The sequence below is a fragment of the Scomber japonicus genome, chromosome 14 (genome assembly GCF_027409825.1).
Source record: "Scomber japonicus isolate fScoJap1 chromosome 14, fScoJap1.pri, whole genome shotgun sequence".
Classification (NCBI taxonomy): domain Eukaryota; kingdom Metazoa; phylum Chordata; class Actinopteri; order Scombriformes; family Scombridae; genus Scomber; species Scomber japonicus.
Window position 1 is genome coordinate 14871001 of NC_070591.1, and position 72089 is coordinate 14943089.

Consider the following 72089-nt stretch of genomic DNA (forward strand, 5'->3'; position numbering starts at 1 on the left):
CTCAAGAGTGTTCGCAATACCACAAATAAAGCACTGATCTCAGAAAGTGTCAAGAGAAACTGAAATATAATTTCTAACATACTTTATAATATACACAATATCCTTATTACATATTTATGAGAGGCTCACACAAAAAAACATTTACAAGTAGCAGCACTATTATGCTAATCAAAAAAATGTATTTGTCATGATTACAATTAAAGTATTAGTAAATTAACTGTCAGCTGTGTACCTTCTTAGTGTATGTTAAATCTTTATGGTGCTCCTTAAAGAAATCCAATATTGACGAGTTACTTAACACCAGCTGATAATCTGTTGTGTCTGTAATTGTTTCTGTTCACTTCCAGTCATTTAACTTCTCATTTTGCTGCAGTAATGTAGAAATGTACCCCAGGGTGTGTCAGTGCTCTGTGATGTCACTGTCGTTTGAGGTCAAAGGTAGGGTGATAAAACACAATTTTTTTGGTTAATATTTTTACATGATAAGTCAACTACTGCTAAACTTTAAAATACTTTTTACAGTATAATCATGTGATTGTAAAAACTTGTAAAGACCATGCTGCATGGAGGGATTATGCTTAGTGTTGCATTTTGTATATTGAAGGGGTACTGCATACCTAAAAGTGTATTTTTAACTGTAAACTGAATTTGATGACTAGTAGAATGTTAATGCTCCCCTTGAATGTGAGTCTGTGAAATGGCCTGTGCTCATTTTCAGATGTGTGTTGTTCGAGACAGCTTCAGGAGGTAACAGCAGCATTGACCTGCTGGAGGTAATCTCTCCATCTGTGACTGTCTGCAAGAGAAAACTCTGCTGGCAGCCACAAAAACTACAGAAATCCTACTCGCATTATGTCTTGTAGCTCTTTTTAAAATATTAAATTGCAATGTAACCAGAGCTCCACTGTGACTGAAGTGGTCTGCTGCTGCTCAGTCACAGACAGAGGGATTTCCTCCAGCAGGTCAGTGCTGCTGTTAGACCCTGAAACTGAAACTGTCTACATGTGGAAATGAACCAAGTTAAACAAAGATGGGTTTATTTGGAAATGAATTCTGGCTCATTTAAATACTGTTAGACTGTCTTCCTCTTTTTATTGTTTTATCATTATTATTATTAGTATTATTCTCTGGCTAAGGGATGTCACTGAGCAACTCCTGCCCTTCTGCCTCACAACATCCACGCCCCACCCCACCCCCACACCTCTCGGCCACCTTTTAGCATTTTTCCACATTATGCAGTGGGTGGAGTTTCATTTTTCTTTGTATTCATTTTGTTAGGTATAATTTGCAAGCCCCAAATGTATTAAGACCCTGAAGATTAATTTGATTACATTTTAGAAATATTTGAATGAAACATGTATTTTTTTCTTTTTTGCCTTCGGTTTTTAAACTGTACAAACTTTAAAATATACAATAATGAAAATTATGCTATGGAAGAAAAGCTTTTTTTCCCCCAAACTGCAGATGATCAACATATTAATTTGGTATTTTTAAACAGAAACTGAAAATGGGAATTTCCATGTGCTTGTGAGGAAGTAGCTGATAGCAGAGGAAAGAGGTAAAAGTAGCTAACTGTGAAATAAATAGGAGAACAATGCCTTAGGAATCAAACAACACAGAACAGTGCTAAGGTAAGAGTGAAAGAGAAGGCATCAACTAAGGAAAAAAAAGAAAAGAGAGACACAGTTGGGGGTGATGAGAGAGTGGGATAGATGTGGGGACCAGGTCACTCAGTTTGATGGACTGGAACCAACACCTCCCTTGTCTTGACTGAAAGGTGGCCTCTTTCCTTGACATTGCTGACTAATCACACTAAAATAGAGAAGACGGGGCTCAACTGCACTGCTGCCTGCTGAGCCCTGGTCATGATCAAACTCTCCTTCACTAAGGCACAAAAGACTATGGACTGTTTGACACTGGGCAGAAACAACTGTGTATGTGCAGGTCTCACTTTTAGCATTCAGTAGACATACAGTAGGAGCACAATCACCTTCAGTTGAAAATGTTTTAATTGTGATGTATAAACAGTAGAAAAATGCACAATATTGCACATAATCACTAAATTGCACTTCCTCAATGTACAGATCTTTGCATGGAAATTGGTGACCTGAATAATGTAATCTAATGATGATAGGCCAGCATGTATCTTCCTGACATTTCTTTGACATTTAACAGTAATCTACACAATATCTGCTGATATAAAATTACTTAAGAATTCAGTGTATACCTGCTTTGTAACAGCGTGCAAACTCATCATTGCTACATGATCAGCATTTTTTTTTCTAACCAAAACTGGTGGCTACAAGTCTTCTCTGCTGTAAGATTGCTACCATTATTCTCTTAGCACTGTATAGCCCTTCTACTCTTGCAAGTTCAGTGCAGTTGTTTGTGTGGGTTGGTAGACAGGTGTTTGGTGTTTTGTAATTGATTGCTGTAAAAAAAAGTTTTATAAGGTGGGTTCTGCAGTTGAATGGTAACACAAATCAATATTATAAAAACAACAACGCAAGTGAGCACTTTAGTTAACTGGGCATGAAACAAATTACTGCAAAATAGATTAGGTTCAAGATTTCGCAGTGGAGCTTTGCCGTGACGCAGTGTGTGTGACTGAGAGGCAAGGCAAACTCTTAAATGGACTCGAAGAGAAATGTCAAAATAGCCTTTACTTTTCACTGGAAATTCAGGACAAAAAATGAAAACACTGTCATCATAAAAATACTATACCTTAAATGTAGTGAAAACATTGTATTTGTTTCTTAAAAATCTGACCTTACCCAGAAGACTTTCAAGAATTGTACAGTACCTGCTTCAAGAGAGGGGACCCAAACATATATATTTCTTCTTCTTTTTTTCATTTTTTTTTTTTACATTTCATCATCTTACAGTACTTTGCTAGAAAGAAATGCAGATATTTTAAAATATAGATTCTGAACATTGTCAGTGTAGCCAAAAGAAAAGAACAGGATGACTGAGGCAAAGTTGGTTTGCTTGTTGATATAGAAGAAAAGACAGAGAGAGCTAAAGGGGCAGAGTTACAGAGTGAGCAAAGAGACAGGGGGTTATTAATGCAGGCAGACAGACGTTCAGTCAGACAGACAGACAGACTGAACAGGATGTTAACAGAAAGAGAAAGAGGACAGAATAGACAGGGTTATGAGGACAGTGCTGACATACTGTCATGTACTGTACTGTGTTTCAGTCTTTTACGCATGTTGCTCTCAATAGTCAAATGTTTGTGCTTTGCCGGAGGTGGGGCTGATGTCCATTCAGAGATTATAGCTTCACTCATAAAAGGCCCTCCACATGGTGCCTCCTCTTGTTGCCAAGCAATATGCTCTAAGGGGAAAAAAGACTAAAAGTGCGTTGCATTGGAGAAATGCATAAAAAAGTGGACTATAAAGTGAGAGGTGCATTTACCCAGTGTATAAATAACACAGCTTAAAAAATACATGTGCAAAAATGTATCCCAAAGCTCACCTAGGTTCACAGATATAAGTTGATCCTCTCCAGCAAACATGCCAGAAAAAGGTTTGGCAGAATTATAAATGTTTTTTGTCTTTGCTGTCCCCCAACTGATATTCAGTCTCAACTCAGAGCCCCACATGAATTGGTTTTCTGAGGCTATCCATTCCCATGGGTTGATTACTCCCTCTGAATATTCCTCCATCCATTTTTAGAATAGCAGGGGTATTAATGTGCCCAATAAAAGGCCATTTCCAAAGCCTTCATGTTTTATTCAAAGGAACCAGAGTTTCCAACGAGCATGCTTTTTGGACTCTGTCTTGGACTTGCGCTTCGGTGTGGATGTGAACACTTCATTGGAGTAAGGCAGAGCGGGGCATTGCTGGCTGTCCAGGGGGCAAAGTCTCGTCATCAGGGGCTGTAGCTTGTCCTCCTGCAGCTTGAAGTCCAGCTCCACACTGCAAGATAAGAAGATGTAGAATTTTAGATTATTCATTTCAGAGCATGATACTTACAGGACTTGTAATATTTATAAGATTTGATAGTAGATGGCAATTTTCTTGCTGGTGAAATGAGAGGTATTAATCTAAAGGTTGTTAAAGTTTGTGATTGGTCTTTTTTGTGGCTGTAACAGTTATGACTCAGTTTTTGACTTATTTTCTGTGTTACTAATCCAATGATGTCCAGATGGAGGCTGGGAGGGAGGCAAGCAGTTCAACTGCACTGGCAGACACCCTGGCAGCACATATCTCTTGCGGCACATATCCATATTTCAGACACTCCTCTGAGTAATAAAGTTTCCTTGCATCATCTCTGTATTTTGTATGAATGCAGTCAAAGGGCTTTTCCTGCATAGATTATATTTGTATTAAAAAAAGGGCAAGAATGTGGGTTGCTCCTGACATCAGACTTCCACATCCATCAGTGTAATCCCAGGCTGGTCATCGTCTGATTTTGTTCTGCCACCGGAGTTGAACTCTCTCTCCGATTAAATCTCCCAAGCCTGGGAGAGATGTAGGGCTTAATCCCATCCAAATGAAACCATTGAGAGGCCAAGCAGACCTTGATTAACTGCCTGTATTCAAGCGTAGGATAAATGCACTATTATACACCATCTCCTTTCACTTTATTGCTATTGATTTGCAGGCTCTGTTAATGTATTTATTCCTGGGGTATGCAATAAATTTTGAAAGCATCATAGTGAAAATAAAAGAGAATGAATCATCTGCTATGTGCCTGCCGAAGTGACACCCCCCAGCAAACTTCACCTGATAATGAAATGTTCTGTTGCATTTGGTTTGAGGCATTTTGATTCAACGCCCCCACCCCCCTTTTTTATCGCCAACAGTACTAAACACACCGCAGTGAATACTTCTACTTATACAGCTCGTTCCTGACATTCTAGAGGATTAAAGTTAAAGGGAGAACTGATGCTGCCAGAAGAGATGACATCTGACATGTCAAGGTCAAACATGTAGTGCTCTACTTGTCTGCAGGCAGACAAACAGACATTAAAGTACAAAGCTTGGCCCGATGGAGTAACTGCTTTGATGGGCAGTGTAATTAGTTCGCTAAAGGATATGCTATACTCAAAGTGACATAATGAATCCTGGAGCTGTCCTCAGCCTTAAGATAAGTGTCAGCTAAGAGCAGAGCTCTATTAAAACCTCTATGGAGAGCTGGATAGTACTTTGGCAGGCTGGGGCTACCAACAAATCAATATTTTATATTAAATGAAAAGCAACTCAAAAATGTATTAGGAACCAAAGCACCTTATTATTGTCATTTATATTGAGAAAAAAAGGTTTTTAAGCACTTTTTTGTTGTGAAGTCTCTTATTGCACATCTCCATCATTTGTGCATTTCCACCTCAAATAGCAGCAATATTCTCAGTTTTTACAACAGAAACATTCATCCTGATGTCTCTTCATGTTCTACATCACTTGTTCATGCCATCTTTAGTTTAATTTCTGCTTCTTTTTTATCTCTATTTGTATATTTAGTTTTGTGTTAAAAAAACCCAATCTTTTACTATTACATAAATAATGGTTACTTGACAGAAAGCATAGTAAAATCACAGCAGTGCACAGCACTACAGAATAGCCTCAGAAATTATTAAGCAATTAATCACTTGGCAGACCACTGCAATTACTGTATGCTGTGGAAAAATGCCTCAGTGGGAAGCCAGAGGCAGCACTGTACAACACGGGTGGCTCTGGGGAGCAGGTGCTTCAGCAAACAAAAGCACTATATCTAAGATCATCTCTGTACACAAAAGAGATTGAAGCAGCTGGAGACGGAGGCTTTTCTAGGGCATTCAGCAAAGCAGATTAATCATCTCTTTAGCTATGCAGTGTGAGTAGCTGGTGCTGTGATCACTAGCGAGCCGTTTGTTTGTCTGCGGTCGTGGTGAGCTGAGCACCATTCAATGATTGTTGCTCCTGGGAGGGTCTCTGCTGCTGTGAGATGTCTTTTTAGCTCCTCATACTCTATTCATTCAATAGTTTGTACCTGCTCTCTATTCTCTGTTCTTTCTGCTACTGGCACCTTTCAGCGTTAAATAATTTCTCCTCCGTTGATTTCCCCTTTGGCTATTCATAGTTTTCAAACTCTCCACTTGATAAGATGAGTAGCTAAGGTGCAGCATCTTCAGAGCTGCATGACAGGGTATAGTAGATTAAATCACCAGAGAGTGACAGTTATTTCCTCCACTGACAGGTAACAGATGAAGCAGAAACTTCCCACAGGTTATGTAAATCAGGTGCAAAAATTCTTCCTCTGTCATTTACTGCATATCAGATAAAAAAAGCCACCAGCGTTTCTCTATTACATGACTTTCCGCTTCACAAATGCAAAGATAAACTCAATCTCATTAATGAGGACAAAACGGAATAGGCAATTGTGACAATCGTTCACCAAAACAACCACAGCTCCTCCATCTCAGCATGGGACACAAGTGCTAATGAGCTCCTTTGCGTCTCATCATACTGCAATGCCTTTCAGTGAACTTAACAGTTTTTCAAAGTCATTGTTAGTTTCAAATTGCAAACACTACATTGTACACTTTGATTCAAATTCTGGTTCTTATTCAACACAGCATGATAGGGAACAAAAAAGCCTTTAATGCTTTGACCTGAGCTTGTTTTTTCTTTAAATGGGCTTAGACTGACCCAGTGGTTGGCCACACTTGAATTGCAGCTGAAACTATTGTTTGAATTACATGTGTGTAGTGAGAAATTGTTAAGAGCAAAGGGTAGATACACCATGTACTCCCCTTTGTGCTCTTATTGTGATCGGATCTCAGCAGGTGTGGAGTGCAATCTGCTCTCACACCTAACCCAAAGAATATCCCAGTAAGTTGAAAAATCACCCAATACAATGGAAGTGAGAGGAATATTGTTTGTGGTGTTCGGAGCATTACAAACAGTTGAACAGTTGAAAAATTAAACAGCAACCTGTTTTCATAGGACTCTAGATAATCCACAGCACACAATGTCCCTGATTATCCAGAATCAGTTGTATTTGCTGTGAGCACTGCACAAAAATTCAAATGATTTCCATTGTACTGTGATGGAAGCAGAAATAGTTCTCTAAAGTCTGTACAAAAAACAGAACTATCTGCATGTCTATATATCACTTAAGGAAGGTGAAACGTTTGGGTGAGACAATTGAACTACAGTGTTATTCTCCTGATTCATCTTCAATATGTTCAGTTGCTCTCTCTGTCTCTTTATTCCCTATTTGTTGCAGAGACTCTGCAGTATACAAAAAGGATTGGTGGAGACTGTCAGGGAAGAACTGAATTCTAGATAAAACCTACTAGGTCAGATTTAGTACCTGAGCTCAGCAGCTGCTTGAATCTTGACATACTTGAGGTGCTGAAGTGCTCTAAAATTAAGGGATACATCTCAGGGGCTGCTACTCTGTAATGGTCGCAACATGTAGTTGCTAACTTTGAGCAATGGTTGATTTTATGGTTCCACCTTTCTGTTTTTGGCTCATTTTAATTTACCTCAGGCCTGTTCAGCAACGTGTCAGACAGTGTTGGTCCACCAATGTGATTACTGCTGCCTCATCAGCAATTTAACTCACTGGATTAATGGACTATTAGAATAACAGCAGTTTTAGTAATGAAGTATGTGACAGTTAAATTACACCTGAGTTAAGGAGCAGTGATAAACACCAAAATAAATGCTGTTATATTTTCTCCAAAAACATCATTCAGTCTCAAAGGTTCGTGCTGAACAGCAGTATTTGCCGAATTTTAGATATTTATGACAATCTCTTTGGCAGAGATAGATAGGAACAGGATAGATTGCTCTGTTTGCCAACTACAGCTCTGCTCTGTTCAGTGACTGTTAAAAACCAGGTGGATGAGCTGAAATAAACAACTATTTAATGATACAGAACACAGATGAAATAATAATCAGCCACTTTATTAGCACTCTGCAGAGTGTATCACCATTGTGATTTGATTACCATTATGCATGCTGTGGTTTAGTTACAATAGATTCAAGGCGCTTTTTCCATCAGATATTGTTCAGTTTGTTAGTTAAAGGTATACTTTGCACAGTTCTCCTTGAAAAACAAGGTATAGACTTATACAAAAGTACTAGCTTTCAATCATCACTTATGACCCACTACAACTGTGTGTCGGTGTATTTATTTGCAGATGCCCTGGCCCCTGCAAATTACCAACCTGGAACCAAGGAGGAGTGAAGCTAGACAGTGCTAATCCAATATGAATCTGAAGATTCTGTCCCCCCTCCCTCATGGAAGTCTGTTAGATTGGAGGCAATGTCAAACTGCAGATGGAAACAGAGTCTAACAATGTGACAATTCTGTCTGATATCAGGCAACTTTAGATAGTAACTGCAACAAAAAAATCGGAAAATAACTTTTTATTTATCTGATTCAGGCTTTCTTCTTGCAAGCGCAGGCCGCTCCCTTCATTTACTCTCTAGCTTGCTTGACCACCACTGCTCTCTCTCTCTCTCTCTCTCTCTCTCTCTCTCTCTCCCTCTCCATCTCTCTCTCTCCCTCTCTCTCTCTTTCTCTGCTCTCGGCTTGCTCTGGTCAAGCCAGGGAGAATGGGCCAACTTTGAACACCAACTGACAAATCCGGCCTATGTTCCAGCAAAATTCCTTCAATGACATACAGAGTTGGCATGCTTTGTCTTATAACGGCAAGATCAAGAAATCATTATCATCTAGACAAGATCAGGGACCTTAAATACTTGTATAAAACTTCATGGCCATAGCTAGTGAGATATTTTTACTGGATACTTGAAAACTGCATTTTCATTTGATTCTTTTTTGACCAGGTGATGAATTTATGATGATATTAAATATTGCAAGAAAGATATGGGTGCATGCTCCAAATTTAAATCACTATCAAAGATATCCCTGATTGTTAACCAGAGATGTGATTTTAAGAGAACATGCAATCAGTTGTGAAATTAGTTGCGAAATCAGTTGCGAAATCAGTCAGTTTAATTTGGCCTCTTCCCTATAAACAAAGTTTCTGTTTAGTCTGTATTTAAAATGCTGAACTATCTAACACTAGATAATCACTAACTTCTGAAATGCAGTTTCAAAGGTGAAAAATACCATATTTGTGGATGATCAGGGGACAGAATAGAGCCTGGGACATACATTTACCATAATAAATATTAACTCTCTAACAGAACTTCCCAAGGGAAGACCTAAACCAGTCAAGAACTGTGCCAGAGAGCCAAAACGACATTTCTAGCTCCTCAGCAGATGTACTCTAAATAAGCTCTTATGTTCAAACATATACTGGAATATTTTTCAACATCCATTATTATCAAGGTTTTGTATTTAAATCCAACTTTTCAACACTCCGGTGTTTATTATGGATTACTTTTAATCCCTTGAGATATTTTCAACAGTTTTATGTGGGCTCACTATGGATTCAAACCAGCTGACCTTTTGACTTTTGATTAGACATGTTCACTGAGAAAAACAGGACAAATATCCTGTCCTGGACCTCCATCCATCCATCCATTAGCTGTACCCTTAACAGGTCACCAGTCTTTCTCAGGATAATGACACTGTCCTGTTCTGGCCCATGTACCTGTGGACATTTGATGAGAAAATGACATCTCAACTGACCCTAACGTGCAGTTTCTCTGCAAGACCAAAGACTATCTCATGATCTACTCCTGGTGCAGCAAACCTGGAGCTCTTGATTGATGAGGTCTGTTGTAGAAATAAAAATAAAGAACAAGGACGAAAGGCTTTCTCCCTGCCATGTTTCTCTAAAAATAGAGCTGGGAAACAGACATATTGCACTGGAGGACATCTGTTAGCATCAGCTCCTTGCTGCTGCTGTTGATATCCCAGATTCTAATGTATTGGTGACACCCACAATCCCAATGATAGCATCTCGGCAGCACACATAAATGCAAGGCATAAGCTTTATACTGAAACTGCCAGTATGAGGCTTGTGTCTAGCAATGCCATCACTTATGCCTCCTCAGAAATAAGTTTGTCTAGGCATAACATGCATGTACTGAAACCAGAAATAGGTCTACTCAAGTCCAACGGGCTCAGAAGCCAAAAACACTTTTTGTGGGAGATGCAGTAATTAAGGATGTGAAAAGCAAACTGATGAAGTGTGTTACCTGCCAGGCGTAACTGACATGGCCCAGAAAATACCTGAAATTACACTGAACCACACAGACAACAACAGGATTATCATACATGTTGGAGCTAATGAATTTTCCTAATAGAAGGCTCAGAGCTCCTATAAAGAGACTACACATACCTGCTGGAAATTCTTGATGAACTCTCAACCCAGGTTTTTATATCAAGCCAAAATCCTGTCATACAAAAGTGTATAGAACATTTGGCTGCTGGTGCTCAATACTGCCAAGATTTGACATGTTCTTCTCATAATAGGAACTACATTGATCATTTTGATTGGTTTTGGAAGCATAGAGACTGCTATAGAATGGACAGTTTTCATTTGAACAGAAAAGGCTGTGTCGAAAAAAAAAACCCTCCAACATCCCTCTTCCGACATACAAAAGAAAATCAGAGATGAAAGAAACTGGCGAAAAAAGATCAGTCTCTCCCCTGTAGGCGGACAAGATCAACAAGGACACAAAGGATGCCAGGCGTGTGTCGCCGCATAATCATCACCAGTCTTCTCTCTGTCTCTCTGTCTTACTAGGGACTCTGTCAAGGCCCAATACCCCTTCACAGGAAGACAAGGGAGAAACACACATAAAAGTGACAACAAAATGAGAAAACAACACTCTTAACAGGGGGAGGTGGGGCTGATAAAGTCAGCAAGATCAACAAAAGTTTGCTCACCCAAAACTCCACTCCATTGTCCCACCTAGGGAAACCTAGAGGTTTTACACAGGACTGGAGCCATTAACATGGACCTAGTCATAAACCACAAACCATAATAAGAAATTATTTTTTACAACTGATATTGTTGTTACTGATCAATGTTGTATTTATTTTACTGTTAGAGAATGCACTGACATTTTAAACACTTTTGCAATTAATGTCGGGGCGGCTGTTGCTCAGGAGGTCATCCACTAATCAGAAGATGGGTGGTTTGATTCCCAGCTCCTCCAGTTCGCATGTCAATGTGTCCTTGGGCAAGATACATAAGATCAAATCACTCACAATGGTTTTGCCAACAGTCTATGAAAATGTGAATGTTAATCTCCCTCTGATGAGCAGGTTGACACTGCGTGGCACCCCCTGCCATCAGTGTATGAATTTGAGTGTAAAAAGTCCTTTGAGAGGTTGTAAGATGAGAAATGCGCTATATAAGTACAGTCCATTTATCATTAACCATGTTTCATCATTACAGCTTCTTAATCAATTGCACTAAGGTAGTGGGTAAAATTTATTTGGTAACTCCTAAAGTCAAGGTAATTAAAAACAAACTAATTACTCCTTCTAAAATGATGAGGTAGTAGTATTGAAGAAAAACTGTTGCAGGCCAGGATGGATGATTACCAAATTGCAAATTAATATACACTACAATTTCACTGTACAATAAAACAAAGAAAAGACTAAAATGAGAGTATATTTTCAGATACGATCAAATACAACCACAACAATATTACCGTGGTGTATCCGGAATTGAGCAGAGAGCAGCCATTGTTATAGTGGCTCAATGCCTATAAATATGATGTTTCTGTTTCAATCGTTCCTAGCAGACTAGTGATCTGGATGCAACTATATTAACCAACTGCAGATCAATTTTCAACCCACTGTTCCTTGGCAAAATCCTGGAAAAGCTAGTCTACATGCATTTGGTAGTCTGCTTAAATAAATACATGTTTATGGAACTCCTAGTCTGATTCAGAGTGAGGTATAGCACTAACACTGCTTTGGTGAAAACTATAAATGATTAGACCATGGTCTCTAGGCTCAGTGCAGCCTTCAAAACTGTTGATCATGATATTCTCATCGATATGTTGGATAACAGGGTAGGGATCTCACACACAGCCCTAAGCTGGTATAAGTTCAGATCACAACATACTGTCAAGGTCAGTCCTTCCCTTTCCTTCTCAGATGCAGAACTGTTGTTTGCTTATATTACAAGTACAGTCATCTCCAAATGTTCACAAGTATCCTCAAAAAAGTTGAGTTTTAACTGGTTCAAAGAAAATAATTCACATCCCTCCTGTTCTAAAATCCCTGTACAAGCTTAAAGTTAGTTTTAAAGACAAGATAAGACAGAAAGATTATTATGCTTGTCTTGCATCTGATTATGCAGGATATATGATGCAAAAATATATCCCTAATAAAGGCTTTTAGATTGACAATCTCTCTATTGCTCACCATATGAAAAACTAAGAGAAAGACCTGGACTTAACCTCCTGGACTGTGGATTTATTTGCTATTGAAAGTGAGCCGAATCACAAATTTTAGCCTGATCAGTTTTAGAAGATTATAATTCATGATGGTGGGAGTGGTTATGGTAATGATAATTGCTGTTGCTATTATTTTCATTATTACTATTTTTTTAAGATGCCATTCAGTCTCCAGATTTAACAGTGAGTGGTGCAATGTTCAGTTTGGTTAAATCACTGATTTGTTGACTTGTAAATCTTAAAAGAGAAATTTTGGTGAGATTTGCCATGTTCTTTATCTTGTGTGGAGTGACAAATGACTTGTTTGTGCTGCTGCTAGTCATACAGGGATAGGGAGTGTTGCTGACAGAAAAATCTCTTGGTAGAGGTGGTGGTAGGGGCACTAAGGTACATACTATTTTCTAGCTCAGTGAAGTCCTTGAGACTGAGAGAGGGACCCTGCTCACTAGTAAAAAAAATGGAAAATTGATGCAGGAGAGAGAAGGACTCTGGGGGTATCTGTTGCTTTTGATCCTGAATGCTTGGCATGATTCAGTGAAGTTTGAGCAAAGGTTGCTGACGTTCACAAGCAGCTTTGACAGTTTTTTTTTCAATGTAGGCCTCAGTTTTTCTGTTATAATCTCAGGTGGGGGGGTTGACTTTGACTTTGGTTGACTGTTGTCTTTCAATCCCTTAAATTAGGTTTAGAAGGGGGTAGAGCAGAAGGAAAATCTTCCAGTTCTTCTACAGTCCATGGCCGCTTTCTTTTGCCCTAGTGTAGAGAAGTGAGAGTGTCTGCATCACCCTGTCTCTGTTACCCTTTTGTGTTGATAGAGATATATTAAAAGTGAAAAGCTTATATTTTTGCTTCTACATAGAACAGGAGTGTAACATGAAATAGTCTTTGGCCTTGTTCCTTGGGTATACTAAGACTCATGTCTGGGTCAGTGTTTTCATATTCTATATCCTAAAACTTTTTCCCATTATGTTCCAAAATGAACTCAGCAAATCCACTTAATGACCCGATGAATGCATCCTGTTCATGACAGGGTATGTTCATCATTCGATTATTAGCTCAATCAATAGACCAAAATTATTACATAAGGCTTCCATTTACAGAAATCACATCTAAGATTACTAGAGTCTGACTGTTTACATAGTGAGAAATATGAACTGCAATCATTGACTGAAAATCTGTGGTGGGGTTTGGGTTAGATAGACTACCATAAGTTGAATGAACCTGTTTGGTCCAGTGCCCACCTCCACCACCAAACTTTAAACTAACTTAATGTATGATCGTGTTCTCGTCGACATGCTTAACTGATTTGAGTCAATATTAGTCAACTTTGCCAGCCCGTCCACTAAGGTGAATTCAGATCAATGATTTGCAATGAGACTGGATTGCAAGTGGCTTTCTAAAATCGGGCTATTCACGTCAAAACAGTTTACACAAATGACTGTTTCCATAGCAATGATGCACTGGCATACTCCACTACCTCTGCAACTGTATTAAGTGCGTTAAGTTTCTGTTCGTGTTTACCTGGCAATGGATGACAATGGACAGGCACTTGTCTGCAGTAACACTTATTAATAAACTGTGAAGACAGCAAGCCAGGAAACAAATATCTACAGCTGTTTTTGGCTACTGCAGCAGCAGAGACAGGGTATCTATGCCAGTTGACTGGCTAGTGCGGTTTCCTGTTCAGATGAAGAGAAATAGCTATGTCCTTATGTTCTAAAAATTCACTTGCCAATTTGAAAAGTTGGGTCTCTTGAGATCCCAGGCAACGGCCTCAGACACTTTGCAACTAACAAGTTCACACTACTGCCATGTTCTCGGCATCATTCTACAACCGTTTTCGTCTGGTTGGGAATCAATGATCTGGACTGTGGCTTTGCTTGCTGATTGGGCAAGATTTAGCTGTGGAGATGGGACGTCGTTGAAGGAGCAGAATCAGAGTCAGCTCTTTTAAATGTAACATGGCTATTAACCGGACTGCCAATTCTCACGCATTGACAATGAGACTCACGTAATTGACACTTTTCACACATTGTAATGTCCCACTTCTATTTCTCGCATGTGAAAAGAGGACACTAACAGTGCAGAGACGGACAAGACAGAGCAGCAGAGCGCAACAGCAGCACAATGCAGCAGTGACTTATTCAGACCATCAGGGGTAAAGCCAGAAATATATACAAATCTATTATATTATAATTTATTCCCATGCATGCTGCTCAGAGTAATCTCTATCAGCAGCTCTTCTGGCAGCAGCACAGCATCTCTCTCTTTCCTCTCGCACTGTGTGCACACAGTCAGGAGTGAGAGTGAGTCACTATCGTTATGGGGATGCTCTGTGCCTCTCTCACTTTGAAACTTTCCGCAATTCCCACTGATAGGTTTTTAGGTTTGTATGCAACATATTTTCCGTTTTATTCTTCTAATAATCCTTTCCTGTCCTGATCTACTCAATTATATACTGTTCTTCATGCACTTTTGGTTTACATTGCATCCTCAGTTTATATAATCTAGAATAGTGCAGGTAGCTGTTTCTTGACTTAAGTTAAGAAACAGAGCTAAGGTGGTGAATATATGCGGGACATTTGTTTTAAATAACTTTTTTTTCTGGGGGAAGACCCAGAGACCCTCTCCAGATATGTATCTTTTCAAGTTTGTCCCCCATATTGAAACATGACCAGGCACCCATGAGTATGAGTGGTTCTGGCATGATGCCCGATGATTTTCTCAACCTCCTGAATCTTATATGAAATAGAGATCCTTCCTCAAAGTTCTGCTGTGGCCTCAGACCTTTTGACTGCTTTGATTTCTAAATCAGCCATAATCTGGGTCAATTTGTCAAGGGAGAGGAGAGAAGAGACATCTTGTAGAAAGGGTGTTGTAAATCAGAAGGTCTCTAAGGAAGTGTCCAGGACAGAACAGTTTCTCTTTTCTTTGCAGTAGGATTTTATCATAAGTAGACATTCAATATAGGTCATGTTTAAAGTGTTATTTGTCCAAAATAATCCAAAAGTGATAATTGTAAGGCTGCACATCCCTCAAAAAAGATAATAGTTGAAATTTAAAACAATTCTTTATTATAGTCTGCATGATGTTAAATATGCAGCACATTCAGAAAGGATATGCAGTTTACATCTACAATATATGACAAATGGGTTTTTAAGCTACTTTCACTCTGGCCACATGAAAACAACAGAGAATTCCCACTGTACAAACTATATTTTCAGGGCTTGAAAGTATTTTCCAAACACCTGTCTGTTTCCTGTTTTACAGATCAAGGTAACAAGGGAGTTCAGCAGTAGAGGCTTTTGGATTGCAGTGACAAATAACTCAAGATTACAGCTTGAGTGTATTTTCCACCTGCCTCTGAGCAATATTTCAGCAAATAACATATCAGAACACCACAATAAGATACATACAATACATTCATTGTAGCAACACATACTATAGTGCAACACACAGTATATATAGTATTACCAGTACCTGGACTAAAATGTTTCTCTTTTGGATTCAATTTGCTTTTACATAAACTCATTAAAACTGTTTTAGCTGTATTGCTTCACTCAAACCGATGTAAATGCAATGCACTTAATCTTGTTTATATTTGCCCAAGACAGTCTCATTGCACACCTCAGGTACTCATCCTATCATACTGATTTATCATACAGAAAACAGCATTAAATGCAAAATTAACGACACACTGGCAGTGAAAAAGGCCCACCTGTAAATGATGCATGCGCTGTTTCGACAAGTGTCACAATTTGCTGTGTCTTGTCCTGTTCGGTAGGAGAGCCTGTGAACAGAAAGATGAAAAGATATATTTGACAGGTTTTAGCTCCATATTTCAACACCTGTGGGTATCAGCTATCAGACAAATTTGTTCAGCTTGGTTTTCACCCAGTGTTGTTTATTCCCAACAGTCGAAAATGCAGCAGGGGTTCTGATCCTGTGGTTCTATCAGATTTGGTTAATCAAGTGTGTAGGCTTGCTGATTTTTCAAAACAGGATTACCTCACTCTGCCATGACGTATTTTGAAAATGTGCTCTGTGTCTCTATCCTATAGCAATAGAAGTAAGTAGCAACTAACTGTACATGAATCACACATAATGTGAAATCAATATCTTTATATTCTGTGCTTTACTGTACATCTTTTGTATTTCTCATCCAACTTAATTTGCTACAGACACAATAAACATGAAAAGAACAATCAACAAGATGAATTGTATCCCCTGTCTAAGTCTAGTATAAGTACATTACCTCAAGGGGCTGGTGTTTGCTCTGTATAAGAGCTATAATTTGTTATGTGGAAGGACTTCCACAAAGAGCCAACTACAGTATAAACAATCTCTTGTGGCGCAGCAAAGGCTTATGTGTGCACATGTTAAATACACAATTGCTTTTGGTGGTTGAATATTGCCAGTTTTCATTCATATTTCCCCATTTGAGTTTGGTAGAGGTGTGCAGGTGTACATATTGGTATTTGTGCTATATATCACTGCATCTAGCAGCAGGCTGCAGTATTGTGAGGATGATGGGAGGGGCTGTGTTAGAGCTGCACATGTAATTCCTTGCTGTCAGGGTAGCACTTCACCCTGATGGATGACATATGGGGGGGGGGGTTGAACCTCAACTGTTCGCCATGACATGAGAGGTGACCTCATTGGGGGTGACAGAACAGCCTCTGCGTGGATCGAAAATGCTGATGGGGGCTCAAGGTCAACAAGTTCATCCATCCTGCCCTGTTCTCAAATGAAGTCTCTTTGAACAGCTGTGAGCAAGGACAGTAACTCACTGCAGAGACAAGGTCTAAACTAGTGCTGTGCTGCTGTCTGGCTTTTTTATCTACTGCCTTGTAATTTAAAGAGATTCGCTCAAATAATCAAAGCGTATTAACCTAAATTTATAATCACTGCGTGTACTCTGCACAACCAGAGAGAAAAAAAACAACAAAAAAAACCCCCCTCCCACTTCTTTTTCCTATTCAGGGTAAAATGTTCATGACCCCAATATTGTGGCGCTGGTATTAAATCACAGAATGGCGCAGATAATTATTCCATAGGAAAAAAAAAAACCTGCACCTCTGAAAGTCATTCTCTAAGCTGACTGTTTGTTGGCACAGATTCACTGCTGTGTTGTTTGCCTACGTCAGCTGTCCTGGGATATATTCTGCCCTCCTCATTCCAGTTTCACTGTCCACCCCCCACCCCCCTACGTGCCTGCTGTGCTCTGCCTGCCTGAGCACTGCATAGTATTTGTCATGGAAAACTTGTACTTCAGACCAACCGTTACTCTGATAAATAAAGGAATAACTCAACGAGCCACAGTTGTCCTCACTTGAATATATAAGTTAAATATGACTCATCTGATCGGAGAAGTTCGGGGTACAGCACGTATACATGGACATAGTCAGATACCAAAAGCTAAACACTAACTGTCATCTTTACACGGCAGCCCAGCACTTGCTGGATCACGCCAGCTGGGAGAGAAAAACAAGTGGACATACCTCGGTCAAAGTTGTCTACTATCATAGAAGTCTGATACCTCTCCAAGACCCACTTTATCTTCACCTCCAGGTGCACAAGACAATAAAACATTTCAGAGGCCTTCTGATTAACTATCTTGTCAATGCATAAATTAAAACATTCTTTCATGACTATAACTCTTCTCACAGTATTTTATTTTTTACTGATAACCTATGAACAACCGCTGCAATCAGGTCAAGACTCATTGTTTCATATGACATGTAATGTGTTATTGTGAGTGTGTGCAATGAGATGGTGGACATGATGTGGGGAATCACAGTCACTGATTCTAGCAATGATACCACAAGCTGCAACTGAAGAGACTGTGGTTGTTATAAAATATGTAGTGGTGGTGATCAACACATTAAACTTTACTGTACAGTTTATGTAATACACATAATATGATTAGGCCTTAACTGTAGATATTCAGTAATGCTTTGATTGAGCAAAAAAGTAAAGCATCTGATCTTTTAGAGACACTTTTTTGCATGTATGTCAATCACGAGTGCCATCAAGATATGTGAAACAGATTACCCTAAAACATTGTTTTGAGTTCCTTTTTTTAGTGAGACGATTAACTGAAAGCAGACATGACATCATCAAGTGTCACAAAAATGCTTTTGCTTTCATTTTGAAAAATAAGATGTGAGACAAATCGCAGGAATTCCCACTGTACTTTTCCAGGAGACAGTTTTGATAGCATATACAATCTCAAACCAAAACAGAAATGAGAAGTAGGATCCTTTCTTAAATAATGTTCTTTTTTTTGTGGTAAACAGTGAACTTGAGGTAACTCCTATGAAAAAAAAGTATTTTTACAAAGAGATTGTTAATTTTGAATTCCTGCTGGAACAATAGATTGCTTTATTCTTTTATCACTGCATGTATGTTAATAAGAGTGCTTGAAAAATCACATCATGCTTTTGTCCTAGGTGAGAACACTAAGGCTTTTTGGTAAATCTAAAAGTATTCCTTCAAAGAATGCTATCTGACTGTCCAACTGTGCTGTAAAAGGGAGAGTATTTGGAAACGTACAATGGAAGGCAGGCATGGCGTCCTGTAACTGCACCTCTCTAATAATGTTGAACACAGTGAAGGCACTATAGCAGGCACAGTTTTGTGGAGATGAAAGGCAGTGTTATGAGGCTTCACTAATTGGGCCTTGAAAACCAAGTTCCACAGAGCCACACTAGGGTGTCTTGTTCTCCACTGGATATGGATAAGCACTAAATACAATTTGCTTTGTGTTGCCATGGGTTTTAGAGATGGAGCACATTGATTACTTACAATTGCACTGCTATAAAAGTCTTTATGAAGCTTGTTATTCCTTTTTGTCTTTTTTTAAAGGTACATCTTTAATGAAATATGTCACAAAAAGGATTGTTGGAGGCACAATTGCTTTTGCATTAAAATTACACAGAAGGAACATGTGCTCTAGTGGAAATTTGAAGTGCCTCATTAGACCTTGATGGCTTGGTTATTATACCGTATTACACCACTGTAATCACATTTTCAAATACTTGTAGTTTAGCCCATCATTACAAATAATTGCATTGCACTTTACAAGTTAATTCCTAAAATCTGGGAATATTGTCATATAACTAAAAGGAAAACTGACGAGGCAAGAACATCATCATATGGCTTTTAAGCAAACTTCTAGACAACAAAAGCAAACTGTAAAAACTGTTCATTGTAAACATTTAGTGCAGTTCATAGATAGACTCAAAGTTTATCCTATACCATACTTGCAGTTATTCTGTGCTATAAGGGATTATTACCAACATTTCCAGTCCATTTTGGCTTTAACTCTAAACCTCTTTGTTATGCTCGGCTTCCTTCTTGTTCTTTTCATGTTTTAGGGTGACTGGCAAACAATGAAGTGACTCACTATCGCCACCCACTACTGTGGAGTGTGTCATTGATGTCTTTATTTGTCTTTTACAGCGGAAACGTTGTTTTACACTTTGTTGCTTGGGGACACAGATATGACAGTACTCTCAGCTGGCACATCCAGAAAGTGGTTGTACATGACCACTTAAAAAAAAAAAGTTTTGATACGTTATTTTTATTGCACAGAGATATATATATTTTTAAAACAAACAATCTACTTTTTGTACAAGTTACACAGTTTCCATTTAAAGCTACAAAAATGCAACATTAGGCATCTGTTGTTGTCCTTTAAGTTTGCTTATTCTCTGATAGTGTGCATAATATTGGCTTGGTTGCATGGATGAAAGTCAGCACTCTAAGGACCTGATTTACTAAGATCCCAAATAGTGGGTACTAAATTGCGTGCGCAGTGCAATAGATTGCGCGTTTCATTTGCGTTTTGTGGGTGATCTACTAAGAATAACTGCATAAATGAAAACAGGTGCAACAGGGTGGAGACAGCAGTATTTAAATGTTTTGCGTGTCTGAAAGGAGAGTTTGAACGAGCAGAAAGCTGCAAGCGCAAAATGAAATGTGTTCAGGTTCTAGTGGAAGAGGTTAACAAATATATTGAGTTACAACAAATATTACCAGAAAAATCCACATATGGGAGATTATTTGTGACAAAGTCGATGCTGTTAGTAAAACCAAAAATATTCCACTCCAAAATTATTAACACGGGTGGAAAAACTCTGTCCTGTACGTATTCTGTTTTTGTGCCTCCGTCTCCTCCTCTCTACAGTAACAAAAGTCATCTGAGTGCAGCTGGTTAATACCTGCTCTTCAAAGGTATTATTTATAGACGCAGTTAGCGTCAGAAAAATTACCTTCAGGTCTGGTCACAATGCGTGTTCTAAATAACATATTTGCATTTTCTCCTTCCTGTATTTTGCACACTGGGGTTGAAACCCCATATTAATTATGGCAAACATACTAAATGGACAGTGCGTGCTATCTTGCACAGTTGAGACGCAAACCTCAGTGCGCTGTGTTAGTAGATCAGCTTGCGGGTGATGTTAATTTTGTACACGTTTTTACACACGCAAACCTTTAGTAAATCAGGCCCTAAGGCTATTCTACTCACCCCTCTCTCTGTGCTTCACCTTTCTCCAGCTCCTGAATAACTCCAAGTAGGACCTTGATGGTCTCCTGGCTCGAGTTGATGAGAGTCTCCATGGCCTGCAGCTGTGCTTTGATATCCTTGTCTCCAGATAAGGGCATTATCTGCTGGCTGCTCCCAATGCCTGGGGCTCCTGTATCTCCCGGAGGAAATCCCTTGTCCCCCCCAACTGTTTGCTGGAGTTTAGAGGAGGCCGACACATGCCTTGTCCGACACTGCCCTTGTGACTGTGCAGAGCATTTGGCACTATGGGGAAGTGTCTGTGACTGCTGTTCATTTAGCTGTGTGCCCTTCTTCCTTTTACAGCTCACAGAGGGGCTTCCTAAAGACTCCACCTGTGTCAAAGAATTCCACGCAACAGGGCCCATGCCCTTTGACTTGTCCTGTGTAAACTCTGAGTTAGCCAGCTGACGCTTTGAGGAGGTGCCAGTGTCCATATCTTCTCGGGGTAATCCTTTGTGTTTGGTCCTCTTCCCACAAACCTGGTACTCTTGTTCACTCTTGGAGGGAGTGCTGTTTGGATGACACTCTTGTGATGAGTCTGGACACGAGGGTCCATCCACACAGTTGGCACTGGAGAGCAAATCCTCTGTATCACTGCTGTCAGTGTGGTGAAGCAGTGCTTTTGTCTGCCCCACAATCTTACCCTTGTAATTAGAGGACTCCCCGATAGGTTGTCCATCCTCTTCTCCTGCTTTTATATCACTCAAAAAACCATTGTTGTGTCCTCTGTAATCTTCCACCAAAGCAGTATGCTTAAATGTATGTCCTTTTTTCCTCTCAAAAGGGAAAGTCTTGTATCGTTTAGTGAGGTCTGGCGATGTTTGGACACCAGTACTCTTGGTCACGTTTGGAATAGAGCGTCTGGCAGGCATGGTCATGTACTTTCTGTGTGTCACTTTACAGGAAATGGATCTGGAACGCCTTCCCCTATGCTCATTCTGAGCGTCACAGATATCCTTAAAACGTACTTGTAAGGCCTTGTTTCTCTTCTTCACCTGCTGTCCAGACTGTTCATCAAGGCTATGTGATGGGGCTGTCTCTGAATCTGATTCATCTGAATTTGATAGAACGATGCATTTGGTGTCCTCTTTGCTCACCATATTTCCTGAAAGAGGTAAAAGAGAAAAAAATCTGAATCTCATGATTATCTAGGAATTTGATCTAGGATCGCGCCACTGTAGCAGGTAATCAGAATTTTTGTCTTAACTCATTGTAACTTATGTGTATATATAACAAAATGCTGTGAGTGAAAGGTGAACAAAATAGAAATTAATATATGTTTTAAGCACAGTAATTGTCAAGATACATGGTGAAACATGCAAACTACACAACGAGGATAAAAATAACCATCATCATCAGCAAGTCAAAAATGCAATTGTGACTGTGAAGACACATGTAGTCATACAAGCTATTAATAGAGACTTTTAACAGGGCTTGAACAAACTGTTGGCTAATGAGTAAAAAAAACAACAAGTGCTTTTAATCATATTTTGAATCTGCATAAAGATCTCAATTTAGCTCAATTCATCTTTTTAGCTTGTTTACTTATATAACTTAGAAACATGTCTTTGTATGTGTAATGATGCAATTGATGGCATGTTAGGTGATCATAAAATAATGCATGAAACTATTCCACTTCAAGTAGTGGTAACGAATTATCTGAATTCCTCCCATATTAAAGTATATTTCAGACATTTTTCTCAGCTTCATATTTCTATGAGGATAAACACTCAGTCATCAGTTTATTGGGTAAGCCTATGGCACTTATGTTGACCTTCAAACATGTCTGATCATTCCCCTCAACCCTTTGGATGATTCTGGTTTTGGTGCATCTTTCTCTACCACGTAGCAATTCACAAAAAAGAAAAGAAAAAAAAAGTAAACCTCATGTTCCACCCACTATGTTATAAATGTGTGAAAAATACCATTGGGCCTATTCTCTCAGATATATGAAGCAATTTTAGAGAGGCTGAGTAAATGCTAACCTGACATGCCAGATGGTTTGTTACACAGAACCATCTGAGTTGTCCTTACAAACTGCTTGGAAAAGAGCAGGTATTTTCAAAAATAATTCTTGGCTAGTGATTGGATGAACCATCTGTCCATCCCCTTCTATCACTGGCTATTGCTTCTAATTGTCGTCACACCTACACTACGCCTGTTAGTTCCAATAGTTCTAGGACACTGATTGGTCAGAAACAATAGTGGTCCAGCCACAAGCACATAACTTCAAGCCTGACAAGATGGATATTTGTGATCTTCAGCTGCCTCACAAGGTAAAGCAAATGCATGGTTCTGAAATGTAATAAACTTTCATGTAGGATGAATCCAGCTAATTTGGTTGCATGCCAATGAAAGTAGTAACTGTGAATTAACATCCCTTAACTGATGATCTATTAAGTGTGAACTAATCACATAAAGTCAGCGACTTGATCATTGTTATTGGTGAGCAACAGGGATTTGTGATACGTCCATATCGTATCATATACATCATGAGCCATTATTATTAAGTGTTACCCAAATAGTATTATGGAAACGTCAGACATTTTGAAAAACAAGCCATAGTTATATGGTGCTTTGCTTAAGATATGGAAAACACTTGAAAGTAAACTATTGTTTTAATTTCTTCTTTTTTCATTCTGGAAACAACAGATGGTTCACGAGTCTTGTGAGCTTGTTCAGGGAGGCAACTACTTACTACTAGACAGGCAGACATACATTTTTAACCTTGCAATAAGAGTTTCAATTTAAGCTTCAATTGAGTTGCTAAGTGGTGCCGCTGGTTCCCTTTTGTATTTCCATTTCCAGTTTTTCTTTTAATTATACCATTAATCTTGCTTAACATATACACATGGGGCACTCCCAGATATTGTAATGATCATATGGACATAAGTTATGACCACCAATTCGTATTATTGCAGCTTTACCTCTGAAAAACATATTCCTTTTCTATAATACTACAATACCCATGAACCTCAGCTGCTGCTATGTAGAAAAAGCCAGTCAGAGGTGGAAAACAGGGATCCAAATGTGAATTAGTTGCAGCAGTAGACTGTAAAATCAGTTTTCACAACAGTGTAGTCTTTAGCTTCCACCATTAGCGGTGCACATAACATAAGTTTAAGCTCTGTGATTGGATGTTTCTTAGAGATGTATTTTGGTAGTGACATGTAACTTCTCACTTCCACTTTTCTATCAAAGAACCAGACACTTTCATTTCCAGTTGTACAGTTGATTCAACCGGGAGAGTTTCATGTCCATCCATGATGTAAAGATGGTCAAACTGTGAGTCTACTAAACATTTTTGTGGACAAAATGTAATTGAAGTTTCAGCTGTGCTTCACCTCACCAAGCTAAGCATTTATGCTAGCCTGTATCTATTGTGAGTTAATGTTGCTCTGTTCAGGTGGTGTTTGTGTGTCTGACAAAATCATTAAATTACAGGTATAGCACTGCCAAGAATGCTAGTGCTTTATTGCTCTCCTGTATATGTGGTGGCATACCTTATTTTTCTTTTGGCTTTTGTTTTACAAATGCATGGTAACACATTTATGTTACTGATGTAGTGGAGAAATAAGAATACTCACATTTCTGCATTATCAGTGTTTTGGGCTCAATTGGTTTTGCAGGTTATCCCCCTTAGATAATATCATTTTTATGGGTTTACTACTTGATCATTGCAAATTTCAAACATGGCTGATGTGTAATGCACTTGGCTTCATAGGAAATACCTTTCTTCAGACATAGGATAGTCATATTTACATTTGTCATACAGATATATATTCAGCTACTATTTATGAAACATGCTAACAAAAACAAATGGGTATATGTCACAGCCTGTTTTATTATTCTTCATATCATAATAATATCCAAATTGCCGTACTTTTCCCCTCTGTTCTACACTCAGTTTGGCTTGTTTCCAACCATATGCTTACTGTACATACAGTACATGCATTAATGGTTTTCTTATCAATGCTTCACAACATTTAATAATATTTTTTGGGAGTTGCTGCATTTAGATTTATCTGTCTCTGGTCACTTGATGGTATTGTTCCCTGCAGTGGCTGGAGGTGTTTTGTTAAAGAATGTCCACAGAGCGGCTGATGCTCAGCAGATCAGTAGAAAGTGTTTACTATATATTATAGTCCCCTTGTGGTTTGAGGTTCCTAGCAGCAGAATGAACATACAGCAGCTATAGCCTACATATACCAGATTCTACATAATAACTGGCATTGAGCTCCCGCATCCAAGATTCAAGATTCCTTTATTGTTACATCCCATTATACAAGAATAGGAAAGTAGAAATTTGGGGGTTTGGGCTCCTCGACATTGCCCCAACAATAGCAATAAAATACAAAGAGCAGCAAAAATACTGCAAATATACTAAAATACAATACCATAAAAATATAGATTATAGTATTGTATCTGTATCAACCTAGGCTATAAGTTCCCCTGTATGCAATGTATTATCATCACTTCCCCAATCTTAGCTGTGCTGCATAAAGTGATGAGACACCAAATATAAACTCTGTACATACTCTGTGATTACATCATAAATTTGTGAGTTGGCTGACTGAACTGACCTTAAATTTTAAATGTTTACAGAATATTGTTTGTTGTGACTTTGTATCAACTTTTTCCTTTTAAGGGCTATAAGAAAGAAACAGTTAATGAAGACTTTTTCAACTCAACCATAAGTGATTTCATAAGTTTATAAATGGCTTGAAATCATTTGAGCATATTTGTAAATAAATAATTTTCACTTCAGAGGAGTAGGGGTGTTAAAAAAGTGTAAAATACATGTTTTTAACAACTTTTTTACCATTTGGTTTAACAGTTCAACGATCAAACGGTTGCTCTGAAGCATCTAATACTTATTTTCTAATGATAATCAAATGAAACCATAACTTTTTGTGTTTAGAAATGTGGTACTTATGATGAACTAGACTTGTTCTGCTTCACTTACAATATGTATCCAGTTTAGCTACTATCATCCTAATGATGCACTAATGATTCACATAAATTTGTCATATAATTAGTAACACATTTTTCATGTTTGATTCATCATAACCAAATAGTTTAAAGCACTTTAAATGTCATTCATTCTAAAGTCTTTCAATCATTTTCACATATTTAAGCATAGCTTTTATACTGATCATATAATAAATCACAGACAGCTTTGATCACACAAAGGAGCTAAAAATTAGGTTCAGAATACAATAAAGTGCTGCTTGTTTATAGTCATTTCCCATGCAGAGTTATGAATTAAGTTCCACATGATCAAATGAGAAATATTGCATTTTCTGTCTCATCCCTGATGAAACACATTTCATATCTTGCGCATGAAATATACCGAGCAGTACGAAGGAAATGAAATGATGTCTGATATGGTTGAAAGAAAACATCAGAAAGAGCTGGTTAATCATTTTCATATGACAAGACACCACACGATAAATAAACTCTAATGAATCATTTATTACCCCATAAATGCAAGCTGTTCATGGTGTCACAACTTCCCTGAAAGCAATCATGTTTTATCATTTTGAGATATTGTAAATAAATAAATGCGATTGTTCTGGTGGGGAAATTTATACTGAGGAGACATTTCCTTATTGTCAGTTTCACTGCTCCTTTTATATTTTGTAAAGGGAAAACGATGGTTAGATCAGATGAATGTCTATATCTGATGTGTTCATGTTGAGTTAGTGTGATCCAATAACTTAATGTGTAAAAGACACTTAAATGAGTAGAATAATATATAATGTAAATCTGTACATGTACACCTTCTTGTGTGTCTCTGAGAATTACAGTGCTGTGTTTGAGTTTTGTAGTCACCTTTGCAAAGAGAAGACATTGCCAGAACTTTAAAGGAGCTTGTGCACACACACACACACACACACACACACACACACACACACACACACACACACACACAGACAAGGACTAATAAAAAGAATCGTGAGGCCGTATTCCTTGGGACTCCTGCCATGTGTTTCACCTTGCAAACTGTCCACTGTAACCTAACCTGAGCTTAAACTGTTGATGAAATGGAATATATTTTGAGGCAACTATGTTTCATCTTGCTTTCTATTATCGCTCAATAAAAAAAAAGAAAAGAAAAAAAACAACACAGCACGCCAACCTCTTCCAGTGTCATTTCAGTCATTGCAATGCATTCAGTGCCAGATGAGGGGGAAAAAATGAGCAACTAGCTCAGCCTCATTATACATGAACAATATGGTATGCTGTGTCATGAATTTACACACAGTTGTTTTTGAATTTGGAATAGCTGAATTTTGTTTTTTTGGGGGGGGGGGTTGATATTTGTTCTGAAACATAGCTTAGTATGCACTTTGATTTTAGCCTTTAGTTGTTTGTCTGAAGTGGCTCTATGGATAAAGAGAATTTGTTTGATGTTGATTCACATAGGATCATACTGTTTCACACTCAGAAATGCCAATATAACACCATTGAAAAGGTAATCACATCTGCAGGAAGTCTCCTCCAAGTGCATACAATTTCTTATGTAGTCATGTGAGGCATGTAGCGTGGCTAAATGGTGATTTGCACAAAGGGAATAAAGAAAAGCTCTTCAGCAGCTTATTATTGTTGGAAATCAGATACACAGAGAGTGAGTGTGGGACGAAAGACGGAGTAAGAGAGAAAGTGATATATTCAGATGAACGAGAATCTCCTTTGCCTGCTCGCCTTCTTTCTCCTCATCCTCCAAACCATCCTCCTCCTCTTCTCAAAGCGAGCTATATCTCTGCTAATGACCTGAGGTCCTTCCCTGATTTGGCCTCAGCTATCCAAAGGATTATGAATAATGCATTGACTCTAAAATTGCAAAAGTAATCCTCTGAAATCTCCTTATGTACGCTGGCAGACCACGTTGTCTGTTCCAATTGCCCTTCAGTTCTTCATGCTAAAATGCTGCATGTATGACAGAGAAAAGAAAAAAACACCTTTAGCTACAGTACCATGATTGATTTATTATGAACAACAATGGTGTAGAAACGTGGCTGTTTGAAAAGAATGTTAATGGGGGGGTTGGATCCATTTTCCGTGCAATAGCAGGTCTACAACATTGCTGACTCATGATTTATGCCACATCGCAAAGCAGCACCCGCGAGAGAGAGAGACGGCTTTGCTTGGATCACCGTCACCCTATATGAACACAATAATTACTGAAGTGCATCAGTCAGGTATTTACATCGGATAACGCTGTCTAGCCACTCTCATTAATAGTTAAGTAATGTTATTATAGTAGAACCCCTGCTCCTCAAACATAGTGACCTACACATACGCATCATAAACATAGGATGCTCTTCAATGCTGTAGCACCATTTTAGTAATATATGCTACACAAGGTTGTATTGCAAAGTAAATGCCGCACTTTTCATTATAACACAGGTTGATGCTTTGCTCATCATCCCCATATGTATTGTGACTGTGCAATGTATCCATTTTGCACGAGGAATATTTTATTATTATGTGCATAAATTGAGGAGCTTGACATTGCATCAACTATGCCTACACAAGCACAATGTAAAGGACAAGATATCACTGTGCTGTGCCTGTGTCCAATCCATAAGGTCGTGTGTGTGTGCGTGTGTAGTAATGTGCATTCCTACCCTGTGAAAATGTACAGTATAGGTTCTGCCCTTACACACAACTGTGTTGCAGTAATCCTTTCCTCAATACACCATCACACTATCAAGCTGTTATTCCAGCAGCACTGTAAGCCCCTATGGTCCAAGATTTTTATATTGTGTTTTGTCCATTTTTTGAAAACAATCCCAACCAGTGCTGAGAACTCCACAGTCATGGGTACTCAAATACAAACACAGTCTTATTCCAGCTGTCGTACAGTACTATCTGTATCTATCCTGGCTGCAGGCTACACCTGTGAAAGTTTGCTTGATGACATTGGTTTAAAAGATTTATCACTGAGCAGCACTTTCTGTTATAGTGGGAGGTTTAAAAAGCTCCCATCTCCTGGATGAGAGCACTGGCTGTGAAATGGATCCTTGGGAAAAGTAAGTTTGGAGAGGGTGATATACAGAAGGACATTTTTGTGATGACATGCTCTGCTGCTAGTGTAGGTCTCTCTCTCTCCATATATATATATATGTATATATATACATAATGAGAACAAAGACGGTCTCTGCCTCTTACATTTTAGTTGGGCAGCTTACATCTATAGTGCATCATCCTGATGAATTCATTGATTAATAAGGGGTTGGGGCTATGGGTATACATGTGCACTCAGGTTGAAGAGATGATTAACTGGGCTGTGATGTAGAACATGATGTAGATAACAAGTGAACGAAGATGCTGAGATAGACAAACCATAGTGTGTTTGGCACAGCTACTCTACGTGTTTCCTGTAAATTTAGGTAGTCAAGGAATGACGCGTAGGAAATAGAGAGAGAGAGAGAGAGAGAGAGAGAGAGAGAGAGAGAGAGAGAGAGAGAGAGAGAGAGAGAGAGAGAGAGAGAGAGAGAGAGAGAGAGAGAGAGAGAGAGAGAGAGTGTTTGTGTGTGTCTGTGTCTGTGTGTGTGTGTGTGTGTGTGGGGGGGGGGGGGGGGGGGGGGGGGGCAACGACTGAGAGCAAATATAAGTGCAGCTCTGCATGTGATGCAGTACCCTTGAGCTTCCCAGATCACACATGTCATTAGTCATGATAAGTCTGAAACCACCTCTCATCAAATTCAGCCTTGAGGATCACATCACTCACTGCATATAAATTTGGTGTACAGTCTGCGCCACTTAATACACTAGGTCTTTTCCAATAAATGGTTAATATTCAGTCTATTAAAGTGCAATATAGAATATAATCAGATTCTGTCATCAATATTCTTCACTACAAAGTCCAGATAATCTTGTACGTACAGCAATCTTGATAATCAGCTCGTGCCTCATGAGACAAATACTGCACATCTGTGAAAGGCTGCAAAGACATGCATTATAATAAATATATTAATCAAAGAAAAATTACATTTGCAATTGTAAAGAAAAACCTTTTACGAGTTCACCTGATTAGTCACTAAACCTTCGACTGCTTGGGAGTAGAAATGCCCCCTCCCTAATTTATCCATATCTGATGCATGCAGGGATCATACACATGCATGCAACACTACCAAGGACTTTAACAGTATTTTATGATAATTTATGCTTTCTTCTGATAACCACTTTGATTCAAATGACATTTTAATACCATACCAGCTGGATTTTCCACTCTTTCTGCAAAACCTTTCAATATATGTGCAACTTCAAAAGGGAAGTCTAACTCTTACCTTGAGAAACAGATCAGAGGTGCAAAGGACAAGAAAGCACAGATCCCCTTTGGAGCCAGCGTGTATCCATGTATTCACTGGGTGCCAGGGTTCTGTCCAGCCACGGGAGCAGCTCTCACAGGCAGCGGGAGGACCGAGTGAGAGGCAGCCACTGCAGTGACAGCTGGAAGAGTTGTGGCACATCCAGCAAAGATTCAGGTTATCAGGATGGGAGAGGGAAACAAGCAGACAGACATTGCCTCAAAACCTCATCGGGTCCTCACTGATATCCCCCTCCTGCTTTTTCCTCCGCTCTCTCCCCCTCTTCTCCCTAATACACCTCATTCAAGCATCACTGACACTCATTCGCTCTTGTCCCTGCACTCACCGGGAACAGGCACTCACACACGCAGCGGAGATCTCCATCTCGCGGTGCTGCTGCTGTTGCTGCAATCCCTGTGCATTCGTGATTGAGTGTATGTGTGTATGTGTGTGTAAGAAAGGCAGGGAGAGGGTGGGCTGGTGGGTGGATGGGTGGGTGGATATGGCAAACGGAGGAAGAAGGAGGAGGAGGAGGAGGAGAAGGAGGAGGAGGAGTGGAGGGATAGTACGCAAGCTGCTGGGGAAAGTCCAGAGTCGCTGAGCTGCATCATTGGCGAAGACCCCCTTAACTTGTCCTCCACAGGCTGGCTCCGTTGACACTGAGCTGTTATATAATCTGAAGGGCTTCAGGAGACGGTAGAGAGGGGGAGCTGTGAAATAATGCATTGTGCTTTTAATTGGATGTCTCCTTGCCCCCCCCCCCACCTATTACTTTCATACTCTTGACACATTGTTTATGAGAAGTGGTGAAAGGGGCTGAATCGAGCTAAGGAAAAGAGAAGTGGCTCTGTAGCATTACAAAGGGGGGAACAGAGGAAGCGAAGAGCCAACAGGGCAGCAGTGTTAATGAGAATCTGAGACGAGAGAGAAAATGAAATGATGAGAGAGAGTAATGGAGATAGTGAGAGGCAGAGAGAGAGAGAAATGTACTTCACTGGTAAAAGGAGAATATTGATTTTGCAGGAATCCTAAATTTCTTCCATTTTTCTCTAAATTTCTTATAGGTTCATGGCTTTATGATGTACTGTACAAAGTCCTGTTATAACAGGGAATGCACATAGTAATATCAGTGCCTGGAATATGAATATGGGATGCAATCTAATCCAATATATCTCCAATTAATATTGTATTTCACAAAGGTGGTGTGGAATAACATCAAAGCCATACAAAGTTATCTATAACAATGTGAAAACTTGACAGAGAGGAGGGAAGACCTGCAACAGGTGTCAAAGACGATTTTTTAAAAATTATATTATGAGAACAAGATGGTATCGCTGGCATGTAAACAAACTCATGTGCAGCACCAAACCAACCATGAATGAATCCTACGCTCAAGAATTATATGCAAACTCTCAATGAGTCACACTGTTATAACTGGATAACATGTTCCTTTGGCCCAAAGACTGCAGTCATGGTGTTTGTTCGGAAATGGCTCCACAGACTAATACCAGCAATTGTGTTTTCAGTTTCCAGAGAGTAGATTCTTTTGTACGGCAGATGCCATTGTGCATGTGTGGGAACATGGTTTTGTTAACAGAACTTCGCTGGCTTGTTGGGCTATGCATCACAACATCTGGACTATGCAATATAGTTTAAAGTCAAGAGGATCAATTCACTGTGGGTTTGGCTCTGCATGAGAATAGTCTGTCAAATCCTTTAAGCGTATTCTTTATTTGCAGTGAAACACTTACAGACTTTAGTCTATTGTACCTCTAAAAGGTTTTCAAAAATGTGGTTCACAAAAATATGGAAAGTATGGAAACAAATAATCCTAAACCCTAATTAAAGAAAAAACATTTTGCCAATGACCCTTATTTCTTTTATTTGTGTATTTGTGTATGTAAGTGGATATATATTCAAGTCAATGGCAAAGTGGTCTCAGACTTTTGGACCCCACTATATGTACTGTATCTATGTGTGGAAATCTCATGTTGAAAAGTTAAAGAAGTAACTCCAAGACAGCTTGAAGTTTGTTATAGACTAAAATCTTACCACTGTGCCTTTCACAATAGTTGATTCAAGAGTAAATTCTAGTTTTGTAATTTACTGCAGCAAGAAGGTTATACAGTTCCTAAAACCTTGAAAGGTGTTTTAAAGTCTGTCTAAATCTCAACTTTAACTTTCATTACTTTGATGTTATAGGTTGAAGATAGGATGCAATAAGATGACATTTTGAAACATTCCACTACAGGACCAAAGTTTTATCATTATTTTCTTATGTAAGCAACCTGAAGCTGAAGAAGAGAAAAGCTTTTTCAGATGATTTTTTTTCTCCCAAAAGGCCAAGGGGGGGCAGTAGTCGGCACAGTGATCTGCTGACTGGTGTCATATTGATTTAATTGTCTGTTTTCCCAGCTCCGCCTGTTCATAGGCCTATGACGAGCTTCTGAATGTGCCCGCTGCATGCATCCCGATCCAGCTTGCCACAAACCGCAGCCCCCCTCTGTCTCACCAGCAGCTTAATCTCACTATGCTTAATGAGTGGAACAACACAGAGTTGACAAGTAGGGAACCCCCCCTTCCCTCCACCACTTTCCTCAATCCCTTCACTACTACTCTGTTTATTGACCTGCCAAAGGCTGTGAGGGTAGTGTTCGGATTGATGCAAAAAAGCCCTCACTGCTTGTTGATGACTGTCTGCTTAACCATTTATTATGTTGGATTCCCAAGGACAGCTTGAGCCTCTGGTCCACTGTACATGCAGAGACTTTAAAGTGGTCATACTCCATTGAAACAGTGAAATGTGAGTTTGAATGAAGGCTTGGGAAAGTGTGAACTGTGTGAACGGGAAAACAGCAGGTGTTGGATAAAAGACTGAAGGAGAATGTTGAGGTTCAGACACAAATGCTATTCTATTTCTTCCAGATGATTTCTCAGTTCTTCTGAGGTCCTCTCAGTCTCAAAGGTGAGGAAAGTGTTCACTGTCAAATGCTTTTCTCAGATCCACAGTGCATCTCTAGATGAAACCAAAATGTTTGTATTAGCATATGAAACAGCTGAAGCAGTAAACATACATTATTATCCTTTATCTAAATTATTCATGAGTATTTGCCTTCTGTATGCAGCAAACACACGGGAATTGGAACAAGTAAGATCACTGGATATAGCCACAAATATGAATAAACAGGGACTTTCACCCGTGAGACTAAGGTTGCTTCACACATCCTGCTGATAGAAGTTTTTGGTGGACAATGGAGCATGTGGGGCAATTTAGTACTGGACCTGCACTTATGCTTCAAAGACAGGGAATACAATGGTCACATTTAATGACATCACATTAGACGGTGTCGCAATTTTGTTAGCCATGCTAGCAGCTTGGCTGTTGGCGCCACTTCACAGGCTGAAATATCACCACAACTATTGGATGGACTGCCATGACATTCATGGTCCCCATTAGTATTACTCTGAATGATTTGGTGATGTCCTTTGTGATGTCATGAAACTGACATTTTTGTTTGTTTTGTCTTGACAACTATTGGGTGGACTGCCACAGAATTTAGCATGGAAATCCATGGAGCCCATAGGTGAAAGCCTACTGACTTTGGTTATCTCTGGACTTTTCATCTAGCATGTGCAGCAGGTCATTTTTTTATCTTTTCCAATGAATAAATCTCCACATCTACAACATGCAGACATTCATAGTTCACAAACGATGTATATTATGCACTTTGGTGATCCCCTGAATTTTCTTGTAGCACAATATGGTTGACATTTGGTTTTGAGTAAAATGTCTCAATAACCACTGAACTGATTGCCATGATATTTGGTGCAGAGATTTGTGTCCTCTTCTTGATGAATTTAAATAACTTTGTTGAACTTAAGCATTTTTCAGTCTGGACCCTGTTTTCCAATTTGCGCACAAACCAGGCTGCAATGTAATCTTTTGGGGCAATAGCACCCATCAATGTATGTTCATTAATATTTTCTTGTAAGCATCCCTACAGAGAAATAAAACTTTTTTCTTTACCTTTCATTTGATCGGGTCTGTTTGTTATTGTGTCTAAGGCCAGGTTCAGACCTGACCCGGAAGTGCTGCGATTAGCTGCGAAGTGCCGAGGAGCGGAACCATTTTCGTCCCATGTTAACCAATGGTGTCGTTCACATTAGAAGCGCCGCAGCGCTCTGCCCTGCTGCTGGTGCACGCCGTGTGACAATCGTTTTGGCGTCTGGTCTATTTTCTCCGTGTGCCGCGGCCGAATGTGTCAAGCCATGCAGGAAGTCAAACAAAGCAACGAGAGAATCCGGTCAATTGTCAAAATAAAGTTTTTCAAAATAAAACTATTTTTCAATAATTAAACACCCTGTTTGACAAATGAGATGTGTGTGTGTGCACGTGGGCATGCCTGTGTGTGTTTAAACACACACACACACACACACACACAAGAGAGAGAGCACAGAGTGGGCTGGCTATAAAGGGGTAGGGGTGGGGTGTCATACACACGCAAACAGAGACAGTAAGAAAAACAGCTCCAAATGTGACAGAGGAGCTGAGCTGCATGCCGACCGGCGCAGAGAAATATAGAAACCATAGTTTAGTGTTATCAAAAAGTTTTTAAAAGTCTTCCCACAACAACTCAATTCTTGCAAGATTTCAGCCCTAAGGATGGCCCAAATATTGGATTGCAAGCTGTCTTCTGGCTGTAGGCTGATGCTCTCTTGCTCAATACTGAACCAATTTCAAAAATTGTTGTCCCCATTAGTCACATAGACACAAAAAGATGAGAAAATAGCTTCCAAGTTGAAAAATCCCAGTTTCCCTTTAATTCTTCCTCCTACTTTTTATGGTTTTTATGAGCAAATAACAGCAAGACTAATGACATTTCCATTATATTTGGCTAACCTTTGTGTTTACTTCTAATTAACATTCTAACATTATAAGTAGGGGTGTGATGACACACTCAGCTTACAAGATGATACATGATATTTGCTTCACGAGAATGGGTTGAGGCAAGATTTTTAGGAAAACTTCAATGATGAAATATATAACTGAAAAAATTGTTTTATTTGACTGAAGGTCACAAAATGCAAAACAATGCAGGCGTATTTTGAAAGGTTTTAACTAATCATATTTAAATGACTGTCAAGTATGAATTATCATATGCAATATGCAAGCACTGTAAAAGGCTTTGTACCCCCCACCCCCGTATGATAGATAATGAAGTACAAAGAATAGAAGCAATTCTAGTATATAAATATAAATGAAATAAAGAATTAAATTATCACAAATTATATCATATTGCTAATAAAAAACAGAAATAAAAGTAAATTGCATAAATCCTATATCACACAAATACACATGTAGAACAACATACTTATAAATTGTGTTTTAATTTGTTAGTGTGACTAATTAATCTACCATAGCTGCGCTACATTCCTCCGCTCCTTCTACCTCAGGGTTTCAGTGTAGAGACCTGAGGTCAACATCTCCCAACTGCTGACTGTGAGATCTTCTCAGCAGGTAGAAGCTGTTAATTCACATACTAAAACAACAAGGTTAATTGACCAACATTTTGACATTATAAAAGAAGACGTTACGCAAATGACCGATCGAAAAGCAATCGTTTTAATATTGCGAGATCTCGTGGCACATCGCAACCCTAGTTAGAAACTAAGACAGTGACCGTGCTAGACATTACCGGCTAAACATCCACATGTTAACATTGTCATTAGTATGCTGAAGTTTAGCAAATTCTTCATAGCACCACTGTGCCTATATGGACACCTTCATAGAGCTTCTAGCATGTCTGTAGGCTTTTAATCTTGTTTCCAGATGATAAATACTCATAGTCCAGAGTAATCGTATTATTTGTGAATTTACGACACATGCAGTCATGCACATACACATCCTCAACCTCCCACTCCCAAAACATACAAACACCCACACATGGACACACAAGAACTGCAAGCCTTGTTGAACACAGATGGTGGTCATTCTCCAAACTGCCATAATGTATTATATTATATTGTGCTTATTAAGGAGATAAGAGGTCTGGATGCATTTGAATTTTGGCCAAACTGCCACTCCAGTAAAACAGCACTATTAATCGCTATTAATGGCTGTGGAAAATTGGCTTAACTATCTGTTAAAACTCCCACAGTAAAGCCAACGCTAATGCTATTTTACTCATTCCATTATACAACACAGGCACTTAAACATGAAAACAAACAATCAATGTAATACAGAATTGTTACATAACCCATAATTTCCCGGCTGGCTGCAGATGATTACTGGGTAACTATTCATCATGGTGTATGGTGTATATGACAAGTCAATCATGATATGGCTTCTGTATTACTCTCACCGATACCATGTTACAACTCAGTTATAATGTACAGTAATCCAATTCATGGTATAATCCAATGCATTATAATCAAAACTTGTTCATGCTGCGTCTCTGACTCCATCCAGAGATGACAGGTCTCTCCTTTGTGGCTCCTTTTGTTTGAAGAGTTTGCAGTATAATTGGTTGTCTGTAAATCTATTTGCATATGCACTGTGTGCCGAGCCCTCCTGAGACCACATTCAAACATAGCTAATCTGGCATTGGGGACTCAGAGCAGCATGCTCTCATTGGATCAACAAACCAATGACGGGGAATGAGGAACAGTTCTCTACTACTGCTGTTTTACAATGTTATTTTTCAGTGTGAACAAAGGGCTAAGCTTTAATGTAACAGCATACCTTCAGAGAGGGTTTTGATGTTTGCACAGCGCTAATAGCTGATTTGAATATTAGATTACAAGATTTACTTTTCAAAGAGGGGTTTTCGAAGGAAATTCTGATGAGAATATATTCTAGCAACAGTGGGCTTGGCATTAGGAACCAACACATTACAGGGACTGTCATTTGATTTAAAGGCAACATAAAAAAAGACATTAACAAAGATTTAATGTTTACTTCTGCAGTTTTAATTTCCTTTCCTAAGTGCTACTTTTCTTGTAAACACAATGTACTAACATTTTGATTTGAAGGATCTAACAGTTTACTGCCTTTGTGCATTTTTTTTGTTTCCAGAATACATGCCCAAAATAATCTCAGAGAGAGGCAGACATTTAAAAAACAATCACAATATTGGTCTAAACAAAAAATGCTTCGTGTTGCAGGCCATAGTCTTTTACTTTTTCCATGACAGTTCTCAATCACACTGCATCAGCATTCACTTTAATATTTTGCAAATTATGCAAATACGGTTTAAATATTTTCAAATTACTTTAAATCTTCGCTGACAGCATGCTGCCCACAGAACCTCGAGAGTGACAGTTATGGTCTCTGGGGGGAGGACTCTACCTCCTCTTCCATCATTAAATACATAATGGCCCAGATTTTGTTTGCTCCCAGTCTGTGTCAACACCAACTGCAGGCTCTGGTCGACAGCACACTTCAAAGTGAGAAATGATCTCTGAGCCCCAGTGATGCTGGATGTGCTTGGTTCCCATTTCTTTTCACACACACTACTTCAAAAACTGTAAGATGTTTGTTTCCATGGCAGCTCATTTTGTTGCTTCTAATCAGATATTTTCAGATATGCATTCGTTTTGGTTTTATCTATTAAAAAAGCCTCTCGGAATAGCACAGAAGAACAGAACATATTATATGGAATTAGTAAAAGAAGATCTGTAAAGCAGATGAGCTTCGAACAATATTTAATAGGGTCGATGAAAAAAATGTTAATCACACGTGTAGTTAGGACTTTTATATATCTTGGCTAATATAAGAACTCCACTCTCAGTGGGCCATCATTTGTGAGTCACCAAATATGGCTTTGAAGTTTCCTCATGCGTGAAGATGTCATCTCTGCTCATCCAAATGAAATCACTGTTACTCATCAGCTTTTCCATTTGAGCTCATCTGCTATCTCAGCGGTAACTAATCCCGCTGGCCATGTAGTGAACCAGACATACAGACTATGTTATATGCTGCTGGAATATCAAGGGATTAACCCTTGACACAGCATCTTTGAGCCATATGATTTACATTACTTGATTACCAAAGAATGCAATATTACATTATTTTCACACAACTCTCAGTGTCTTGTAGGTCACATCAGCATGGAATGAGTATTTAAATCTGATTTAATACACCATTCAAGACCACGTGGGTATGTAGAAATTCTCCTGTCACTCTTCTGAGCATTGTAATCTGCTGCATATGTTTAGGTAATGCCTTAATTTATTGTAAACTGTGAATTAATATAGCTCTGATCCATAGGCCCGAAAAGTTCTAGTTTTGTTTCATCGCTCCACAGAACAGAATCCCAAAACCTCTTTGGCTTATTTTTATAGTTTTGAGCAAATTGGAGCCAACTTTTCTTGTGCTTTTGGGTCAGTAGTGGTGTACGTTTTGGAGTACGGGCATGGAGCCCTTCAGCATTTAGTATGCGCCTTACTGTTTAAACTGAAACCTCGGTGCCTGCTGCCACCAAGTCTTGCTGCAGGTCTTTTGCAGTCAGTCGAGGGTTTTTGACCACCTGCCTCCTCAGGAATCTAGTGGCAGCCATTGATAGCTTCCTTTTTCTGCCACATCTTGGTAGTGTAGCCACTGTTCCTTTAACTTTACATTTGCGAACTATGCTTCCAACTGTATCTCTAGGAATGTTCAGTGCCTTTCCTATCTTTTTATATCCTTTTCCTTGTTTGTGCAAGGCAATAATCTTTTCTCTGAATGTTTTGGACAATTCTCTTGACTCAACTAATGAAGCCCTTGATATGTTGCATCAGGTGTGCTTTAGACCACACTTGATTTGCAAATGTGTGTTCTTATGAGGAATTCTAAAGATATAAATTATAAATATTTTTGAGACTGCAGTAGTCATTGAAAGTAGGATTTAGTGTTGAATTTGGATAAAATCCTTGTAATATTAGTTTTATTTAACTATTTAAACTGTTCTTGTGTCCTTTGTTTATTTAACACATGAAAAATTTAATTTTTTGCCCATAAACCTAAACTCCAATGGGGGTTGAATAATTTTGATTGCAACTGTATATCCTGATAAACTCATTTTAATTGAATAAATACTTGGTCCGTGCAGACCTTTTATACAGAACAGCGAGGCAGAATAAAGTAGCAGCATTTCCTCCTTGAACAGACTCTCTTGAGATCAGCACGACCATAAATGACAGCTAACAGGAGCACCAGGGACTAGCTGCTCCTCTCATCCACTATGCTCTGTCTCAGCAGGGGCAGGGCTGAGTCCTCATTGTGTGCAGCAAAGATAGAGGTAGAGAGTTGTAGACAACTCAACTCAGTAATTAACAATGTGATCCGCATGAAAGAGGACTCCAAATGACCAAAAATATTGTCATAAAGAATGTGAATAAACTATTAACATAAACAATAATGTCTTGTCCTACATCTCATTTGAAAATATATATCTTAAAAACTTGACATACAGCCTAAGCCTAACCTTAAGGTTGCTGAACCATACTGTATCAACTACAGCATCGGCTTGTTTGCTACTCACCAGCATTTGAGTTTTCAATTACTTTGTTTGCAAATTACACTATTGGGGACGTTTTCTTTGTTTTATTCATTCTCTTGTGAAACGGAATACAGATGAAGTCAGGGGAGTGTGTGGAGTGGTACCATAATCTTTTAGTCAGCTGGTGCTCAAAAATAATACAGCATAAATGATTTAAAACAGTTGAAATGTATATTACAATCTGTGTGGATAAAGTGACGTCTCTACACGAATAATAATAATATTCAGCTCACCATATGGCAGTCTGTTTAAACTGGAGACTTAATATGATGTGTGATGACCTGCAGCCAGCCAGCCATTAAGCATGGTGAACATTCAACACAAACACAACACAAGCACATCTCCATTCACATCACAGACTGCATATATTATTATTATATTATATACAGTCAGTGATTCACATATACACAGATCTGCAAACACACATCACCTTGAACAGACGACTTTGCTGTTAGCACTGCAGATGCAGAATACAAATTTTAATCACGACAATGTATCAGCTGCTCTAGGGTTGAAACCACTCCCCCCACCACCTTTCTAACTGACTTCACCATGTCTGAATTTTTTTTGGAATCCTCCATCTCTCCACATTCTTCTCTCTCCATGTACTCAGTCATAACACACTGTCCTATACTACATGTGGTCAGACTTGGGGAGTAATGGAATACATGTAATGGACATGTAATTTCATACAAAAAAGGGTAACTGTATTCCGCTACAGTTACAGAAAAAAAAAGATGTAATCTGATTACAGGTACATTTAGTAAAAATTAGGATTATTTAGAAGGATTACAATTTTAAAACACATTTCACAGTAAAGAACGATATAGCATACTACCAGCCCACACAGCCAGTGGGCCAGGCGGTGTTCCATCAGAGGCATTCCCTGAGAATGTTATAGTACCGTGAATTGTGCATTATTTGTACTCGCTATCTGTTCTGTTTTATGGGCCTACCCACAAAAGCGCTAATCTGCAGCTGAGAGCAACACACAGCTGGCTGTGTGTCACAGCTGGCTGCAGTATTATACAGCAGCTGAAACGATAAGTGCGTCTCCAAACTGAGAAAAGTGCTGTGCACATTTACACATGCGGTACAGCAATGGTAACTTCATTAACACTGGATCGATCAGGATCTAACAGTGATTAATGTTCTGTGTTCTGCTACACATCTACACGTCAGCTGTTGCGTACAGACTCAGGTGTAATGTGGGATTGATTGTAATAAAGCAGAATATATGGATGAACCCTGAGCTCCATCAGAGCTGTCAGGATGTTTTTATTTTTAAGTAGCTGAAATGATTTTAAATCACCCAGTGTCTGACTGAAGATGTCGCCAATTTTTCACTGAATAACGGAAAATAATCAAATTACATTACTTTAATATGGTGGTACTTGGATTACATTACTACATTTTTAACAGGTAACTAGTAACTGTATCGGAATACAGTTTTAAAGTAACCCTCCCAATCCTGCATTAAGTGGAACATTGGTTATGCCCAGAAAGTTACAATCGTGGGAATAGTTTTAAAACACTGTTTGGCAGAACCATTGTTCATGGTGGTATTATGGAATCGCAGCTGATTGCACTGAGGATTTAATAATGACAGTTCTGAGCCACTCCCCAAATAATCTATCTCAATTCATACACCCTTGAGATGAAGTTGCAGTTTGGTTTTACTCGAAGGAAGCTGTCAGATCTGTCAGGAGCAACAGTGGAAGTGCTTACTCATCACTGAGTTTACACAATGTGCTCTTGAACACCCACTGCTGATCTGTTTAAAGGCAAGGCAAGGCAGCTTTATTTATATAGCGCATTTCATACACAATGGCAACTCAATGTGCTTTACATAAAACAAACATTTAACAGTAAGAATTGGAAACAAAAAACATAAAAACATGGAAACATTAAAGCCTACAATTAATCCCCTCCACCAATGATAAAAAATAAAATTAAAACAAAGTACAGAAACATAGAAACAGAGAGAAAATAGAATGGAGCATTAAATATAAGGTTTCAGCATAAAATAATGATTTGCTTTAAAATCATTAAAAGGATATACAGTGCAAATGAAAGATTAAAATGTTAAGTGCTTTGAAAGAGCTCAATTGTAAGCACAGGAGAAGAGAAGTGTTTTTCACCTGGATTTAACCTGAAAATGTTCACAGTTGGGGCTGATTTCAGTTCTGCTGGTAGTTTGTTCCGGGTTGTGTTCAGCATAACAGCTAAAAGCTGCTTCACCATGTCTGGTTTGAACTCTGGGCTCCATTATTTGACCTACAGTAAGTCAGTAGATCTCAGAGCCCTACTGGGTTTATATTCATGTCATTCATGTATTCTGGACCTAAACCATTCAGTGATTTGTAGACCAGTAGCAGAACTTTAAAATCTATTCTATAGCTGACTGGGAGCCAGTGTAAAGACTTTAGAACTGGAGTAATGTGCTCTGATCTCTTTGTTCTGGTTAAAACTCGAGCTGCAGCGTTCTGAATGAGCTACAGCTGTTTAATGCTTTTTTGTGGGAGTCCAGTCAGAAGACCGTTACAGTAGTCGAGTCTACTTGAGATGAAAGCATGAATCAACTTCTCCTGGTCTGTTCGAGACATAAAACTCCTCACTCTTGATATGTTCTTAAGCTGATAGAAGGCTGTTTTGGTGATTGATTTGATATGACTGCTGAAGGTCAGTTCTGAGTCTATCAGCACGCCAAGTTAGAGAGAGTGACTCAAGATATTTACTGACAGCAATCCTTTTCTCTTTATTGCCAAAAACAATTACAGTACCTCAGTTTTATCCTGATTTAATTGAAGGAAATTTCGTTTCATCCAATTTGTTACTTGCTCTAAACAGTGACACAATGACTGTATTGGACTGTAGTCATCTGGGGACAGTGCTAGGTATATCTGTGTGTCATCTGCATAACTTTGATAGTCTACATTAGAGTTCTGCAGAATTGGACTCAAAGGCAGCATATATAGACCGAACAGAAGGGGTCCAAGAACTGACCCCTGAGGAACTCCACATATCATAGCCACTTGATCGGATTCATAACTTCCAATGGTCACAAAGGCCTTGGCTCTTCCAAGTAGGACATGAACCATTCTAGGACTGTTCCGGTGAGTCCTGCCCAAGTTTCCAACCTGTTCAACAGTATACTGTGATCTACAGTGTCAAATGCAGCACTGAGATCCAAGAGGACCAGCACTGACACCTTACCTGAGTCAGTGTTTAACCTTCTGTCATTTAACAAACTGGTCGGAAGCCTGATTGAAATTTGTCAAAAAGTCCACTGGAGTTCAAGAAATTGCTGAGTTGATTCTAAACCACTTTCTCAACGATCTTGGCTATAAAAGAAATATTTGAGATAGGTCTGTAGTTGGTTAACATGGAAGCATCCAGCGTTCTCTTTTTTTAAGAGTGGCTTAATGGCAGCTACTTTTAGGGGTTTAGAAAACGTGCCTGGTTGAAGTGAGCTATTTATTATTTGTTGCAAATCAGTTTGAACAGAGTCCACAATAGTTTTAAAAAAGTCTGATGGCATTGTATCAAGACAGCATGTTGATGGTTTTAGATGCTGAACTGTTTCCTGTTTTTGGTCAACTGTTTTAAATTCTGACATCGCAGTTGACTTACTCCAGGGAGGTCTTAGGGATTGCATCATTTTATTGTTTTGTTGATTTGTGTTGATATTTAACCTTATGGACTGGATTGTTTCACTGAAAAAGTAAGCAAATTCATTGCATTTTTCTGTGGAAAGGAGTTCTGGAGCTATCTGTTTAGGGGGGGGGTTGTAAGCTTATCAACCATAGCAAACACAGTGCGAGTGTTGTTCTTATTAATGTGTGATGTTCTGTTATGATGAAAAAGTTGAAGTCAGTGCAGATAACTGACAGCAGTTCAGCAAACTCATCAATGAATTTTCCTGAGTATCTTAGACATCTAAAGACTGGACATACACTGCTTACTGAATGTTTCTGTGCAGAATGCCCATTGATAACTATTTACACTGTACAGTAGCTTGGCATGTCTTATATGTGGTATGTTTGTCATGCTTGCCAGATGCACAGTGGAAAGACGACATGCTCTAAATGAGCAAGTGGGAATAACACTCAATTATTCTTAAGCTTCAACTGTCTTGCACATTCACACTTTTCTTCCAGCTGCTATGATTCAGCAGAATCCACGCCGATGTAATTTTTTTGGGGGGCAAGGACCAGGATTTTGATGGAAGGCACAATCCTGTTAAAAATCAAAAGGGAATATTGTTGGCAAAGGACATCCAAAGTACAGGGTGTAGGCTGAGCTAAAGATCTATCTTTAATTGGATAGAGGTAGTTATAGCTGTGTGACACAGGTCACAGGCTAATTGGTTATTCCAGCATGAGAAGCAGGAGGTTTCCAATTACGTAACCGTGAAAGCAGTGATTTTTTCCTGACCATTTCCTCTTCCTTTCTGCAACTACATACAGAGGTTGGTGTACCGTATTTACAATTAAGCGTTATATACACAACATTCATGCATCACAGAATGTAATTTAAAGGAGGAATACAGTAAACTCTCTTCAGAGGTGTAAAGTGTTCCTGAATGGTGCGAAATCAATTTGGAAAAGCACTGCCATCCTAGATCAGAGTCACGCTATAAAGTGCTTCAGGTAAGCTTTGGTGTAACAGATATAAACCTGGGAGATATGTGCTTTAGCCTGCATACTAATGTTACCTGACTGTTACAAAGAGACAGTGTGAGTTGTTGCTAATTAACAGCAACAATAGCTTGTCTACAGAGTTCTGCGCTCAAACAGCAGGCAAATTATGGGTTTAAAATTATAGAGTCTCTGATATCAGTCTAATTTAAGTGTCACTCTTTAGGCTCAAGGTGAGAGATAGTAACATGTGGAAGACATAAATATATCGTTTAGAGGACAACTGTCCCCAAAACAAGCTGATTACATTGATTTGTTTGGCACAGGACATTATGTGCTGCAGTTTACAAAGCTTATTTTGGAAAATCTTTGTGGGTGTTTATTTCAGTGCAGAACAATAAAAGAAATATAACATGATAATTTGAGAGTTTAAACTTCATGAATAATAAATGAATGTTTCTCTGCTGAAAAACAAAATTAACAAGATATTTTTAAACTACTGTATACATGTTGCCTCAGGGCATTCTTTTTAAAAGACTGCAGTCATTGTCAAAAAAAAGAAAAAAGTTTATAATCTGTGAAGATGATCATTATGCATCCAGAGAGTTTTCAGCCAATTGGTCCTGCTCTTTTTAGCAAAATACTTCTCTAGTTGGAGGGAACCCTGGTTGCTTAGAAACAATGATCCCACACAGATATTTTTAATATACAATTCCAAGCAACAAAAAGCAAAAGGAATTTAAATTATTAATGGTACAAACTTGCTCCTCCCAGGGAATTGAATAGCATGCTAATGAAGAGTAGTAAGTGAAAAGTTCTTTGAGAAAAGAGAGATGATTTTGAGCTGCCAAAAAGGTAACAGCTCAGCTCAGATGGTGGTTTGTATCTGTGTCAGGTGCAGCACGGCAAATGTCAATGTTTCCTATTAATTTCCCTCTTTAACCATGCTTTCTTGCAATGTAGATAACTGTAAGTGATACTCAGTTAGTAGATTGTTTCCAGGACTCGAATAACTTCACATACAGATATGGTAATATGGGACAAAAATAGCATATTACGATTTTTGAAGGCAGGATCACGATCGATGGTCTTATCACGATTCTTTTTCATGTTGGTTTACTATTTTGCAAGTTACTGAAGAATGCTCAAGATTCAAAAACATTATTGTCATAACAGAAATTTGTCTTAGGTTAGGGGCTCATAAAAATATAAAAACATGTACCATTGAAAGACTCACACAAATGACATTACAACTCCATAAATAAATAAGAGCAGGTGTGCAAAGCTCCATTAAAAAGTAGTCATAGTCTATTTGGACTTGTTTAAAATGGGTATCGCAGTCAAACAGTAAAACCAAACTAATTTCACAGACAGCAAACAGTTGATGTGGTGTAGAAGCATTGTAAGTTTTCCCAACACAGCACACCAATGCTGACATCACACTAGTTAGCATCATGACACAAGTTAGTGCTAACATTTAGCAGGCGAGCTAACAGCTAAACAGTGGCGTTTAACTGCAGCACAGCAGTCAGATTAAGATTATGTGCAGCAGGTGAGCTTCCCAAGTGGGACATTAAAACAGCTGTAGATTTCACCACCAAACTGGAGATGCAGTAAACTGTGCAGGCTTGGTGCTTTTATCTGTTAGCCTCCTGCTAGCAGACTGCATTGCATCACTGTGGATTGTGGAGACATTTCAACATTGTATGTTTTTTTTATGTTTGTTCATGACCAAGATTGTTTCATTGTATTGTTATCAAGACTGAGGGCCAGAAACCCAAAACAGACCATGATCTGTCCCTAAACCTAAACAAACGTACAGTAGCCTATAGTTAAATGTATTTTAAAATTTGATTAGATTTTTTTTGTTTTGCACTTGTTAGGCTTATTACTTCGCATCTTCCAAAAAAGGTAGCTTTTTAAAACATCAGACTGAATTATAACTACTCAAGACTAATTAAAAAAAGAAAAGGGCCCCATTTTAACTATCTATAGCTCATGGAGTAAAGTGCATGGCCTTTAGGGTGTGTCAAAATCCACTCTTGCTATTTTAACAGCGTAAAAATTGTCAACACGATAGGCGCATGGTCCAAAAGGGTTGGACTTAAATCCGTTCATTAATCATGTTTGTTGTGTGTTTTGGGCGTAACATGCAGTAAACCAATCAGAATGTCATCTCCCATTCCCTTTAAAAGCCAGAAACGCTGTCACTTTGGCGGATTGCAATTATAATGGCGCAGTTGCCAAGCAATGCATTTCAAGAATCAAAAATAAACTACTTTTTGCTAAAAAGAAAGTTATAACTGACCAGTGTGATGAGTGTAGAGGTGTGTGTGGTTATACTGCAGCAGCCTGAGGCCTGTACTACGAAGCTGGATTTTCTCTTATTGAGATAACTTCAGGGTTAACCCTGGGTTTTCCGTACTACAACGCTGGTTCACTTCTTACCGGGGTAAATCACCATGGTAACTTAAGCTGGACAGCTAACCTGCTCTGGAGAAGGGGCCTCATGTACAAAGACGTCCGTGGATTTCCTACTGAAACATGGCTTACGCTCAAATCCAGAAAACGTTGTGCGCACAAAAACATCCAGATGTATGAATCTGTGCATACGCATGAATCCAAGCACATTTCCTTTGTACATCCCAATCAACATGGAATTGAGCGCACATCCAACCCCTCCCTGTCCACGCCCCCATTTAAATACGCAATTCATATTCAAATGGGTCCTGCACCTGAGATTCCCCTCTCTGCATTTCAGAAAATTAAAACAAAACAATGAGTAAGACGGGAAAAAAGAAGAACTTCACAGAAAGCGAATTGGAGACGCTACTCACTGAAGTAGAGGCGTGTAAAAATGTACTCTTTGGCACGCTGTCCTCCGGCATAAACAATAAACGGAAGGGGAGTGAGTGTGTGTGAGGCTGTCAATGCTGTGGGGTCAGAAAAGCACACACACGCTTAATTGAAAAAGAAGTGGTCCGACATCAAGGTGGATGTGAAGTGGAGGACGGCTGCCCACCGCCAAAGTGTGGCCAAAACAGGCGAGGGGACAGAAGAAGAGGGGCCCACCCAGTTTAAACAGAGAGTTGCCGCAATCGTGGGTGACACTGCTCTCTCAGGGGTGGTGGGAGCACATGTGGGTGACTCTGATTACCCCCAGTTACACTTGCACTTGCTCCCCTTGATGTAAATGAAATGCAGCCTTTTCATTTTGTTTGTGTTGAGTAATAGCCGACTGAGCATGCCCTCCTAATTGTTCCTGTCAGGCTTGTAAATCACGCAAGTCTCCCCTCCTTTCCATCACACCGACCTCTTCTTGCATAATCCTATTAGGCACAACACTATGCAACAGAGGGGAACAATATTGCTTACAGGGGCTTTTTTTGTTGTAAATATCTGTAAATATCCTTCAGTGGTAGTAATGCTAAACACATTTCTACCAATATGAAGAGTTGGAATGTTTATGAATAGATATACAATTCTAAATACCCTCCATGTTCAATTTATAGTGCAAGATCGTTTACCACTGCAATGATGATTATATCTTTTTCACAGTGTGCTGATTTATCTGGTAAGAGACAGAACAAAGAACTAAAAGGGTGTGAGTGGGACATCATCCCTGTCCTAAATTTACCTCTCTTTGACTATCTGCCACTACAGTTAGACTATATATGCAAGTCTTACTGCAGAATTACTGATTGTGAAAAAAGGGTGGTAATGTCACAGATCACTGCTTGTGATTCACAGCAATATTCAAATGGGATTCGAAGATCTATAGTTAAATTATGAAGGTTGGCACATATAGATGAGGTTAATCATGTCACAACCCACCACTGTCTCCAGATGTTTGCAATTCCCTTGACCTATATCAAGTTAAGTTGATCCAATCCTCTCTTGATCAGTAGCCAGGAAATTAAGTTAGGCTGTGGGTTGCCCCAGACAGTTTGTGGCAGGTCAGTTTTTTCCTGTTAAGAGCTCCAAACACTCAAGCTATTGACCTTTTTTTGTTTGGACAACCAGAACGGATTATCCTATCTGCCAGTCTTCATTACAGCTTCTGTTTTCTAATGTGTTTTTCTTTAAAGTTGAGGCACGATTTAGTCTACTTTTTATTGTTATATGCGCAATAGAGAGACAGACAGACTTAACATTCCCCTCAAGCCATCTCCTGGAGACAGGCATGTGCTTGGACAGCCAAGGAGAGCCAAATGACTCCATTTCGAGTCCATTTGAGTCAATTGTGGAGAAAGCTATTGGATGCCTGTCCTGTAGTTCTTGCAGTGGGTTAGTATTTTAGCTGCTGGGCTAAAACTCATCACTAACAACAAAGTTACAGAGAAACAAACACCAACCAAGACTTATTCCCAACTGCAGTGAGGTAATGGTACATTCACATTGTATGTTAAGACATATTCTACTTTTCCTAAACTACATATAGGAGGAACTGCATATATATTTTACATGGCTTAACACTAATAGCATTTATCACAGGCACAAAGGCCCTGAGTAACAATTATTCTTAGAAGACTGAACAAAGACAAATTTCTTTCAAATGAATATCATAAAAGCTACTTACTTAGCTATTTTTTGTAAAAAACTAATTACTTTGCCACACTACATTCTTAAAAGGTGAGACAGTTTTGTTATATCACGATTGCAGTGTATGTTATGGCAATGCAGAAAGGTACTTAACTCATACTGTGTGCCTTATGATTTGAAAGATATTTGATATCATAACTTGTTTGACCCTGTAATACATATGAGTGCATGAGCTGCAATACTGTAAAGTATAATGAATGTTTTGTTTTAATTACTCAGAAGCAAAAAATCAATGCATACACTTATTACCTGTAGTACCGCCATTTTATTCTGATATAACTGTTGTGTTGTGCAAAATTGGTTTTGACTTTTGTAGATAGCAGAGTGTTTTTCAAGTTATCATATGAAAATGAAACTGCAACATAAAAAAGTTGGTCTCCATCTTAATATGCCGTCCACACAAACACAGGGAAGGCTGTATCACCAAGCTGAGAGTTTTAAACTCTAAAACTAGTCTCCTGCACATTTCTGCCAGTACGTTTTCCCTGTTAGACATTAATCATGCATCTTAGACTGTGATATTTTAGAGTGGCACAACCATTTCTTCTGGGGAATCCCATTTACTATTCCATTATCATATACGTTAAAAAATAGATAAATTAATCTTTCATGTAAGGAGAATTCTATTACGGTGTCATGTTATCATCTTCAGTTTCTTTCAGATGAGCAATAAGATAAGGTATTGGAGGCATGCAAGCTTATTTTGTGAGTCTTGGATAGTCATCATAATTATGATTATTCTTTGATAACAGCAGCTCTATTCACTTTGCTTTATCAATTCCAAGTATTTTGCTCGCTTTTGCTTTCCACTCCTATGAATCTGTTCATATGGACTGAAATTGATTGTTTTCCTGTGGTGTAATACTCCTTCTTTGTGATACTTTCTCTGTGTAAGGCACCAGATGGTGTATACTAGTATGAATGCAACCATTCAAATATGTTTCTTGGCATCAAAATGCTAATGTGGAATTGATGATTGCCATATTGTTTTTGTCTGTACCCAAGGGTACTTACAAGGACAATGAATCTATAGGAACTTCAGCAAAATGCCTGCATGCGGACAATGATTGATGTGTGTGCAAAACAGGACTTCTTGAATATTAATTGCTAGCAACTGCTATCTGAAGACATTCTCCTGCACAAGAATAGATTACAGAAAATCAAGAGTAAGGCTATACATGCAAACCATGAAAAAAAGTAATTTATTCACCAATGAAACAACATTTATGAATACTGAATGACACCTCATTGTTTTGTGAGAGAGCACTCATGCAGTTCCAGACACATCACGCTATGCTCATAAAACAATAAAACTCTAATAAATTGCTCAATGAGGATTTCAGTTTGACTTAATTTGCCTTCCCCGGTTGATTTTTGCTTCTAGTCTACGACTATAGAGCTTAAATTAAACATTGTATCAAAAAAGCTCTGACACATCTGTCCAGTCCTTGTGGTTCTATGGTTTTCCATGTTCCACGTTTAGCTTATAGCGCTGTGTACTAAATGACATATGCTGGTTTGTCATTAAGAGTTTTGTGTTTTTTTGTTCTTTTCCTTCCTGTATTCCTGTACAGATTTTTTCTCTTTTGCCCACATACACACATGCCCTGCATCTAGCCTTCTTAGCCCTGTTCTACTCTGTGTTTTCCCCACACCTGTCCTGTATCAGCCTCGTCAGCCTTGCTCTGCTGCCTGCGTTTCTCCCAACCTTGCTGCTCCCTGTCTGATCTCCTGTTTCGTGACTCCCCTCTCTGCTCATCTTCCCACCTGCACCTCATCTCCATTTTACTTAAGTTATTTTGGTCTTGGTTTTCTGTTTGTTTTCTTTGTTCCACATCTTTCTGTCTTGTTTAGTTCTGTTACATTTGTCTGTTCAGTTTTGATTTGCTTGCATACTTCTGAAATAAAAGATATACTTCAGTTCCTGTGCCTGCTGTTCTCTGCCCTTGGGTCCACTTGCCTGCCAAACTGTAACAGTTTCCTGACAGTGACATAGCAAAGCAGTTTAAAAGTGGCATATTTCCCCATAGTTGGGATAGATACTCATTTCTCTTCCCTAATGAAGACCAAAGATAATAAATTGTCTGGATATCTACTTCTGTTTGATGAACAGAAGTAGATAAATCAGGAAATGAAGAAATGCAGCTTGATATTAATATAAGATTCTAGAATGACAATCAAGTAAACTCAAGGTATCTAACATGTTTTATTTCATGGGTCGCAACGCCACTGAACTAGGTTGAGATAGTGTGTTTGGTTATCAGCTTCTAAAACCTGATTTGGCTGTTGATGGATGGCCCAAATGTGAATTGGAAGCTCTTCTCCATGGCCCAGCAAAACATTGACCAAACAGACAAGAAAATACTAAAAGTAGAAAGCTATAGTTTGCATATACTACACAGAACAGGCTCTGCATCCACAGACTGGAAACTGGGAAATGCTCTGTCAAGCCTGAAATGGATAATCAAGGATGTTCCAGCCCATAGGGAGGACTATGCAGTTTTCATTGGTTCCTCATCCTCCCCTCTTGGTTTCTGTAGTCATTGATGGCTGGAAAATGTGGAGCTAGCTGAGCGTGCTCTACAAATTGCCTTCTCTGAGAATGTACATCAGTGCTGCCAAAATGAAAAGTGCAATATAATCATTTACTAAGTCTTTCAAGACTGCTCAGATGGTTGTTAAAGATGACCTCTTCCCAGCAAAGCTTTCTAATGGAGGTTAGGGAAATCACACAGTGTTTTAAGTTATACCAGATGACAAACCCATCCTGCTAATTAAGAGTGGGGATCTCCCAATTATGCTTAGCAGTCTAACTGAGAAGTTTATCAAGCTCAGTAAACAGAATTGGATTTGTCACAGATGCCCACAGGAGCACATGAAGAAGCACTCAAATACTGAGAGGCTGAGGCTGGAGGTCAAACAGTACCGCAAACTGTTTCGGCTGAAGATGGTCTCCATGTTTTTAAAAAAGCTCCACTCAAATATCATCTTGTGAGAAGCCTGTCTGTCATGCGTCCAAGGGTGCTCCTCAATAGCAAAGAGGTAAGTACCTGAAAACTCACCACTGTTCTTTGACTCCATGTGGAAACTGGCCGCATTGAAGAGAAATCCTGTGATGAGACAAGAGGGCAGTTTGGTCACTTCTATGACCACAACCTGACATCAGTAGAGTCCTTCAGGAACTCAGAGAGAAAATTGGATGAATTCTCTGGAACGTTTATCTAACAAAGCAGAGTGGCACTATTTATAGGAGGCAGTAAAACTCGTCCTGGTCCTTTCACATGGTCAAACCTCTGTTGAGAGAAGGTTTTCAGTCAACAAAGAGGTGTGGGTGGAGAACTTTAAAGAGCATTCAACGATTGGTCAGCAGGCTATTCATGACCATATGTAGAGTGTTGGAGGGCTGCTCAACATAGCCTACATAAAGGAGCTACTCCTCTCTGAAGCTGCTGTCAGGCAGAGGTATCAGATATATCTGATGACCAGAGACATCTAAGGTAAGATGGGCAGAGGGCATAGAAGAGGGAACAACTATTGGACATAACCAAAAAAGAAGAGAATGGAGGAATGGAGGAGGGTATGAAGTCCTCCTGAAGTCTGCTGATACCAATGGATTGGTGAGTGTGTTATTAATGCTGAGTGTTGGGCTGTTCAACAGCAAAGACATAGCGTCTCTTTAGCTTCTTCTTCTTGATAACCTAAGACCTCAAAAAAAAGGTGAGCAAAGGGCAGAGAATGGAGGATTTTTTTAAAGGAGCTGAAAGGCACTTGTTACGTCAACTTAAGTTGATTTGTTTTGATTTGTACGTTTTTGTACATTTTTTTTGAAAAAGGCTAAGATTGCCTAACTAAATGTTGTCATCTGTTCATATTTTTCATATTATTATTTTCATATTTCCTTTTTCATATTAAAGAGTGTACTGAAACTGAAGCTATTTGTCCAGTGGTTGTTTGAATGATAATTTCATATTGGTACAGCCAGGTTAGATAGAATGCAAACTGTACTGACAAACATTTATACATTTTTAAACATTAAACTTTGTTGTGTTTTCCTTTGACTTGACACCCTTTTGTAGAATGCTGTTATGAAACATAATTTGGATTTATAGCACAACAACATCCAATTTAAAGTAATGAAGTGAAATAATCATTTTGAATATATGAATATAAATTTGTAATTTACCACAACTGTAAGGTGCAGGAAAAGCTTGAATGTTTGAAAAAGTGCTTGAATTTTACTTTGGAAAAGGGTGTTGGAATCCTGACAGACTCTCTCACTCACACATACACTATTTTCTCAGTAAACACCATGGGTGTACTAGTATGTTACACACGAATGTGCACTTTCTCACACTCACACACACACACACACACACACACACACACACACACACACACACACACACACACACACACACACACACACACACACACACAATGACTTGTGCTCTGGCTTTATTCTGTGACTTGGTCTCCCACATTCGCACGTGGGAGGCTAAGATTGGAATTCATAAGTGTACACTTTTCTGTTTTCAAATATATTAATCACCCCCAGAGATTATTTTGTTTTGTCACAGCTTAATTAAGTAACTGATTGCAGCTGCAGTTCTAAACTATATCATACTTGGAGTAAGGAAAAAAAGTAATTGTGTCCTTTTACTTCCAGGCCCTATACACCCATGGTACACTCCTACAGGTGTTTTTACTTGTACCTCATCAGACATCTCCTCAGGGCTGTGTGGGCATGTATAGACTGTGCTTAATTAACATTTTCCACCCTCTTGTTGTACCTCTTAAAGTGGAACAACTCCATCACTTTAATTAGTATGTTTGTAGTTAGTTTTGTAACGTTTTTAAACTGAGACATTTTGACATGTCACAGTAGGTAATGCGCAGATATAAATGGTAAAACTAATGATGGCTGAATTCCATTTAGCAGGTTCATTTTCAGGGTCCTGGTATTGTGCATGGTGGCTTCCTGTCACACTGTTATGGCTTAATGGGACACTTGAATAGAACAATAGAATAGAAATGTTCAACCTGGGCAGAGGTCTAATCAGCCAGAATAACTGAAAACACCTGTGTGGGTTGGAATGACCTATTAAGCTTCACTATGGTGCCTGAAAACACAGAAAACATTTTAATGCTGTAGTGTCTTTATAATAATAAAATGTTCACTTTCAAGCACAGTCGATAGACCAACCATATATGCAGGTATATAATTTCATCAAGTGATAAAATTAGACAGTATTGGTACTGGCAGTTAGATACAGTAGGTGTGACCCTGCAAAATATTATCATTAGTGGAGAGAAACACATGATTTAATAATTTAATGATTTTTCCTCACAGAATGGGATTCTGCACAAAATAATATGGTTTACCATAGACAATTAACATAATCACAAGTTTAAAATGTAAAATAAAATCTTGAAGCTAGTATTTGATTATATATGATTGGAATAATGACAAATCTGTAGTTTCATCCTGTAGTTTTAGCTGGTTAATGCCATAAATCTGCGCTTTTCTTTAACTGTAATCTGCCAAATGCCCTGCTTAAATCAGTCTTTCACAGTTGGGCAGTTTATTAAAAGTCTCAGAGGTTGTTCAAGGATTTACTTTGTAATCCTTAGAGTGAGGAATATGAGAGAACTGTGGTTTTACAGTGGCAGAGGGTGAAAAGTGAAGGGGGGCTCAGCCACACAGCAGGCACAGCTGCAGGTTATTGATCAGTGGCCTGATAAATAGCAGTCTGATAAATAGACTTTCTTTTGGTCTGGACTGCAGACACGCAAACACAGCTACTGGTAAGGAGGACAAAATTCGGCTGAGCTTTGCATTTCACATTGTTCCCTTTGTGCCTTAATGAAGCATTTGTGTGTGTGTGTGTGTGTGTGTGTGTGTGTGTGTGTGTGTGTGTGTGTGTGAGTGTGTGTTATCCAGTTCCTATGAATAACATACCTGTCCTGAGCGAAGAGCAAGTACGTAGTTCCGGGTCTGAGAAGTGAAGCCGATGTGGAAGTGCTTTAAACCTGCATTCTCTCTCATGGCTCTAAAAAGAAGTCAGGTTGTATATGAAGCCTTTCTTTTAGTACAAACAGCTTATACGCAAAAAATCTTGGTTTCCACCACAGGACAGGCTTTCTAATTTTAAGTCCAATAAATGTTGTAAACAAATGTTGCACAAAAAATATGGTAAAAAATACAGCACACATAGGTTGTAAAAATGGCAGTGGCATCTCTATAACCAGAACAATTCACTGCACTACCCATGCAACTTCTTGCACCAAGGAATTAAACATGTAATGCTAATTCATCAAATTTAGCAGTTTTTTGTCAATTCACAGAAAAAGCAACATTCATTATGCTTTATACATTTGATAAACGGATAACAACTATGCTTCGGGCGTGAGATTTTCAATCCACAAACAACTGCAATCCTATCAGACTAAATGTTTTTTATAAATGCATCACATGACTTCAACCATTATTTTATAGCATTATGCAAAATAATCACAAAACAATACAGATACTTGATAAACTCTCTCACTGTAGGAACCAGCGGCCATCCCAGCAAAAAAGTAGCGCTTTACATACATACACTTCCTGTATTTTTCCAGTGTTCCCATCTATCCAGCAGGTGGATCACTTTAAAATAAATTTAATTTATTTAAAAAAATTTGTAAACCCAACCCCTATGCTGCCCAAAATGAGCATCTACAGCCAGATCACAACAGATTCTCCAACAAGGATTTTACTTTCTGTAATATTATTATTTTACCACCTGGTTACATATGAAAGACTATGAGAAAATTACATTATTTATTACCACAGTAAACTCTTTCCCAATGACTTTATGGTCTCAATCAGTAGTTTCAAGCTCTCTTCAATTCAGTATGATGTTCACATTGTAAACTATGGTACCATTTAATTTAATTATGATTTAGGGTGTGGCTATATTGTAAATTAAATGTCACTACCACAGCAACAACATTGGTTAGGTAAAGTAAAAATGGGGTAACTGCAAATTCAAAGAGTATATAGGTGTAGCCTTAGCCGTTGTTATTCCAGTGTGTTTTCAGCAAGCCCCCTGGAACAGCACTGGGGTTTGAAGTCAAATTAGACTAGATAGATTTCGAACCATGTCATGACAACATCATTGCTCTTTAGCCCAAAAAGACTTTTCCCATAAACTGTCAGTATGCTAACCAAGCTGGTGTTAGGGTCAGCTTCACAATCGTGTCCAACTATGGTTGCTTTTCAATACTTCTGGCTCCAAAAGTCCAAGGTGGTGATGGTCAAAATGCCAAACTTGAGGTTTCAAAATGAAAGTCCACAAACCAGTGGCTGATGACAGTGGTTATGTCCATCATTTCTATCCAGTCAAATGCATAGAGCATGCTTTATTTTTTGCCTGAACAAATGACTCCTCACTCTAGGATGGGAAGAAAATGAAAAAAAGTCACACCAGTGACCAGCAGTGAAAAAGAGTTAAAATTGTATTACTTAAAGGATGCACGTGTTATCTTTTTTTTTTAAACTGTTTTTGCAGCAAGTGAGACGGTATTTTTAACAACACAGATTTCACTGTGTTTTTTGAAAACCTCATTCCAGCAGCCCAGTGACTGTGCTGCTTCTTCCTACAGGTTAGTGGCTTATAAAATCAGAGTTGGTCCAAAAAAGCAATACAATACTTAATATGATATTAAATCAGTAAAACTGGATAATGGTTTAATTACCAAATTGAAAGCATTTGTACTTCACTACTGGTCTTTTACTTTCTTCGCTTTTGATACAATATACAGTGGTGAGCTTAGATGTGGAATGTGGTTTCCCTAATAATAATAATAATAATAATAATACAATTTGATGTATTTTCAAGTTTCAAACAATTGATTTTGATGTCAGGCTTGTCAACAGAACAATCTACCTGTTAGCTTCTACAAATACAATAAATCTTGATAGTATCCTGGAGCACTGATATGTCAAACCCAAAAACACTACATGTTAAGTAGTGACACATTTCCTGGGACATGACATACACAGGAACATAGTGTGTATGTATAGTCTTATGAAAACTTGACACTTTATAGGAAGACTTCAAAATTGTGGCAGCTGAGTGTTTCACTTCAGAAAACTACCAATGTTTTACACACTCTGCTGGCAAAACAATAGGGGATCAGATTTGTCCCTTTTATCTTTGCAGTTCAAGGCGGGCTTTTTTGTCAAATGCAGACAGGCAGTAAATTGAATACTCAAAGTACTGTAGAGTGGGAACAAAAGGAGAAACAAGACTGGGATGTAGAAGCATGAAAATTCTGCTAAAGTTTATTTTACCCTTTCACTGTTTGTCAAGTGCACTGATATCACTGTCATTGATGCAGCATGTATAGCTCATATTCAAATTTCATAGAAAGTCTAACTCTGTAAGTTGGTCTTGCTGGAACATTGTTTTTTTCTTTTGGTTGATTGGTTACATTTCATCAAGCAAGACAATGACAAGTACTTAGCAAAAGTTGATGCTTTCCAAAATTGAGCTAAAGTTGCAGAGTAAAAAACTGTCATTAAACATCCTGAATTCTCATGCCTTCATTTTAAACTTTTGGTTTTGCTTAGTGGCATTGTAAGTACATTTCAGATATGTGTATAACATGACATTCCCCACAGATGGTTGGAAGGTCTTGACAGTTTTTTAATCTGCTTATTTTTGAATTCTTGTCTAGGGAGTCCTGACTATGGATTTTTTCATGAGGGGAAAAAGGCAGTAAATGTGGACAACTGAAACAGGTGTTGGTCTGGATTTAAAGATTGTGTTTACTGTTGCACGCCACTGCCATTTGGTATCTCTTAGAACGTGTTTTCACAGGCTGGATAACAGAGGAAGGCGAGTGTCTTATGATTTTTATGGTGGGGGTCTTTTCAGTTGCTGAATCGTTCACACTACACCACTTGGCAATTTCACACTACACAACTCTTTGGTCGTGATAATCTGTGTTTTGAAATGTCCAACAGAATATTTTTTCCCCCTCCACCGGCTTTGCTTCCAAATCCTGCTCCACTGGTAGCTTGTTCAAAGAGAGGTTTTGACTATGCATTGCAAAACAGATGTGTAGTGCAGTTAGTTACTGCCACAGTTGGAGATACACATCTGTTCCACTAGTTCATGTTGAGGTCATCTTTGTGTATGTGTTTCCTTGATCTACTAGATCCATGACATGAAAATCAAATCTAAACCCACTTTGGCGTGTGTCTGTCTGTGTGGGTGGGTGGTCTTGAAGTCTCAACAGTCATATTTATCTACTGCTGCTTCAAGGTTTAACCAACTGATGATCTATTTCTAAATATTTCAGTAGTATGATTTTTGTTTCTCAAGAATGCAGTGCTCCATTCTTCTGTTACTATTTTTACTGTTGACGTTGCAGCTTTGGATATCCAGTCAAAGAGATCCATTGCACAGCGGCTTGATCCCTCTCCTAAGCCAGGCACGCTCTCTCTGAGTCCCACAAAAGCAGAGCTTACAAGAAAGCAACACTGCGGCTCTTTTTCGCTGCATGGCGCCTTACTACAGTAGCTACATACGCACACACACATACCAATTCAAGTGGTTAATCACCAATCTTCCTTTGCCCCTTTAATGTGACATTGTATAAAAAGCACACTACTTCATAGCTGGGACGAGGTATCTTGTTGATGCAATTATCCAATTAGAATGGGTTCTATGTGAGAATTCTTACCAATTTGATTGACAGTATTTTTGAGACTTCCTTATGCTGTGAAGTACATCTGAAATCCCTCCTTGTAATAGAATGAAGTCTTTGGAAAAATACCACAAATTCTCCTTTTTGTCTCCTTTGGCTGGGGCAGCATGTCAAGGGCTTGTTTGACTGGCATTAGCTGGCAGGCTACCACCATATGGAACAAAGACAAAGTGGACAAACGGACAGAGCTACAAGTCATGGACAGACAGGTTGTTGCTAATGGGAATCTTGAAGAGCAATGACCAAATCAGCATATACAAGGGGTCCAAAGTGACGTCTGTAGATATGTTTGCATGTGGTTTAATGCTGCAGCTAAGCAACTAATTAGCAATCTTGTCTGCTAACTGACACCAGTGGTGTATCTTTCTTTGGTGAATGTTTGTTTGATGGCTTGTTCAACAAGCTAAGGTGCAGGGCAAGGTGTGTTCATGTTTGTAAATTGGATAAGAAAGAGACTTTAGCAGGACACACTAATGAGGGTTGTTGTTCATAAACTGTCTCTTTTTCTATTTAGCAGGATGGTATGAGTGTCAATGTGACCATCGACTCTACAAGAAAAACACAGGACATTTTGTTTACATAGCAAATGTGTTAAGTGTATTTGGCAAAATGGCAGTTTAATTCATGTAGATTTTACTTCAAACAGAAATGCTATTGTAGATCTTTTTTCCAATTTATACACGTCATGACCATGTTGCCCTTTCAGTTCCCTGTAGCAAAATTAACTGTTATTTACTCAGTACCTGTTTCATGTGAAAGGGGACATAGTCAGTTTCTAGGGATTTTGTGACTCATTTTGTAAAACTAACCATAACGTGCTTTTTCTTAGAACATTCAAATCAGTTCATCACATGACTGAATGATGTTTATGGTGTAGATCAACTCCTTTCCTTTTGACACACCAAAGGAAGGATGGGAGAAGTTGTAATTAGACAGGGTAGGTAAAATAGTAAGCATTTATTGTGAAAAACCAAGTAATACATCAAACCATTTGACAAGACTCAGATTGTATTAGAATTCATAAATCACTCACTGTGACTTCAAGGGCTTTCCCATCAAGAACACATCTGATGAATTATACAATGTGTTCCTGTGTAAATACATTAGGGGTTCTGAAAGAGTCAGTCACGCATAGCTGCAGGAACTGGTCCACAAAGAGGTAGCGTGCTGCTCCATTATAAAGTGCTGCTAATCTGCCAACATCTGTCTCATCAATATTATTATTAAAAATGTAGTTTATCTTTCTCTTTGAAAGACAGTATGCTTTTAGCTTATCGTGTATGAAGTGGAAGGACTGGGGCCTCACTTCACCAGTATCATCCGGGGTTTGCTGATGAGAACTTCCATACCCTCTTAATCTAAACTGAGGCAAGGCTAGGGTTTGAAATTGTTTTGTTTTTTTTTGTTTTTTTTTCAAATTGCCAGTAAATTGTTATTGCACTGCCTGGATTTAGTAGTAAGTATAATGTGATTTTGTTTTTGGAAATGCATTATTATAATTGTTTGATTCACTTGACTGAATTTAATAGGTAAAGAGAGGACATATTAGTGGCTTCTAAGCAGGGGCAGAACTAGAAATTTTTTCAAGGGGTGGCCAGGGGGTGGGCAAGCATTTCTGAGGTTGTCCCTAGTAATACAAATTATTATTGTGTTACTTAAGTACAAGAACAGTAATTATAACATAAGCTTCAGATCAATTTAAGTGGGGCTGAATCTGGGCTAGTTAATGCCATTGTTATCAGCTGTGTAGTATATCATGTCAGAATAGCTGATGTTTAAAATGTTTATGTAAGGCCAGTAATGTATGAGCTTACCACTTGGTCCTTTTGGTACACAATACATGGGGCTTGATGTAGATGCGGGGAGGTTTTCTCAGAGGCACTCTCATCCCTTCATGAAATGCAATGTAAAAAGAAGCCATAAATTAACACCACACACAAAATCATCTATTGTTAGAAGTGTAAGGTTTTATACTCTTTTGCTAATTAACTTTAACCAGGCAACATAATACTAACAAACATTTGCTTGTCTCATCAAAAATGTAGAGTCAGACACAGGTCAGTGTGGTTTGGAGATATGCTATGTGTTGCTGACCTCTAGTTCACCATAAGAATATAGAAGTGAAAAACATGTATTCTATTCCAAGCTAAGCACGAAAGGCCACATGCTGCTGATGATATAGAGGAAGAAGGAAAACAATACAAGACAGTACAATTTATACATCTTCTTCGCACCTCTTTAGGATTTATGGTTCCTGTCGGGTGATAAAAGGAGAAGCTGAAACTGAACACATGCTCTAAAATTGACAGCTCCAGTCACGTACACATACTGTATGGAAAGTCCCACATGTAACCCAATAGCAACAAGTGTGAACCAATGAGATAGTGGCACATAGCGTCACCCCAAACTGTAAGGTATAAAGGAAATTAATATTGCATATGTCAGGGCTTCTTCTGCAGAACTCTCGAGTGAAGTAGATCAAGTCCGCAGCTGCGTATAATCCTTTGTTTTGTCAATTAAACACATTGTGTTTTGAACTCTCAATTACCGACCACAGAAGCCGAATTGAAATTCAAAATGGGGATGGAAAAACTGGCATGGTCTTATTCAGATATTTCTTTCTCTCCCTCTTTCTCTGTTAGCGTCAGGCAGTGCTTCCCTCTTTCTCCTTTATAGGCAGGCTGATAGATGATTTTAAGTAACCTACCTCAATGGGAAAAAAAAGTTTTCTGCTTAGTACGTCTTGATGTGTTATCAGAATGACTGTTTTTGTATAGGGACAGATGAAAAATGAAGAGAAAGGGGGATATTTCAGACTTTTTTTTAAAAAAAGCATAGATTACCCAATTGGGGGACCCTGAAAACTCTCCGCAGCAAAAGGCTTAAAACGCTGCACTAATTATGTAGCAATACGGTCATGCTGCACATCAAATTAAACAGGAGAAACTCCACCACAAGCACATGTAAGTCATATTTACACACACCAAACACAACTCAAACATTAAGCATATTAACCACTTAACACACGCCCCTGTTTTTTATGCTGTTAGCCTAAACGACATGCCCAAGTTGTGAGCAGCACAGATCCCACATAGTTTGAGACTCAGAGATGTGTCTGGTATCATTGGAAAGGAAACACTCTCAGGATTCTTGTAAAAGTGTCTGTGTGATTCTGTGACTTACTGACAAAGAGTGGCAGAGGTTACAATGATGGGGTTGTTTACTCGCCCATAGGTTTGCCTTTACAATGACATGTGTACAGACATTCAGGGACCTCTCAGCAGGATATAGACACAATGAGGCCACAGCCACAGGTCTTGGCTTCATGCAGTCCAAATTTGGAGTCAAAAGACCAAAAGATGAATTTTTCAGAATTATTTTTCAACAGGTATGTCCATGCATTTTCCTCAGGTCCTTTTTGGAGACTCCAAATGGACACTTGGTTACCAAAGCTGTATAACCGCAATCAAACACCTATAACTTCACATCCCCTTTTCCTACAATCAAAATCTTGGTCTCTAATGAAAGCTTACACCATATTATTATTATTATTATTATTATTATTATTATTATTACATATAACCATATTTTTTTTGTTTGGCCATATCTATCTATCTATCCATCTGTTTATTTTGGTATAAGTCATATGTTAAGTCGAAGAAGAACCAACCGTGTACCAAAATGCCGTGTACGTAATGATATATGGTTCAACTCTTTTACGCACTGGGCGCACGCCGGTTACGCTTGGAGTTTGTTTATGGACAGCCAAACTTAATAGCTTAGTGTCATACACCGTTGGAAACCTCTGACTATTGGCTAAAAGGTTATTATACTTCATTTCACCGAATATTTCCATAGGCTAGAACAGCAGTCAATCAAAGCCATGTCGTCATTGTTGTCGGTCACATGTCCTCATTGGCTTTGGAGACATGTACTGCCTAATCCTAAACACCGATTGGCTTGTGTGTGGTGTCGTCAGAAGCAGAAGAGGCTCATGGTCGTAAACATCTAGTCACGTGCAGGTCAGGAAATGACGTAAACGGACCGTATATGGTTTGTTATTTGTGTTATTACGTTACGTGTTGGACTAAATACATGGACATATTGATGAAAGTATTTCGGTTTTATGGAAACGGATTTCATATTTCACAAGAATGGATATTTGGCGAGCTGTACAGAAAGTGCTGAGTCATAAGATGATCGTTGTGGATAAAGGGAAGACTTTGAAGGTATGTAGGCATTATAGCTTTTCTTACTTAGCTCAGGGGCTAGCCGAGCTAATCGCTAATACTATTACGGCTGTGAGCAACCATATAAGTCGTGAGTGGTCTTGAATGAATCAGGACAATCTAAGCTTTCCAACAATGTACGGCATGAATATATATGTTTAAGGGTTGGTGTTTAAAACATTCAGAAGAACGTGTGGCTACCTCCTAACATCCGTCCCGTCCCGTAGACGGAACAGCGTGTCATTACTTAATGATCAAATATCAAAATCCGAATAGCGTCAGAAAGTCAACCCACTCTCCACATTTCCATTGCTACCGCTCTGATACTTCATGGTACACAAACAAATATTATATGAAAGCTAAGACCCTGGTGAGTTCAACAGTACCACTATTATTGCGCTATGACAAAAAACTCAGCCAAAGAATACAAAGGTAAACAACCGCTTATTTACAGCGACTAACAGAAATTCGGTCTTACCTTTGAAATTTGTGATGAAAAGTTGTATTTGAGAGCATGGCCGTGTCTGTTTACAACCAATAAAACTTCAACCTAACTTAAATTTTTGAGGGGGAGGGCTTTTTGTCGGACGAATGCAACGAAGTTCGTTTCGTGTACGATCCATTTGCTTCCTTATAGTTAGCCAATCATGTGTCTGGCACAAATTTCGACACTTCCCCTAAAATCTATTGGCTCTAACGGTTAAAACGAGGTGTCAATCATCCAAATCACAATGGCACATTTGTTTGAGCAAAGATAAATAGGATTAATACTGTAATATTGAACAATATTATTAGGTCAGCTTCCTGTTTAAACATGTTCCAAATCAATGAGCTTTTCTCCATCATTCATCATACATGCTATTGTCATGAATGCCATTCATATTTTTGCCTGTCTTACTGTATGCTTTGTGTTTAAATAAAGTTAAATGTATTCTTGAAATGAGACATTTATTGAAGGCAGTTCAAAATGGGGAAAATAAAATGGAGACTGAAACAAAGTGAGATAATGAATCCCCAGTTCAAAAAGGTACTGATAATGATGGAGTAAAAAGAAAGTCCTATATGTGTTGTTTCCCATCAAAAATCTACTACTTTCCATTTAGACTGCCATGTCCTCTGTCTTCACTCCTCTCATTATGCTTCAACCTCCATAGCTACTAAAAAGTGCAGCTCTTGTTGAACCTTTTAATCAATCCTGCAGCGAAAGACGAACTTCAAGCTGGAAGTGCAGGTCCGTAGGTCAATGCTTGTACTTTTGTCAGGTTTCTATAAGAGGGCCTGAGTTGAGTTTGTAGCAGATATGTCATATGAAATGTTGAAATCTATGTATGTATGTATGAAATTTCACAAACACACACGCACAAACACAAAACCAGATCCTGCTTCAAATTGTTCTCATTTTAAAAAGCCAGCTTTATCTCCATATTGGCTGGTCTTAGAAGGTGTATTATAGTCCCTCAAAGATAAGGTCAGACAGCTCAAGCAGATTAACATGAATGATTTTACCAGCTACCTTAACTATGTGATGTCTGTGGATTGGTCATGACGCATAGCCTAGTCGATACACTTGTATTTTTCAATGGTACCTTCATATTTAAATGTGCCCTGAAATGCAGTAAGCTTATTGTATCTCAGAAATATTTTGACCGTGACCATGTATAAGTCACGTAAATTACTTAAGTATGAGGATATCCCCTAAATGACAAAGAATAGTCAGGCAGTGGTGTGACAGGGATGGATTATCACTGTGACAAGGAAAGTGGCCCATACTGTAATTAAACACAACTACAATGGTCAGATGCTTGTGCTGACAAGACTGACAGACACATTTTTTTCTTTTCTTTTTTTCCTCATATTAGACATGTGTTTGGATGGTTTTATCTCGCGTTTCAAGTGGATCAAACTCCTCTTCTGTGTCTCTTAAATGTGTGACCAACATTTTCCAACATGGTTCGAAGCCCAGAAGAAGAGTTGGCGGCTATCTCAGATAAACATAAAAAACAGACAAGCCATAAGTGCGATTTATTTTTAACTGCCTTTCTTTTCAAACACCATGCTTGCATAAGGGTTTAATGATTTAGGAAAGCAGGTTAGATTTTCTAGGAAAATGTTGTCTGTGTGATCAAAACAATTTCCACCATTTTCCAAACATTTCTTTATACTTTACAAAGGTACCCCAATATCAGCTTCCATTCAAAAGAAGGCTGCTTTTCTTTGAAATCATGTGGCATTGGGCCAACTATCACTTGCAGATCAAAAGCATTCATATAGTCAGAGTGATCTAGGTTGATGCTGATGTTCATTTTTAAAAAACTATAAAATCTCTACATAGACTTGATGTCATGCTGTGATCACTCTCTACTGTCTTCCAATGTCACATCAAACCCAGACAGGAAAAAAGACGTGTTGGAAATCAGAGAGGAGTCCCAGAGATGTGGTAGATGTGGTAAGGTTCTCATAGTTATCAAGCGATAAAGTAAACCCCAGAATGTCCATATAGATTTACAAGTGGGTTGAAATTAACATCTGACAAGAAGAGCCAACAATGGGATTTCAGTAGAGACTGCACGACCCACTCACTCAGGGTGCATAAATTGAACGCTTTTTCTGCTCTGTATAATCAGTGAAATCAGAACGTTTGATTTTCTGTTATCAACAAAGAATCTGGCAAACCTTGATCTAAATGAACACTGGCACACCCGTGGTTGTATATTCTGAATGTGAAAATGAGACGTATAATATTGAAATACTGGTATTGCACTAACACTTGAACTAATATGACTACGTGAGCATTATAATGATAAATACAAACAACAAAGCCATGTTTATGAAGCAAATCAAGCAGAGGTCAGTTAAGGATGGCTTCCTTTTCTAATTTCAGTAAATGAATATCTGCATCCTATAACCAGACGTGGAGTGTTTAATGGTTAATGAGGGAAATAAGAAAGCAAGACTCAGTGATGGGTGTATTCAAAGCCAGTGTATGGGGTCGATACACAGTGCAGTCCCTGTGGAAATGTACAGCGCTACAGATCTCTGCAGCTCATAGTCAGCCCTTATTAAAAACCAGGGCCAGGCAAGTCTCTGCTGAATATCATGACACTTTATCTTTTAATGTGCTGGCTGAGCATTATGCCACATTTAGCCATTCCAGCTAAAATGTAGTCATTTGGTGTCTAATTTGAAAAAAGTTATTTTATTTATTTATCCTTTTTATTTGAGCAAACCTTATCGCTGTGAAACACAGGACTGCTGAACCCTCTTCCCTTCACATTAGAAGACATTTCATTCATTAAAAAAAATACAGCTCATGATGGGAATTGTAACAGTGAATGAATAGCTAAACATTACATTCATATTCAGATGCCACCTGTGTTTTGAAATATTTTTGGCCCCCTCTGAGTGTGGAAGAGGAGCAGATTCCCTGTACAAACAGTTGGCCATTACAAATAATGACATTTCTTATATCTAAACACAGATGTAGAAGATTAAGCAGTTGTAAAATGTTTCAAGTTAGGGCTGTGATGTTGTAAATGCCAGGTATGGTAATAGATTGTAGAGACACTTGTAAGCACTCAGAAGTCATCAGCGTCCCAGCTGAAATGAGTTACATCATCAATTATGAGACTGAATGTCTTTTATTGATGAAGCTAATGGGCATGACTTGCAAAGCAAACTGTCACTGTTCTGCAGTACATTTTGGATTTTTATATATATATATACCCCTCCATTCTCTACAAAAAATTAAAATCCCCCCCATTTTTATGGTTGTTTATAATTGTAAATAAGTTGATCACAATCTGAAAGAGATCCTCTGTTATTACTTGAAATATTTATTTAATCCATAGTTGAGAGGTTTGGTGCACAAAACAAAACCCAGAGTACTCTGCTTACTTTTACATATCAACCTGAAATTTGCTACACTTGTGGAAAAGACGTGGAAAACAGGAAATATAAAAGAGTTTTATCATTAATATTGTAGTAGGTTCTGTGTAAAATAAAATTAAAAATTGAAATGTGTTTTTATTTGTTTTCCTAAAAAATGCATATTCAATACTAATACTATAGTTTCATAAAGACCAATATATTTATTAAGCTATGTTTGTACATAATTGTACAAGTGTCTTCTTCAGTCCAAGCCATTATTTCTGTGATAAGTCATTAATCAGGTACAGTAATATTAAGCAGAAACAGGCTTAACACTGCTACTGCAGAATGAGATTAATTAATACACAGTGAATGCATTTCATGCAGGCACAACACTATTAACATATTGTTTTATGCTTTAAATGCAGTATGCTTTAAATATGAGTATAATTTTTGTTATCATTAAGATTACTTATTCAACACTTATGCAATTTACTATTCAAGCCTGCACCAGTCAGGCATCACATAGTGAAATTAATTGCCATCAATTTTATTCAAACAGCATGTAAATGGAAACTGTGTCAGTGCTTCACTATGAAAGTATACCCCAAAACCCCTGGCTCACTTGTGTCAATGACATCTTTAAACTGCTATCAGAACATTCACTTCATTATAACACCAGTGACTCTCTCATGCCATTGTTGCAAAGGGACCATTTGGAGAGCTGCCACATTTGACAAACACCCCACAAGCCTTTGGTGTCTGCAGCAAATTAACAGATTGAAGATAATGTGAAAGTCATTTGAATGTCATTGATATGGAGATTCTGTTTATTCACATCAATTATGAATTGATGATATCTGGGCTGAACTTCCCCAAAGTCCAACTCACATTTTTTTGTGGATCTTGAGTCGGGGAAATGAAAACAAAATCCCCAAGTTGTTGAAACCCTTAAGTTTAAAATCAAAAGAAGACCATGACACAAACACAGGAAATGCTATACATCATATAATTATGCAGCCATATTTAAATTCAATGCATGTTAGTGTGTTGTACTCCAGTGCTTTTCTGATTATTTATTTCCATAGTAAGGGAAGTATGTTAAGAAAGTTTTTGGCTTCTGCAATCCTCCTCATACTGACCATAAAGAGATCCACTGTCTTCAATTTATGTAAAAAAACAAAACAAACTAGAACTAAAAATTCAAAATAAAATAATAACATTTGCACAGAATGAGGAAAGTGGATTTTGATACCATATTCTTATAGTGTAGTCACACTTTTGTACAGAGGAATCACTGCACACCTATAATATATCCCTTTGATTTTCTGCATTGGCATATGAGAATATATCTCATTTATAAACAACTTTATCAAAGCTTTTAGTAGCCCGAAACTGATCGTAGTGATACTGTACAATATATCATCATTAGCAGGGATAATAGAGCATGCACAGTTCTCTGCCAACACATCCTCCAAATTAAATGACAAATATGTCTTTTATAACTGCCCTTCAGATCAACATACAGCAACAAGAGTTTTCTGATCCTATTATTTGTGTTTTCCAAATCCATAACAAATCACTGTCGACAAATATGTTTCATGATGACAATGCTATGTTTAATGTTTTGTTAGGTTTAGTCACAAAAATTAGGTTTAAGGAAGGATAATGAAGGGATTTGTACAAATTTGGTAAACATTGAACTTTGGATAAAAATTAAGACTTTGTTAAAGTTAGGGGGGCATTCGATGTCTTGATTTAAATAATAATCATGTGGTTATTGGGGTATGTGGCAATGTAAAAAAAGAAAAGAAAAAAGAAACTAAAGTTGACTGTCACCTGTTTGTCACTCTATAATAACAACAGCACTTGCCCTGCTCCTTATCACTGTAGTTTTTGGGGAAATGACTGATGCTGTTGTCTTTGTTAGGAATACAGTCTCTATTAAACACATAAAGCTACTATCTGTTTGTCTATTGCCATTTCCAACTAGTGTAAACTGTTGCAGCATCAATATGTGCAACATGCCACACAGTTTCAATGATGAGGCTTTTGACAGTTTTATCAGTGAGTTCAGGTTCACCTCTTTGAATTTTACAAGTATCTGCAGCTTGCCTAATTAGAGATATCCAATATATATATTAACAAGCAGTAAGATTAAGATGATGAAGCAAATGTCAAGATCTGGCATATACAATAGGCAGTAGAAAAAAGTACAAGTTAGAGACCTTTGATTATCTGCTGATGTGTAAAGATAAAAGGAATTTTGAAGGCTAAACCTAATGTGGATGTAAACAGCACACTCTGAGTAAGACCTTAAGAAGAAATGTATTACTCTCTTGGATGCAGTGAACACGAATACAGCCACTGCAAAAGGTCTATCAGCTGATCTCAGGTTGAAAGATGTTTATTTGAAGTATCAATACCTGGCAGGGCTTGCTAATGGAGAATAATCTATTTTACTACGTTCCAATTCCACTGTAAATCAAAATAGTGGGGGATTGTCTCCATCACCCAGGATGTGTCCTTATATTACTAGCTCAGTCAACCCACTTGAGAATGAAACATGTCTTCAGAGGTCAGTAGTGAAATGACAGTGACAGAAATGTGGGCTTTTTAGACATTCAGTCTGTCTGAGTGCACTTTGTGTATGTTTATGTATGTATGTATGTATGTATGTATGTATGTATGTTTTCTTTCTATGTTTCTGTTAGTAATATTTAATTCCAAATGTAATCTTTGTTAGCATGCATTTAACAAAGCTTTTAGTATATTTCCAAACAGCCAATGAACCCAAAGCCCCAACTGTTAATGTAGCAGTCCAGTGACCAGCATGCCCTTTCTACATGGTTAATTCATTTACAGTACAGTAATCAGGCCCTGGATTCAGAAGCCATCAAATGTGACCTAGTGCTTGGAATAATGTTAACTGCTTTGCATAAACACTGAACAAATGCTATTTGTGTGTGTGTGTGTGTGTGTGTGTGTGTGTGGGTGTGTGTGTGCGTGTGTGTGTGTGTGGGTGGGTAGGTGTGGGTGGGGGTGATTCACACCTGGTAATTCCAGCAGTGAGCTGAGGCATCTTCAATCCTGCCGCACTGCTGTTGCCTTTTGTAGGGGGAGGTGTGTCTGACAGGAGCATTGTTGGTGCATTACTGTCCATTGATTCAAAATGATCCATGCAGGATGAGGGGATTGGGTCTGAATACAGATTGGAGGAAGAGTAGGCAACTGGTTGCTGATTTGTTTTTGCAATGTGTCCGTTCATTGCTCTTTGAAAACACTGCTTAGGTTTGTTTTTTTCCATTCTGTCTGCTGCTGAACAAAGATGCACCCAGCAATCTCACCAGAATCACAATGTGTTATACTACTAAATAGTGTAAAATACATACAGTAGTAGCTACAATAGAGATCAGTACCTCTAAAATTCTTGATAAATCATAAATTTCATGCAAGCCAAATATTGTAAAATGTAGAAATAAATGTCATTACAAAAGGAGCATCTCCGAGTCCCCATCCCCCTACTGTTCATGATGAAGAATGGGAACGAAGGACATGTGAAATGGTGTTCTCCACTATAACAGACAATCACTCATGGAGTATGTGAGACTCTATTAACTGGAGGTTCATGGTGCATTTCAGACCCTCATTTTGTCTTATGGTTCTCCTCACTGTGGGTGAGCTCACTCTAATAACAATCAGGGGTTTTCATGTTATTTGATATTTTGTATTAGGTCTATACCTCTTTCAGTTTTTCTTATTTTGTATACTTGATTTGATCTGGTTTCATATCTGCAGTGTGTTGCAGCGTTTTGTCAGACAGACTGCTGATTTTTTTAAATTTTCTAGAAAATAAAAGAATATGTTTAAGAGTGTATCACAGTAAACAGCCAGAGAGCCTTGCTTCAATGGAAATCACTAGTTTCACCTTCATATAATTGTGTGATTAAAATATGCCAAAGGATATGAATGAGGAGATCCCTTTACACATTTCTCTGTAGGACTGTTTTACAACCTACTGAAGCTGAATTATCATTTTATTCATTGAATTGATTTGATGCTGTGAAGCCTTATTGAGAACACACTGAGTAGCCCATTGTAAGAGAATTATTAAAACATGATATTATTTCTTAGATTAATGTTTATATGGGTTTTATTATTTTCAATGGTGTCATTAGTACTGTGACATGTCTAAACTTTGCAAGGGATGTGCTTAGGTTATAATTCTTCAAATTTCAAGTAATTTTTTTTTTAAAAAGAGCCACAAATCTTTTTATTTTTATTTTTTATTTTTATTCAAGAAAATGTACTGGACAAGAAGTATCCCACAACAATTAATAATATAACTGACATCTATAAGTAACATAATGAATATTGATAATACCATTTGATTTTAATAATTTAATTTAGCAACATGACGCAGATATACACATATGTATAAGTTTATTTATTAATTTATACCATTATCCTATACAAAATCAAAACCACAAAACACTGCTAAAATTACTGTCTGCCTTTCAGGCACATTTTTGATATTGCATAATATGACAGCAGGTGGCAAAAGTTATTGCAGCAGGTGAGACTAAAAGTTGAAATAACTCCTGGTTTTATCCTTGGAAGAACCAACAAGCTAGGCAAGATAAACTCAAAGACCTGGTTTGGGGTTTCTGTCCTTGGATTAATCAAAAATTAAATTTTCATCAGAATACTATGTTGCCTTGGTCAACCTCTTATACATAAAACTACAGTCTTGTTTCACATCTCCTACAGTACTTATTGTAGGAGTCATAGTAATATTATGGAACATTTAAAAAATGCAGACATATAATGCTGCTCAGGAGCACTGGGAGAAATCCCAGTGGGCTGGTTGCTATGTGGCCCACCTGACACTATGTGGGCTGCTTGAGCAGGTCATTATACAAAAACAAGAGTGAGAGACATGCGTCATTGGCCCAACAGTAGTCTCCTCCTAAACCCTGGCAGGTCTGTGTTTTTGTCCCAGTCTGATCCTGGTGCTGCTTGCTCATTTGAGTCACAGATATCAAACCTCTCATATATAAAAAGATGAAATGGGAGCAGGCAGGGATTGAACAATAGCAAACCAATAATTGACTCCTGGTGGGCCCCACATCCTGTACAATGTCAGCCTTTATACAGATAAAATTCTCATGAGCTACATAAAATGTCATCCCCTCAAGTAGGAAGGAAACCAAGAAAATGCACTATGGTAGAGCAAC

General features: G+C 38.4%; 2 protein-coding genes across 2 annotated transcripts in view; one reads left to right on the plus strand and one right to left on the minus strand.

Moving 5' to 3' along the window:
• LOC128372507 (indoleamine 2,3-dioxygenase 2-like) overlaps positions 1–63 on the plus strand; it is a 3964-nt gene extending 3901 nt beyond the window's left edge. The window contains exon 10 of the mRNA XM_053332602.1: positions 1–63. This exon is cut by the window's left edge and continues 299 nt beyond it. Within this exon, the coding sequence (XP_053188577.1) occupies positions 1–63 (63 nt within the window).
• Positions 64–3736: 3673 nt separating this feature from the next.
• Positions 3737–21999, minus strand: insyn2ab (inhibitory synaptic factor 2Ab). Its single transcript, XM_053333266.1, has 3 exons — positions 20861–21999; positions 16046–16117; positions 3737–3920 (listed from the first exon to the last, which is right to left on the minus strand). The coding sequence occupies exons 1-3, from the start codon at positions 21997–21999 to the stop codon at positions 3737–3739; spliced, it is 1395 nt and encodes a 464-aa protein (XP_053189241.1).
• Positions 22000–72089: the final 50090 nt, after the last annotated feature.

Coding starts and splice junctions, on each gene's coding strand:
- insyn2ab (XM_053333266.1), bottom strand. CDS start 21,999: ATGGTGAGCAAAGAGGACACCAAATGCATCGTTCTATCAAATTCAGAT. Junction 16,118..20,860: donor GGTGAAGCACAGAGAGAGGG/GTGAGTAGAATA, acceptor TTCTGTTCACAG/GCTCTCCTACCGAACAGGAC. Junction 3,921..16,045: donor AGCGCATGCATCATTTACAG/GTGGGCCTTTTT, acceptor CTTATCTTGCAG/TGTGGAGCTGGACTTCAAGC.